Source organism: Benincasa hispida, chromosome 1, assembly GCF_009727055.1.
Source record: "Benincasa hispida cultivar B227 chromosome 1, ASM972705v1, whole genome shotgun sequence".
Taxonomy (NCBI): Eukaryota; Viridiplantae; Streptophyta; class Magnoliopsida; order Cucurbitales; family Cucurbitaceae; genus Benincasa; species Benincasa hispida.
This window is the reverse complement of record NC_052349.1, coordinates 1,190,815-1,257,629: the sequence shown is the minus strand read 5'-3', so window position 1 is coordinate 1,257,629 and position 66,815 is coordinate 1,190,815. Positions and strand designations below refer to the sequence as shown.

The window sequence follows — 66,815 nt, the reverse complement described above, 5'->3', positions numbered from 1 at the left end:
CTATAATTGATTTAATTACAAATAAATAATATATTCATAACCTATAGTTTTAATATCACATCTCATGCAATATATAAACCATAGTTCTTTTTCTCCCTTATAGTATTTAATAATAATTCCTCCATTTAATGTATCTAATACATTAAGTCAATTATATCCCATACAATCGATGTAATTTAATTATATCATATATAATCAAAATTCTTCTTGTTAATTTAAACACTTCAAATTAACCCAAAAACTGATTCTCAACTTGAATCCATTGAGCTACCAAGTGGACCTTATGGACCTGTAGCTTGAACTCTAATGGTACGTGAATAACTGACTAAACTCTTTAATCACGATATCCACCATCCATTAATTGTTGGGTATTCCACTAAAAACCGACAGCTACACTCTTCGTGCTACAAATATATTTCTGTATTCATTGGATATAACCAATCAAAGTACGATGACCCTTCTTTCGTAAGTACAGTCGGGCCAATTTACCATTTTGCCCTTATAATTATATATAACTCCTTAAGTACCATTGGTTCCTCTAATGAACAATACATTATAGTTCTACTATGAGTAAATCCTTCTCAGGCTAAGAGAAGGTGTGGCACCACATTGTTCAAGTCCCGGAATCAGCCCTTAAAGGAGAAATTTATCTACTTACCCCTAAATCGAAGAAATAGTGAATTCCGTCTTGTGTAGCTGATTTCCTAGCTCCCCGATCAGGCGAATCCCCAAAGTGGTAGGTTTGAGTCGGCGATCTGGCCACTCGCACTTATACAAATCAAAGGACCGCCCTCATAAGGAGAAGTTCCCAACTCACTCAGGATTAAGGTTATGTTACCTATGGTCATCCTTGTGAAATGAAAGTCCCAGTCATGAACAACGTCATATAACAAGACTAAACATTTCGTGGTTCGGTCTTATACAAACTCTTTTGTATAGAGCATCCCTGTTCGCATGTCTAATACATGAATGGTCAGAATCAGACCATTTGTAGCACTTTACAACACTTGTAACATCTACAAAGCAGGTCACACTCGTAGCATCAACATAATAAGATTTCCCTCCTTTATACATATACTACAGACCATTTAGGTTATCACTTAAAGCACGATCCACTTACATGTCATCACATACATGCTTAAGTTACAACGATAACCAGAGATCTTAGTTTATTGGTTTGTGGTTAATGCAACTAAAATATCTCATATTTTAAAGACTGTAGTGAAGAAAATATCTCATATTATTACATCACATAATGTTTGTTCATACAGGTGTTTACAAACTACTAGACCCTATGAGATTTAGGGCATCAACCCCAACAGTATTATTAGCAAGATAAATAAGTGCACCAATTGCACTAAGATATAGTACTTCAGGACCAAGAAGTTCTTCATTATCTTCTAGAGGTCAAAATATATCTTTCTTTATATCCAATGAATGAACTTCCATTGGTATATTTAATATATATGCTTTGTTCATATAAAATCTTTTCAAATTTTTTCTTGTATAAGTTGACTGATGAATAAATATTTCATCTACTAAATGCTCAATTTTCAAACCAAGACAAAATTTTGTTTTTCCGAGTTTTTTCATCTCAAATTCTTTCTTAAGATATTCTATTGTCTTAAAAAAGCTCTTTAGAAGTTTCAATTATATTCAAGTCATCAACATATATAGTTATAATAGCAAATCCCCATTGTGATTTCTTTATAAAAATTCACAAACATATTGGATTATTTTGATATCCTTCTTTCAATAAATATCCACTCATGCGATTGTACCACATCCATCCTAATTGTTTCATTCCATATAGTGATCTCTGTAATTTTATTGACTACCATTCCCGGGAATTTGATGTATATAGTTTAGGTACCTTAAATCCTTTTGGGATTCTCATATAAATATCATTATCAAAAGATCCATATAAATATGTTGTGACTAGATCCATAAGATGCATATCCAGACTTTCATACACAGTCAAGCCAATTAAATATCTTAGTGTAATTGCATCCACCATTGGAGAATATATCTCCTCATAATCAATACCAAGTTTTTGTGAAAAACCTTGTGCAACTAGTCTTGCTTTGTATCTTATGACCTCATTATTTTCATTTCTTTTTCTCACAAATACCCATTTGTATCCCACAGATTTGACACCTTCTGGTGTTTAGACTAATGGTCTAAAAACCTGTCGTTTTGAAAGTGAGTTTAACTCTGCCTTGATTGCTTCTTTCCACTAAAGCCAATCTTTTTTATTTCGACATTCTTCAACAAATTTTAGTTCAGGATCCTCACTTTCAGATATAATATCAAGAGCAACATTCTACACAAAATTTTTGTCAATAATTACATTAGTTCGATTCCATCTTTTTCCTGTCATGACATAGTTTATTAAAATCTCATTATTATCTTTTGGTATTTCACTTTCCTCACTAGTCATGTCAAGGATTTCTTCACTAAAGAAAATAGCTACAATAAGAAAAACAACACTTAAAATATATAAAAGTTACTAAAAAAAAACATGAAGTTAGATAAGATAAAACAACAACATTAAGTATAGATATTCTCAAAATCAAAAAGAAACACTTGATATACCACCAACTATGCCAATCTTCTCTTCAGGAGATTCAAAGAAGTCCACCACATCCAAATTTGTCATGTGGGAAGGGTCAAATATGTCATTATCCTAGTATGCAAAATTTGGTTCCACATTTTTCTCTTTTTCCTCCAATGAGACTTGATAGAGATCAAGTAAGTGTTTTGACGTACAACAGGTATGTGACCTGTAACAACCCCACCTCCTAGGACTACTAAAAAGGTGATCATTACTGCATGCATGCATAAATATTCGCATTGAGAAAATAAAGTAAAAATAAAATAGAATAACATGATTTTGAACTACTTTAAGTATATAAAAAACTGTTCTGCCATTATCTCAAGATCTTAAATTGTTCGACCCGGGTACCCTTTAACATGAAATAAATTATAAAATATATATATATAATAAAATCAAAACATGAGAAAACATAAAGGTTCAAATGCGGAAGCGGTTTTAGTTCCTTTGGCACTGTCATGGAATCCTCTCGTCAATTGCCCGAGTATCTTTGCCCTTACCTGGAAAAAAAAATAAAGATAAAGGTTGAGTATAAAATACTCAATAAGTGATCCCATTATCGAGATCAGGCTATGCATCCATGAGTAGAGAATGACGGCCCGTGGCTCATACAACTACATCGATTTTTTATGATGAAAGGAAAACCAAAAGCCGTACTGTCTTGCCTTGATACGCATGTCTAGCAGCCCGTAGGCACATCGTCAAACATGAAAATAACATGAACGTGAACACATCTACTCACAAATGTCTAGCGGCCCGTAGGCACATCGTCAAACATGGAAATAACATGAACGTAAACCTGTCGGCTCATGCATGTCTAGCGGCTCGTAGGCACACCGTCAAACATGAAAAATAACATGAACGTAAACCTGTCGACTCACACATGTCTAGCGGCCCATAGGCACACCGTCAAACATGAAAAATAACATGACCGTAAACCTGTCGGCTCACGCATGTTGAAATGAAGTTTGAAATGGAAATTGCGGCGGACGGAGCGTAATGCGATGCAATGTAATGCCGCCGTAAAGATTGGAAATAGAATGATGGTGAGGACATGTGGATGATGTGTATGCGGTGATGAATCATGCTTCTCGATAATAAATGTGATACTACGTTCTAAAATAATGTATGTGATGCTGTTGATATGCGTTCGTAGTATGCGTTCATGTAGTACGCGCGTGTCACAAATTTTCTTGCGCTGGAACCAAGTATAATTCCAACGCAAGTTTCTCAGAGTGATCTGAGGTCGAACACGGGGATTGCGATGATCAATGCTATACTAATGTGATATATGCGATTGAAAACAAAATATTAATGAATTGTATTGGAAAAGTAAAATGTGATGACAAAATAAAATGTGGGGACAATTAAATAAATAAACAAATAAATGACTGACTGTGAAGATGTGCAAGTATCTGATGGAATACGATGGCAAGTCTTGTGAAATGTGTCAGAAAGAGAATGGGTTGGGGAAAAGGACATCGTAGGTTCGTCAATCCTGCTGAGGACGCAACTAAGGTTCCGCCTTCCCTTGGCTTACACCTCTCAGTGATCGGCTGCGTTCCCATATCTCTATGGTGAATCAGGGATGAACATTGTGAACGCAAGGTTGTTTCCATCTCTGGAAATACTTCTTGCTTTAGTTAACATATTCTTCCAACCTTCTTTCGAGAGGTGGATTAACATCTTCACTTCTGCTCTCACAGGTGAAGATGTCGTTGAGCATACGTTAGCTAAACTTAGCTGATTCCTTCAACAATGATTAACTTACTCGCTTAATCCGTCTCCCTGACCCTGGGGGATTAGTTACACATGGTGAAAGAAATGGAAGATGGATATGTGGTGGAGAACAGAGAGATGAAGGTGAATATAATAATGATATTAAAAGATAACGATAAAGCGTTTGTTACAGATGGATGAATGAAAGATTAGAAATGAACACAATTGATGAATAGAAAGTGATAACAAATAAGGAAAGCGTGTCAATGTCTCGACATGGATCCCAATCGGAGATGATTTTCTTGTCGGCGTGTAGGAGGAGTGTGGTGGAAGACATCCTTCTCAGGCTAGTTTCCCAAGTAGAGTTATCTTTGCACAGAGCTTCTCTTCGGGATTGTGAAAGAATTTCTGCCTCCCAAGACTTCCCTTTCGGACTTATCTCGTCGTTCTCCCGGATTTTCTCCAAATGTCTCTTCAGATCAGCTTACCGCGAATTCTCTATCAGTGTCTCTTCAGACCAACATTCTTTCTTTGGAATTGATATAGCTATTTATAGACCTTAGCACCTCCTTCGTTAGTGGTCCCACTCTGAAAAGCTGCCTTTTCTGCCATGGCTTGGTGGAAACGTCCGCTCTGCTCCACATTCAATTTGTCAGATCGTACAATAGAAAACCTGTAAAATTTCAGAAATCCCCGCGAATGCGTCGCTCTTTTCATCTACGATTGATCGTCGCATGCAGTGTAAATGTGTTGATCTTTTTGTCCAGGATCGATTGTCGCATGCGGTGCAAATACGTTGATCTTTTTGTCCAGGACCGATCATCGTATACAGTGCAAATGCGTTGATCTTTTCGTCCACGATCGACCGTCGCATTCGGTGTAAATGCGTTGCTCTTTTTGTCCTCGAGCAATCGTCGCATGCGGTAACCTGAATTAAATCCAAAATCAATAACTTAATTTTCCCACTATTACTCTCAATCCAAAAGAATAACCGTCCAACAACTTACCAAAACTTACCCAACTCAAGGTTTTGCAAGAATAGGCAACGGCAGTCGACGAACTCAACAGTACTGATCGGAACGAAGGAACGTAGTCCAACGTCGACTAAAACGAGTGGTTGCACCGATCGGAAGTAGGGCGGTCGTGCGTGAACTGTTGCCAACTCAAAATCGATTGGAATTGTCGAACATGCGGCGGCAGAATAGCAGCGGCGTTTGGCGAGATCTCAGACGTACGGCTGACGGCGTTCGATGATGGCGCTAGCGGTGCAGCGCGGCTAGAGGATGGCAATGATGACTAGAAACACGCAACTGTGGAGAGGCCTCGATTAGCTGGCGACGGCAAAAAAAAAGACAGCTAAGGTTGGATGAAACGGGAAGAAGAAGAGGGGGGGGGGGGGGATCACGCAGCCTGAGAAGAAAGAGAGAAGAAAATCTATTTTTTTTTCTACCTTTCCTACATGCATATATAAATAACTTAAACCTTTTCTCTTTTCCTTTTAAAAACCAAATTCTCTATTCCTCTTTCAAAATATATATACTTATATATTTTTCTTAAAAAAAAACTCCAACAAACAAATTTAATTATCTCCCTAGATAATCAAATCTCCAAACGCAAGCCAAAATAGAAACTTAATTAATTCCAAATAATTAAATTATATTTTAGCTCAGTCAGAAACATAAATCTCATATTCCAATTTATCCAAATAGTCCAACATAAAAAAAAAATAAAGCTTAATTACAAAATAAATTGGGGTGTTACATTTTACTCCCTTAAGAAACTTTCGTCCTTGAAAGTTCTAATCCTGAAAAAACTCGGGATAATGCACCCTCACGTCGTCATCGCACTCCCACGTTGCTTCCTCAAACTGATGATTCTGCTAAAGGACCTTTACCAAAGCTATCTTCTTATTGTGCAAAACTTTCACTTCCCTGGCCAAGATTTGAATGGGCTCCTCTTCGTAGCTCAGGTTCTCATTCAAATGCAAAGACTCATAATCCACAACATGAGATGAGTCTGCTACGTACTTTCTCAACATGGAAACTTGAAAAACATTGTGAACTACAAAAAGGGATGGGGGCAAGGCCAGCCGGTAGGCTACAGGGCCAACCCGCTCTAGGATCTCAAATGGCCCGATGAACCAAGGGTTCAACTTACCCTTCATGCCAAATCTCAACACCCCCTTCATAGGTGCCACTTTCAAAAACACCATTTCACTTACCTCAAACTCCATATCCTTACGCCTAACATCAGCGTAACTCTTTTGCCTACTTTGAGCCATCAACATTCGGGCCCTAATCTTCTGTATTACCTCGTTCGTGGTTTGTACTAACTCAGGTTCTAGTAATTTCCGTTCACCAACCTCATCCGAGCACATGGGTGACCTACAACTCTTCCCATAAAGGGCCTCAAACGGGGACTTGCTAATGGTTACCTGATAACTATTATTATAGGCAAACTCTATTAAATGAAGGTGAGAGTCCCAACTCCCTGCAAACTCTAACGCACAAACACGTAACATATCCTCCAGTGTCTGGTTTAGTTTGACCGTCAGTTTGTGAGTGAAAAGTCGTACTGATATCCAAACGAGTACCCAATACTGCCTAAAGGCTCTTCCAAAAGCTGGAGGTAAATCGAGGGTCCCTATCAGACACGATGGACACTGATACCCCGTGCAATCTTACCACCTCCTTCATATACAACTGAGCCCACCTATTCACTGAATATGTAGGCTTCTCTGGAATGAAATGTTCCAGGTTGGTGAGTCTGTCCACGATAACCCAAATTACTGTAAAACCCTTCGCGGTTCGTGGCAAACCCACAATGAAGTCCATCGAGACATTCTCCCACTTCCATTCTGGTACACTCAAAGGTTGCAACAAGCCTGCTGGCTTTTGTCTTAGGGCCTTTACCTGCTGACACATCAAGCACTTACTGACAAACTCTGCTATCTCCACTTTCATATTATTCCACCAGTAACAACATTTTAGGTCCTTGTACATTTTGGTATTGCCAGGATGTATTGAAAATGGGGAGTTATGAGACTCCCCTAACAGATCGTTCTTGAGGTCACCATCTGCTGGTACACATAAGCGTCTCCGAAAAGTAAGACCATTATCTGCAGACAAGAAGAACTCACCACCCTTGCCCTGCCTTCACCTATTGTGCTACCTCAACCAAGTAAGGATTACTGCGTTGAGCAACAATGATTATTTGCCTTAAACTCGGTTGTATCGATAATTGAGAGACCTCCCCTACCACTACTGCTATCTCGGCCCGCTCAAGGTCCTTACATAACCAAGTCTGTCTGGTGATAAGGGTTGCTGAGTGGGCTACCTTCCTACTTAGAGCATCCGCCACTACATTTGCTTTCCCTGGGTAGTACATAATCTCACAATTATAGTCCTTCACTAGCTCCAACCACCTACGTTGCCTCATGTTTAATTTCTTCTGAGTGAAGAAGTATTTTAAACTCTTGTGGTCGGAGAAAATCTGTATCTTCTCGCCATACAAGTAGTGCCTCCATATTTTTAAAGCAAAAACCACGGCTGCCAATTCCAAATCATGTGTGGGATAGTTCAGTTCATGGTTTTTTAACTGGCGAAAGGCATAAGCAACTACCTTACCTTGCTGCATCAATACGCACCCCAACCCTCTTTTGGAGGCGTCACTATAAATAAAAAAACCACCCGTTCCATCCGATACGGTGAGAACTGGGGCAGTAACCAACCTTTGCTTGAGATTTTGAAAACGATCCTCATAAGCCTTACTCCAAATAAAGGAAGCTCATTTTCTGGTCAACTAGGTCAGAGGGGTGCTATATGGGAAAATTCCTTCACAAAACAACGATAATAGCCCACTAACCCCAAGAAACTGCATACCTCTCCGACTGTGGTAGGATGATACCAACTCGTAACTGCCTCGATCTTTGCAGGGTCAACAGATACACCTTCCTTGGATACCACATGCCCTAGAAAGGACACCTGTTTTAACCAAAACTCGCACTTGGAAAACTTAGCATATAACTTTTGTGCCCTCAAGGTCTCTAGAACCTTTTGTAAATACTCCTCATGTTCCGCCTCTATCTTGGAATAAACCAAAATGTCATCTATGAAGACTATCACAAAGGTGTCAAGAAATTCCTTAAACACCTTATTCATCAGGTCCATGAATACTGCAGGAGCATTCGTCAACCCAAATGACATCACGATGAACTCATAATGCCCATACCTCGAACGAAAAGTTGTCTTGGGAATATCACCGTTCTTTATCCTCAACTGATGATATCCTGACCGAAGATCAATCTTAGAAAACACTGTATCTCCCTGCAACTGCTCAAACAAGTCGTCAATCCTGGGAAGTGAATACTTGTTTTTTATAGTCACCTTGTTTAGTTCCCTGTAGTCAATGCAAAGCCGTAATGACCCATCTTTCTTTTTCACAAAAAGTACCGGCGCACCACAAGGGGACACACTAGGGTGTATGAAACCCTTATCCAACAACTCTTGTAACTGAACCTTAAGTTCCTTCAGTTCTGCTGGGGCCATTCTGTACCAAGCTTTTGAGATAAGAGTTGTGCCTAGCTCCAACTCGATAGCAAAGTCTATCTACCGATGTGGCGGTAGACCTGGAAGTTCCTTTGGAAAGACATCCGGGTAGTCACATACCACTGGCTCCGAAGTCAAAGAGACCTCTGGTCTCTAGTGTCAATGACACTAGTCAAGATACTCTAGTTACCCTGGTTAAGCAACCTCTGGGCTTTCATGGCAGAAATCACTTTGGGCAGGACCACGGTCCCCGCCCCTTTAAATTTAAAGTTGGCCCCCGTGAGAGGGTTAAAAATCACCTCTTTACGAGAGCAGTCTATACTGGCATGATTAGCAGTTAGCCAATCCATGCCCAAAATCACATCAAAATCCCGCATGTCCAAGACTATTGAAGTCATTTCCAGGGTATGACTCGCTACTTCAATCTGACATGCTTTTATCTTTTCCTTTGCTAACATAATTTCTCCAGACGGAGTGGATACCGATAACACATAGTGCAAAGGCTCTAGTTCTAACATGACATGCTTAACAAATAATGATGATATAAATGAATGGGATGAACCAGAATCAAACAATACCAGTGCAAAATGTCCCAAGATTGGGAGTGTACCTGTCACAGCAGTGCCTGCTTTCTCGGCCTCTTGCCGAGTGGTAGAGTAAACACGACCTTGTTGATGTTGAGGCCTACCCGAACTCCTCTGTTCATGGCCTACAAACTGGTTCCCATAACTGAACGTGCTTCTAATAGAGCATCTATCTATCGAATGTCCCTCCTACTTGCAATGAAAACAAACCTCAATGCCTGCCAAACATCGTCCTCAATGGCATCTTCCACACGAGCTACACACCGGCCGATTCCTTTCCACCATACCCGCCTCGAAAACTTGCTGCTTAAAATGTTGAAGCGGTCTGTCTGAGCTTTGAACCTTTTGATGGGGGTGAGGCTCGAAAGCCTTCTGATCTATCTTCCTCTTTTGACCTGAGGAAGGTTTCGCCCCAAACGCCCGTGAATACTCGTCTTCCGACTATAGGTCCACCTCAGCTGCCAAGCGAAGTTCCTCAGCATGAATGGTTGGTTTGAATGCTCGCACAATTCTTCGTATACTGTCCTTTAGGCCTTGAACAAACCTTTCTGCGCTCATAGCTTCCGTGGCGACCAACTCTAGGGCGAAATAGGACGGGGTGTCAAACTCCTGGTCATACTCCTTCACTGACCTGTGTCCCTACCTCAACTCCAAGAACTCCTTCTACTTATTGTACCTTAGGTTGGCAGAGAAGTACTTCACGTAAAAGCGCTCCTTGAACTGTTCCCATGTCACTGGTTGCCCTCCTACACCCAACATCCTTTCTGCTGACTGCCACCAAATTTGTGCTTTATCGGTAAGCATGAAAACGACACATTGCACTTTCTGATCTTCTGGGCATTTCATATAACGAAAGATCATTTCAATCGTGGATATCCATAACTCTGCATTGGTGGGGTCATTTAGTGACCCATTGAAGGTGCTGGGGTTGTACTTCCTGAAATCTCGCAAATGCTTGGCCTCCACTAAAAGGCCTGACATGCTTTGGTTTTGGATCATGTTCTGAGTCTGGACTTGTGGCATCTGATCCTGTGGTGGTGGTGTCTGTTGAAACTAGCTAAACTGGGCCAGTCGTTCATTCAACATGTCCTTCACCTTACTCAACACAGCTAATGTAACTACTTCCCCAATGGTGGTTGCCCAATCGGTAACCTCTGATGGAACGACTGGGGTGGCCTACGTCTATGGTGGCGTGGCCGTGTGCTGGGCTTTACTTCGTATTTGGGTTCACTGCCACCTTGACCCTGAGGAGTCCCTAGGCGGAAAGGAATCCTCTGGTACCGGAGGGTCTTGAACTTGTGCATCTTGAACTTGTGGATCCTCATCATGAGGATCTTGATCCTAAACTGTCTGATTCTGTTCTTCGGGAACGTGCCCCCTTCTGGTAACCCTGTGACTGCCTTTTCCCCTAACACGAACCATTTTCCTGACAGTTTTAGTTACTTTCCTTACCAGCAAAAAAAAATAAAATAAAATAAAATACATCAAATGCAATCATAAATGCTATTAACTCGGGTGCACATTATCCTAGATACTTTTCATAAGGACATACCTGGCGATGATGAGGAATCCGTTATAGGCCAAAAGGAACAACCTAGACTTACATAGTAAGTCAGTTTACAGAACCCAAAACACGGGCTCTGATACCAACTATAACAACCCTACCTCTTAGGACTACTAAAAAGGGGATTGTTATTGCATACATGCATAAATATTCGCACTGAGGAAAGTAAAGTAAAATAAAATAGAATAACATGATTTTGAACCGCTTTAAGTAGAAACTGTTCTGCCATTATCTCAAGATCTTAAGTCGTTCGACCCGGGTACCCTTTAACATGAAATAAATTATAAAAAAAAATAGAATAAAATCATAAATGTAATAAAATCAAAACATGAGAAAACATAAAGGTTCAAATACGGAAGCGGTTTTAGTTCCTTTGGCACTATCACAGAATCCTCTTGTCAGTCGCTCCGAAGCTATCCTTGCCTTACCTGAAAAAAAAAAAAAAAAAAAGATAAAGGTTGAGTCTAAAATACTTAGTAAGTGATCCCATTATCGGGATCAGGCTATGCATCTATGAGCAAAGAATGATGACCCGTGGCTCATACAGCTACATTGATTTTTTATGATGAAAGGAAAACCAAAAGACGTACTGTCTTACCTTGATATGCATGTCTAGTGGTTCGTAGGCACACCGTCAAACATGAAAATAACATGAATGTGAACTCGTCGACTCACACATGTCTAGCAGCCCGTAGGCATACCGTCAAACATGGAAATAACATGAACGTAAACCTGTCAGCTCACGCATGTCTAGCGGCCCGTAAGCACACCGTCAAACATGAAAAGTAACATGAATGTAAACCTGTCGGCTCACACATGTCTAGCGGCTCGTAGGCACACCGTCAAACATGAAACATGAAAAAAATAACATGAACGAAAACCTGTCGGCTCACGCATGTCTAGCGACTCGTAGGCACATCGTCAAACTGAAAAATAACATGAACGTAAAATTGTAGGCTCACGCATGTCTAGCGGCCCGTAGGCACACCGTCAAACATGAAAAATAACGTGAACGTAAACCTGTCGGCTCGCGCATGTCTAGAGACCCGTAGGTATACTGTTAAACATGAAACTAGACCTGTCGGTCCTCTGAAATAAAACATGCGTCAAGGCAAGGCGGTAAACTGCCCTATTGGTCTATTAATGCATCACATACATAATTTCAATACTGATTAGAAATTCGAACATGCTCATATACTCATAACTGTCATGCAACAAGTATATCACAACGACAAAAACATGCTTCTAAAGTCCATTAATTAACTTTATACATCTAATCTAGGCCGCCTGGCATGAAGTCACCGGTAATAGTACCATTTACCTCAACTTGGTAAAAATGCAAAACAAAATCTCCTTAGAACTTCTTTAGCACACTTAAATCAACCTAAAGTTGTGGCTTGGTCCAAGACAAATTCCATAACTCGATTTAATTAGCCAATCTGATTATGAATTAAATCCAAAATCAATCTTAATTTTTCCACTATTACACTCAATCCAAAAGAATAACCATCCAACAACTTACCAAAACTTACCCAACTCAAGGTTTTGCAAGAATAGGCAGCGATGGTCGACGAACTCAACGGTGGCTGACCAGAACGATGGAACCCAGTCCAACGCCGACTGAAACGAGTGGTTGCACTGATCAAAAGCTAGGGCAATTGTGCACGAACTGCCGGTGACTCGAAATCGGCTGGAATCGTCGAACTCGCGGCGGTAGAATAGCAGCGGCATTCGGCGAGATCCCAGATGCACGGATGACGGCGTTCGACGATAACGCTGGTGGTGCAACACGGCTAGAGGACGGCGACGACAACTGGCAACACGCAACTGGGGAGAGGCTCGACTAGCTGGCGGCAGCTAAGGTTGGATGAAACAGGAAGAAGAAGAGAGGGGGTGGTCACGCGGCTTGAGGAGAGAGAGAAAAAAGAAAATCTATTTTTTTTCTACCTTTCCCACATGCATATATAAATAACTTAAACCTTTTCTCTTTTCCTTTTAAAAACCAAATTCCTTATTCCTCTTTCAAAATATATAAACTTATATATTTTTTCTAAAAAAAACTCCAACAAACAAATTTAATTATCTCCCGAGATAATCAAATCTTCAAACGCAAGCCAAAATAGAAACTTAATTAATTCCAAATAATTAAATTATATTTTAGCTCAGCCAGAAACATAAATCTCATATTCCAATTTATCCAAATAGTCCAACATAAAAAAAAATAAAGCTTAATTACAAAATAAATCGGAGTGTTACATGACCAATGTCCATTCATTCCACATCGAAAACATTTATTTTCAACACTTTTTAAACTCTTATCTTGTGGAACTTTTCCTTTGTGATCATCATTTTGTGTGGTTCTTTTGAAACTTAAATGATTAGAAGGACCACCACAAAAATAATACTTATTTCTTCTTCTGCCATGATCACGACCTCGACCATGATTATTATTAAAATTCACAGCATTCACTTTAGGGAATGATGTCGTTTCGGTTGGTCGAGATTCATGATTTTTCATCAATAACTCGTTATTTTGTTCGACCACGAGAAGAAATGAAATTAATTCAGAATACTGGTTAAAACTTTTCTTCCAATATTGTTGTTGCGGAAGCATATTCAAGATGTGAAATGTAGAAAATGTCTTATCTAACATATCAGCATCAGTAATTTTTTCTCTGCATAACAGCAATTTTGAACTGATTTTAAATAATGCGAAATTGTAATTACTTACCGATTTAAAATCTTGTAGCCTCAAATGCATTCACTCATAACGAGTTTTAGGAAGAATAACTGTCTTTTGATGATCATACATTTCTTTCAAATTTTTCCACACGATATAAGATCTTTTATGGTAAGATATTCCATTTTTAATCCCTCATGGAGATGACGACGAAGGAAAATCATAGTCTTTGCTATGTCCTGGCTAGATGCTGTATTTCATTATGTAATTGTTCCCCCCAAGTTCATAGCATCTAGGTGAATTTCGACATCGAGCACCAATGACAAATAATTATTGTCATTAATGTCAAGGGCTGCGAATTCTAACTTTGTAAGGTTTGTCATGGCAACACTATCACAAAATATTATATTTATATTATAAATTTAATATATACTAAATATGTAAAATAACATTTTATTTATTAATTATAACGAAGTGAAAAAAACCGACATACTTTTAGGACCTACCTTTAGTGGAGAAAGCAATAGAAGCTCGTGCTGATAACGTGTTGTGAAATTGAGGAGCACAACGGAAACACAAATATGGAGAAAATATAATAATAATAATAATAATAANCTCGTGCTGATAACGTGTTGTGAAATTGAGGAGCACAACGGAAACACAAATATGGAGAAAATATAATAATAATAATAATAATAATAATAATAATATATAATTTAAAATAAAATAACTAAAATCATAAAATAACTAAAATTATAAAATTGGATAATATAAAATTTAGTAGAATTTGAAGTGGATTTCTTACCGATGAGTGCGTGATTTTAAGATCCACTAAATACCACTGTTTAATAGTCAAAGTGACAAGTAGGATGTTCATGACACAATAATGCACATGGACAAAAGTTGATACATGATTTTTGAGACACTAAACAATGAATATTTATTTATTATTATAATATTCATAATAGTACGAACTTTTTAATAAATTGTTATTAGCCCAAAATTATCCAAAACGTTAATACGTGTAATATGGATGAATATAATAACATTTTCATGTCGCCTTGGCGCGCTCGTCTTCGTCACACTGTCGTGAGATCGTGCTAAAAGAATCGCCATCCGAGTTGCAGCATATTCCACTCTCATCATGTCGAAGATGCGAATCCCACTTCAATTTACCTCCATTTCCCTCTCTTCCATCGCCCCATTTCTGTCGACAAGCTGTAGAGGTAAATCGCCGCCATGAAATGGATATGCATTGCCCCTTTTTTGCTATTAACTGGGTTGATTGTGGCTGATGATCGACGAATCCCCACCACCCTCGATGGCCCATTTATTCCCGTTACTCGTCGATTTGATCCGTCTTTGAGGCGTGGTAGCGATGATTTGCCCATGGATCATCCAAGGCTTCGGAAGAATGTTTCATCTAACTTCCCTGAACAGATATCGCTTGCGATTTCCACTCCAAGCTCCATGTGGGTCTCGTGGGTTACGGGTATTTGATTCTTAGTCCCTGCTTACTACATTTTCATTTTGTTGTAATGATTACGAAGAGTGGGTTTTGTATGTGTGTTTAAGAGAGTGAGTTTGTTCAAATTGGAGCGAGGAAGCAGAGTATGATTGATGTGTTTTTCCGTCTCTTAAGTTTCAAACTGGCTGCAATTGTTGAATTTGATGGAATTTTGGATATGGATTTGTTTGAATTGGTTCAGGGGATGCTCAGATTGGTGAAAATGTGACTGAGCTGGATCCATCGTCTATTGCCAGTGAGGTTTGGTACGGAAAAGAAAGTGGAAAGTATACGAGTGTGAGAAGAGGGTTTTCAACTGTTTACAGTCAGCTATATCCATTTGAAGGGCTGCTCAATTACACTTCAGGCATCGTTCACCATGTCAGAATCGACGGTATAAAAGCTCTTCTTCATAATTTTCTTATGATAGTTGGAAATTGTTTGAACTCTGTTAATTGTTTTGATTGTAACTTCATCTCATCCGTTGGTTGAAGAGGTCAATTTGAAGAGTCATCTAGTATAATGGGGATCAACCAATGAAAGTTATTTGATTTTGAAGCATGTACCTTCGTATGGAAATGGTTCGTGACTTGGATTGAAAATAGCGGGAATGAGGGTCATTCCAAAAACATTATGTTTAATTAGGGGCGGCTCATATAACTTCTTTTATTTTCCCTAATATGTTTCTCCTATCAAAGATTGCTCTTAGAGTAAAGTATTATTTATTTATGTTGTTAAGTCTCTTGCAGGTCTTGAACCTGAAACCAAGTATTATTACCAGTGTGGAGATAGCTCTATTTCAGCTTTGAGTAAAGAGCACGTCTTCGAGACTTTACAATTGTCGAGCAAAAGTTCATATCCTCGTAGAATAGCCATTGTTGGAGACTTGGGACTTACAAGCAATTCAACATCAACCATTGATCATCTGGTTGAGAATGATCCTTCTCTGATCTTGATGATAGGAGATTTAACTTATGCGAATCAATACCTCACAACTGGTGGCAAGGGAGCTTCATGTTTTTCATGTGCATTTCCAGATGCTCCCATCAGAGAGACATATCAACCCCGTTGGGATGGGTGGGGCAGGTAAAATCCCACATTTTAACAGTAGCTTGTTTCCTGTTGTTAGATGTAAGAACATAATTTTTGTGACTTGTTTTGCCTTTTTTAAAACGTGATGTGGGGTAACCTTTGAGGAAGCCATCGTTTTCTTACTTTACCTTTGTGGAACTATTATCTTTTGTTTACGGCTTACATGTGGTATACTAAATATTATGGGAATTGGGAATCTGAATCATGAAATCTTATTATTCTAGAATCTCAGAGAAACAGAATACACGTTAATGAACAGGAGAGGAAGAATGGTCTGTTTTTTTAGAATTCTTACATCCCAATATACTCTGGTTTTTACATGGGACAGTCTGGGTATCAGGTTTATGGAGCCAGTAACTTCACGAGTTCCAATGATGGTTATTGAGGGTAACCATGAGATTGAGCCCCAAATTTCCGGAATCACTTTTAAATCATATTTGACAAGATTTGCAGTGCCCTCTGCTGAAAGTGGCTCAAATAGCAGCTTCTACTACTCATTCAATGCTGGAGGAATTCATTTTCTTATGTTGGGAGCATATGCCGATTACAACGCTATCGGTAATAGATATACATGCATTCTGTCAGTGTTTAAATCCTCTGTAAAATTTTCAATGGCCTGGCTCTCATTTTAGGTGCTCAGTATGCTTGGCTGAAAGAAGATCTGGATAACGTGGACTGTACAGTGACCCCTTGGTTAGTAGCTGCCTGGCATCCTCCATGGTACAATAGCTATTCTTCTCATTACCAAGAATTTGAATGCATGCGTCAAGAGATGGAACACCTTCTTTATGAGCATGGTGTCGATATTGTTTTTTCTGGTCATGTAAGTTTCAAGATTCTCTTGGATCAGAAATGTGCATATTAGTTGCCAGATCCTCTTCCCACTGGCCCTCCCAAGAGACAATATGGTTAGAAATAACTTCACACAAATGTCTAGTATTGCAAGTTCAATTTGGGTGGGCCATTGATATATAACCATCATATTTATCTTGTGAATTATGGCCTACAAGTCATTCGAGTGTTGTACTGGCTTTAATATTGACCCTATCTTATTAAAGCCACTGTTTAGCTAGATGGGCTTCTTCTAATGCTTTTGATGTCCAATGGAATGATGTTATGCCTTTGTAGTTGAGATCGGCCTTTGAGCTTGATACTCTTTTTTGTAATCCGCTATGCGGTGATTCTGGTGTTTCGAATTAATGGAGTTCGATTATTTTTCAAAAAAATAATAATAATAATAATAAATATATAAAAATATTGACCCTGTCTTGGGACCTTAAGTTCATTTTATTTATTGTAGAATCCCCCTCCCCCCACCAAATGAAGAATAAAAAGCTTTTACTCGTAGTTCTTTGTTATTAGAAGAATATTCAATGGTAATTAGTTAGGGAGTGAGTTAGTGTATTTGATTATAAATAGAGAAAGGGGGATTGAGGGAAGGCAAGCAATTGTTGAGTGATCTAGGACTTGAGTTAGAATACTCAAGAGGGGACATTCTAAGAGCTTTTATACTTGGTTTATCTTGTAGTTCTTCATCTTTTACATTTCGCTATATTTGAGATCTTAATTCTAGTTAGGAGGTATCCTAACATATTCATCTCTGCTCTTCAGGTACATGCCTATGAACGCACGAACAGAGTGTACAACTATACACTGGATCCTTGTGGCCCGGTTTACATAACAGTTGGAGATGGTGGAAACATTGAGAAGGTTGATGTGGACCATGCTGATGACCCTGGAAAATGTCCTTCAGCTGGTGATAACGTTCCAGAATTTGGAGGAATGTGTCGTTTGAACTATTCTTCCGGTCCAGCAGAAGGGAAGTTTTGTTGGAACACCCAACCGGAATGGAGTGCATTTAGAGAAAGCAGCTTTGGTCATGGAACGCTTGAGGTTATAATCTTTTGTTTAACATTCTATCCTTACTTCCAATGCAAGTTTTCTATTCTCTTATTTTGTTTAGAAGACCTTTTGATAGTCAATCAATAGTATTTTTAAAGAAACACTGTCAGTTGTCATATTAAGTTAACTTTGTATAATCTCTTCGAAAGATAATTTCAAGTTAGATTCTACCAACTTGTCTATATGAAAAGAATTTCATGAAAAAGAAGGAAACCGTCTGCGCAAACTGCTGAACTCCACTCTAATCAGTCCAATAACCTATAATAACATAAAAGGACTTTTAGGTTATAAATTAAAGTTTAATCCTTAAACTTTCAGCTTTATGTCTATTTGGTTCTGTAGCATTCAAAAGTGTCTGATAGATTCCTAAACTTTTATTTTTGTGTCTAATAAGTTCTCAAACTTTAGATTTTGTCTCTAATATGTACCAAAATCTTCAATTTTGTATCTAGTCCTTGATATATTCAATTAAAGACAATTATGTTGAATAGGTCAAGGACCTATTAGATACATGATTTTTTTCTTTTTTTTAAAAAAAAGATTGAATAGGCCAAAGACCCATTAGATACAAATTTGAAAAACTTAGGAATCTATTGGACATAAAATTAAAAGGTTAAGGATCTATTAGACATTTTTTAAAGTTTAGGAATTCGTAGACATAAAATTAAAAGTTTAAGAATCTTTTAGGTGTTTCTTAAAGTTATAGGACCTATATGACATAAAATAGAAAGCTAGGGACCTAATAGACACTTTTAAAAGTTGAGGGACCAAATAGACATACACTTGAAAGTTTAGGGACTAAACTTACAATTTAGCCTTACTCTTAAATGTCCATTGCATTTGTATTCTAGTTGAGTTGTTATGCCACATTATCAGATGCAAGAGCTGAATACTAAACGTGTTTATTTTTCTAGTTCAGGTAACAAATTCAACGCATGCTTTGTGGACTTGGCACCGGAATCAAGATGTGTACAAGGAAGATAGCCATGGAGATCAAATATACATTGTTCGACAACCCGAGTTGTGCTTTCCAACTACCAAGGTCACTTCTGTATCAAAACTATCTTGAATTGTTAATGTTTATAGGTCCTTTTCAATCTTTTGCTCTGGAACTTGTAATGAAACACAATTGAAAAATGTCCAAGATTTGATATGTTAGTAACTACCATTGGATGAGCCTGGTGGCATAAGAGCCTGTAGGAAGACTTTGAGGGAATGAGTTCAAAGCTCATTGACACTATGAATTTCCAAACATATAATACTGTTGGGTGAGGTTTGTCTCATGTGTTAGTTGGCATGTGCGTAAGATAACTCAAATACTCACAAACATGATAAAAACATTCAAAGAACGTTGCATACATACATGAGTTGTCTTTCTCATTTATCTTATCCATATTTTTCTCAACAATCGAATCCTTCATTACTCCCTCACTCAACGCTTCCGCGTTCTACAGCACATAGGCACCTCTCTCAGGTAGATATGCACTACAGACGCTTCTCCCATTTCTTGCCCAAGTAACCACTGTTGAGAGGTCCACAGTTCTAAATTTATTCAACTATTCTCTCACAGGTACTCTCAGTTGTCTCTTCACTTTCAATGGCTCTCATCTTATCATCAGTCCCCAGCATGCTGTAGCTTAGCTATCACTTATCAGTTGGAAATAAATCCTCTCCATTCAAATTGGAGTGTATGGTTCAGCTTGGATTCCCGTAATTGATGTTGGCATCATCTTGATATTTCTTCTCTATGGATCTATTTGGAGCTGACTTTTTAAATTTTTTAAAAACCATTTTAAATACAAAAAGTCAATCTAAACACGCCCTAATGATTTGTAGGGCTAACAGAAGTCAGTTGGCATGTTATGGATGAGCGACCGACAATCACTTCAAGAAGTTTCAGACCTTAACCTGCTTATGCACTCTTTTTTCCCCCTTCAAATGTCCATTGAAGGACTCTTGATTCTTCCACTAACGATAGTCTCCTCAAAGGAAGGTACTATATTTTTTTCTTACCCAAGAAAAAAGTTGTTGGCATTAGCTATTAATTATTGTATCTATTTTTTGCTGATACCCGTTTTAAATATAACTCACCAGTAATTTATACACTGGTTTTTTTCATTTTCCTTATCAAGAATTTGCTATTATATTTTAAGTTGAAGACTTAAATTACTATTTTGGTCTCTGTATTTTTATTTTGGTTCATTTTGATATCTATATTTTTAATATGTTCATTTTGGTCTTTATATTTTAAAATTTGGTTCATTTTGGTTCATGTACTTTTAGATCACACATTTGATTTTTTGTTTTTGTTTTTAAAAATTAAACGTATAGACACTACTTTCTTGTTATCTACTTATTACTAATGGTTTACAAAACCAAGCTAAAATTTGAAAACTATTAAAAGTAGTTTTAAAATGGGTTGTTTTTAAATATAAAAAAATGAACCAAAATATTTACAAAATATAACAAAATTTTAGAACTATCAATGATAGACAGTGTCTATCAAGAGACATTGATAGACACTGATAGAAGTCTATCAACGTCTATCATTGATGGTTCTAAAATTTTGCTATATCTTGTAAATATTTTCAACAATTTTACCATTTGAAATAATTTTTCTTTTAAAATTTTGTTTTTATTTTTATAATTTGACTAAAAATTCAACTATTGTATTTAAAAAAAATGTAAATTGTTGTAAGAAATATGGAGAAAATAAACTTAATTTTCAAAAACAAAAAACGAAATGGTTACCAAATGAGATCTTAAATTTTCATTTTTATTTTCTTGTACCTTTAAAAGGTGACCATTTTGATCCCTCCATTTTTATTTGTAATGGATTAAAATGGTCATTTTTTAAAGTTCAATGACCAAAATGAACCAATGTTAAGAGTACAATGACCAAAATGAATATTTTAAAAGTATAAATCAAATTAACCAAATTGAAGGTATTGGAATTAAAATGAACATTTTGAAAGTAGACCAAAATGAACTAAAGCCAATTTCTTTTTAACGAAAAAAAAAAAAAAAAAAAAAAAAGAAGAAAATTCAAAGCTTAAAAGTAAAATATATGATCTTGTTTCTAATAATTTGTGTGATGCCTACATTTTTTTTTCTCGAATATACTAATTGCTAAATATTTAGTGGTTCAAATTTCATGTATTTCATTTATTGTACGCTTTGTTTGATTCTAAAATATATTTTAGGAAAAAAATATCCTTTGGGTCCCTAGTTTCTTGATCTCTTATAATTTTAATCTTTGAATTTTGAGTTTAATTCAATTTAGTATTTATGTTTCATAATGTACCATATTAGTTTTTAAATTTAGTTTTTGTTTCAATTTAGTTCTTAGGTTTCAAGATTTACACTTTTAACCTCGATTTTTACTAAATACTCACTTTAAGTCTTTAACAATATGTCTATTAATTAATTAAAATAGTTATGATGTGTAATTCTAAAATTGATTTTAATGGTGATGAAAAATACTGTGAAACTTAATTATATATAATTCTTTTAAATAATGAATAGGCATTATGCCAAAGATTGATAGTTAGTATTTAGTGAAAACTCGAGGTTAAAAGTATGAATATTAAAGCTATAGACCAAATTGAAACAAAATTTAATTATCAAGGATAAAATTGTAACATTTTGAAATCTAATGACTAAATTGAAATAAAATTCAAAACTTGAGTACTAAATGTATAATATTTTGAAATTTATGGATCAAATGAAAACTAAAACAAAAATTTAGATACCAAAAATGTATTTTCCCCTATATTTTATTAACTAAATTGTAATTAAGATTTTAATTTAATAAGTGGGGCATATCCAGTCATAAAATAGAAATTCTATACAACTTAGCAATGGGATTCGGTTTTAACGTTCTCATTATATATATGGGAGGAAATTTAATTAATTATTTTTTTATCTTTTAAAATATGTGTACTAATTGTTACCATTTAAAGAATTTGTAAAAGAATATAGAAGTAGTTCAAAATGTGGAAATGTTGGAAAGGTAGTTTGCTCTTCAACAACTTTAATGTAATAAAAAATATATCCATTGGGTGACAATTTAACAATAGGATATCTAAAGGGTGTCACATACTTTTTTCATTTGCAGATATGACACCTTTTAATGTATGAAGTGTATTAAGTATATCAAGTGTATTAATAATATATCAAGTGTATTAACTATATCGTATGTATCAAGTGTGTATCTGTATTTTTTTCTTTTTTTTTTTAACATTTCATGCATTGGACATGTTTTTTTGTCACTTTTATAAAAATGATAAGTTTGGACTATGAACTTAATTTTCAAAATTTATTTAGTCAAATCTACTCTAAGCTCAAATAAAAACCAACTAATATGTCTATTAACCTAAATAACTTATAGGTATCAGTGTATTACTATATAAATAAATATTACTTATGAAATATTAGGTGTTAAAATTTCTATTTTAAGAATTAGCCACAAATGCTTATTGCTTTGCACATAATTAATTGAGAAGTTGGGTGGGACCACTTGAACTACCGACCCATTTTTGTTTCTTTTCCTTTCTTTTTCCATGATTTCCACGTGGAGAAAATAATAGTAATTAGTAAAAGAAAAAGATCCCGTAATTAGCAAAAAGAATAGATTTGAAAATTTTCATAAATAATGTAAATAATAATCGATAATTTGAATTTAAATGGGATAGAATATCTCATTTTAATTTTAATTCTAGCTTATATATTTCAATTAATTTGTTTTGAATGATGTTGATGCAAATCCAATTCAAATATATTATTATATAAATATCGTGATTATAAAATACTAAAGTAAACTTAAATTGATGTTTTAGTAAACAAAATTTATAAATGATAAAATTTTAACCATCTTCGAATGTACTCAAAATAAAAATTTTAGATTTAAAATAATATATAAATATATATATGTAAAATTTAAATTTTAAGGTTCAAAAAATATTTAAATATACAACTTGAGAATTTAAAATTTGAAAATCAAAATAATACATAAATCTAAATATTGGAAAATTTAAAATTCAAAATTAAATTAAACATATAAATATGAAAAATTAATAAAGGGAGAAAAAAATAAAAGAAAGAAAGAAATATAGTCAAATTAATATAGAAAATAAAGAAATATTAAAAAATTAAATAAAATCATTGTTGTTGCAGGGTCGAACCCAACACCATGAAGCTGACTAAGAATGACGTGGTGTGCCTCCTAATTACTCTAAAAAATTAATTTTGAACATACTGAAAAGAATCATATATTATCATAACAAACCCAGCTTCAAGACTAATTTCAAATCAAAGTCGCACTTCTCTGCACAACGATAGATTCAATAATCAATATTGAAGATCCAAAATAAAATTCAATAACAAGAATAATTGAATCCTCAAAATCAAACAACAACAACGCCAGAACAAAAGCCCCAACTAAGTAGCTGAACTTGAAGAAGAACCAAATCAAATATGTTATTGGAACAAGAAACGTGGAATATAGAACCAAAGAGTTAAGAGAAGGCTTGGCAAAAGAAAATATAAACTTTGAACGTCCGAATGGTGGTGCGACAGAGAAATCTTCTAAGCCTCTGACAAACAGATAGATCTATGCTCTGAATCGGCGGCACATAGAACGTCAATGGCACTGTTGAGAAAGCCACGACCTAAAACGAATAAAGCTGAGAGCTTCCTCAAATCATGAAGAATGTGACGAAATTGAATGCGAAGAATTGCGATTGAAGATTAAAGATGAAGGATACCTAAGAGAAGGGAAAAGAAGATTTTCGAAAGTGGATGCCTGCTAGCCACAGGAGGATGCTTAAGAGAGGTTGAAGAAGGTGGAAGGGATGGAAAAACCCTATCCTATAATTATAACATAAAAACAATATAATTTGCCAACTCATTTTAAACTTTCCTAGTCACCATAGTCCAATTAGCATGTTAATTGCCATGTCATTGCAAAATGAGTACACGAACCATTTAGAATCATTTCTCAAACTTCAGCGACGAAAGTGTTTTTTTTTAAACTCCAAGTACTAAATAGACACTAAATTCGAATATGCTAAAGTGAGTACTTGAAGGTCGTAGGTTCAATCCCCAATACATATATATTGTACTCGATTTTTTTTTTCAAAAATAAAGAAATAGAGAAAAATGTCTTTTTGTTTTTGGTGGTTCACACTTTTGACCTTGATTTCTTCCTAAATACTCCCTTAGTAGTTAGTTTTAATATTTATTAATTAATTTAAAAATTTTAAACAACTATAATTAATTAAATATCACTATTTTTTTTTGTTTGACTTTCAAATTAATTTAAAAATGAAAATGAATATTCAGTAAAAAATAGAGCTAAAAGTTATATCCATAAATCTAAGAATCAAATTGAAATAAAACTCAAAATTTTAAAAACAAAATGTAATATTTTAAAAGTGACTAAATTAAAATTAAACTAAAAATGTGAAAATAATGATTATATAAAAGGAAAAATATTTCAAATGACAAAATTAGTGAAAATATTTATAAATATAGCAAAAATTTTAGCAACTGATAGACACTAATAATAGAAGTCTATCAATGTTTATCATGAATAGATTTTAAAATTTTACTATATATGTAAATATTTTATTTATTTTGTTGTATTTGAAAATAACTCTAAATAAAAACTAAACTAAAAAAAAAAAAACTTTTTTTCTCGATTTATTTTTCCTAAAGAAATTTATATTATATACACACATACATCCATACGTCCCTTCAGTAAGTCAGTTTTGAAGTTTCAACTTTCAAGTATGAACCCTTGATTCAGATTTTTCTCGTAGAACCAACCGTCTTCACGTGTTGCTGTTCAACAAAATCCTCAAACCACTGAACTTTGATTCGATTCCATTTCGTTTCCCTTTTTCCGAATCTCATTTCACTCTCTCTCGTCCACTTTCTTCTGAATTTTTTCGATCGTCATCCGTTTCCGTCCACGATGCAGTACAAGAACTTAGGCAGGTCCGGCTTGAAGGTCAGCCAGTTATCATACGGCGCTTGGGTAAGCTTCGGCAATCAGCTCGATGTTCGAGAGGCCAAATCTCTTCTCCAATGCTGCCGTGACCATGGCGTCAATTTCTTCGACAACGCTGAAGTCTACGCCAATGGCCGGGCCGAGGAGATCATGGGTCAGGCCATTCGGGAGCTCGGATGGAAGCGCTCCGATATAGTCGTCTCCACCAAGATCTTTTGGGGCGGTCCTGGTCCAAACGATAAAGGGCTTTCCCGAAAGCATATCGTTGAAGGTACCAAGGCTTCACTGAAGCGATTGGATATGGAGTATGTTGATGTTATTTACTGTCATCGACCGGATTCTTCGACGCCGATCGAGGAGACGGTGAGGGCGATGAATTATGTGATTGATAAGGGGTGGGCGTTTTATTGGGGAACCAGTGAGTGGTCAGCTCAGCAGATCACTGAGGCTTGGGGAATTGCCGAGAGATTGGATTTGGTTGGGCCGATTGTGGAGCAGCCGGAGTACAATTTGTTGTCTCGGCATAAGGTAAGTGCCTTGTTTTTTCAGCTAATTGATCGTTTTCTGATGTTTTCTCTTAGATCATAGAAATGGAGTTTTCAGTTATAGTTAGGCAAAATTTCTGATGACTATTTTGAATGTTGATATTACCAACTGATCGGGTGTTTTGTGAGGGTTTCTGTAAATTGGTTTTCTGTGGAGTTTCTTCACTGATTGGCTGGGGGGATCTTGGTGGGAAGTATAACATCTGGGTTCGATATACAGTTTTGGCCTCGATCTATGTTATTCTTAGAAATTTCGTGTAGTTTTTTCATTCGAAACTTGACTCTGAATAGATTAGATATTGAAAAGTAACGATGTGGAAATTGAATAGTACTATTTCCAAGGCGGTGATGGGTTTATCCTATAGTAGTACTTTTAATGGATAATTTTTTCTATTGCTATCCAAAAAGGGATAATTTTTGGATAGTGGTAGCACATCTCGAATTTGTAGGTTGTTTGGGGCTGAGTTGAGTTATGTGGAATAGATAGGTGTTTGATTTATTGGTGTGTATGCCTAACTCGGTGAATAAGAATTATAAAATCGATTAATAAAGTGGTTTCATGCCCCGTCATCACTTTTAATGGTAAAGACTATTGAAAAATTTTGATGAGTACAAGATGAAATCAAAACTTTTGAAAGATTAGGGATTAGATTTTTAAATGGGCGTAGATGAAATTGTATGTTTGGCCTAATGATTGCTTGGTTCTATTTATGGTTACTAGTAAAATTATTCTCTTTGTTTTCCGCTTCCATTTGGAAATGGAATTTGAGCATTCCTGTTGCAGTTTTAAAAGTCAAGGCCTACTTCAGTAATTTTTCGAACGAGGTTTTCTTTGCTGGAAAATAATCTTTAACTTAATTCATGAATAGTTTAATCTGGTAGCTTGCTAGGATGATTAGTTTAATATCCTTCTTTTGGGTTCTGTTCCTTTTGCATGGAAACTAGATTGAGACGTGTTACTGTATTCATGCAGGTCGAGGCCGAGTTTCTCCCTCTGTACACCAACTATGGCTTAGGTCTAACAACATGGAGTCCACTGGCTTCGGGCGTGCTCACTGGAAAATACAACAAGGGAAGTATACCACCTGATAGCCGATTTGCTTTGGAAAATTACAAAGTAAGAAGTTTGGATCTGACAGTTTGGCATGCTTTGGTTTGATTTAGCTAATAAGTTCTTGGTTAATCAGTTACTTTTTCGGATTGATGTCTGCAAGGGACCACCTCATTTGGATATCCTATGCTAGTGATTAAAGAACTTTGTGTTTTTTCCTTTATCCAATGATGAGAACATGGAAACTTAGCCTTTTATTCTGCCTGCTTGTAGAATCTTGCAAATCGATCTCTGGTTGATGATGTGTTGAGAAAAGTCAATGGGTTGAAACCAATTGCGGATGAGCTCGGCGTGCCATTGTCGCAGCTAGCAATTGCATGGTGTGCTGCAAATCCTAATGTTTCATCGGTTATCACTGGTGCAACGAAAGAATCTCAGGTCAGATTCTTGTGGATATATTGGTTTTTGAATTTACGAACCATTTACTCTGAGATATAGTCTAGTTCAGGATGTGTGCTTCAAATCCTAATGTTTCATCAGTTGAACATGGTTGGGTCAATTGGTAGTCTTTCCCCTGGCTCGTCTGGTGCATCTAATTGGATCTGTAAGCCAGAGTGGGCTCATATGGGGTGGGCTTATTATTTTAAAAAACCAGTAATCTAGTCAACATAAAAAACGATATCAATTAACTACAAAAAATTTCAAGAATTATAAGTCATCTTCTGCTAGTTATTGAGAGATCTTAAGTGGTCGATCTTTTTAACTGTGAGGATATATCTGACCTGATTCTGTAGGACCATCTCTGTTCTCTTGGCTTATATTTTTATGGTTAGATTTGAAACATTTATTAAAAGTCAAGGATGATATTGCAACTTTTAAAATAGTATGGTATTTCTTCAAGAAAAGGAGTTTTTTGTTTTATTCTTTTCGAGGTTACGAGTACAAACTGTTTTCCAACACATATGCAGATTCAGGAGAACATGAAAGCTGTGGACGTGATCCCATTGCTAACTCCTGCAGTAATGGAGAAGATTGAAGCTGTTGTTCAAAGCAAGCCAAAGCGCCCAGAGTCATTTAGGTGAACATAACACATTCTTTAGCAGTTAGCACCATAGTCTTCTGTGCATTGCTTAGCAGCTTCCTTCCTTGTTTCTGTGTTGTTATTATTGGTGTGCTCTGTTATGGCCTTCTTTCTACTTTGTTGGGGATTTCTTTCTTCTGCTCTTTTTTTGTTGTGTGTTTGATTTTGAGGGAGGAGAAAAAACAGTTCATAATATTATAAAAACTTTGAGTTGTGTGAACCATTGGAAATGAAAATTTATATTTTCATTGAGCAAATCAAAGGAGTTGTGTTGACAAAAGAACCTCAAAGTTTAAGCTTTTTTACTTGTCCAGTGAGTTGGAAAATTTGTAGAAGATCCAACATTAAATGATTTAATGGCCGGTTACATATAGGATCTTTAGCTATAAAGCACAGACACAGATACGGTTATCCGATATAGATACGATCGGATACAGGGATTCGTCAATTTCTAAAAAACTAAGACAAGGATAAGTCTAAGGATACGTTGTTTTTTATATATATTTTTAATATATATATATATTTCTAAAAAAACGAGGATATTGATACATTGAAGATCTATTTTCTTTTTCTTAAAAAAATCTAGGATATAGATAAATTTAGCATACAAGTTAATAATAATAGCACAAAATAAAATACAATACAAAAAGTGACTCAATGTATATAAAATGTTGAAGTACAGTAATTAAAAAAATCAATAGAAAAGTGACTCATATTACAAAGAAGAAGAAGATTAGAGGGAAAAGTATGAAGATAAACGAAGAATTTTTTCATTGAATTGTTGAAGATATCTATTTATATTTTGGTGGACTTTGTGAGGATTCAAATGTGAAGATGAAGATTAGATGATTTTAGGGTTTGGTCTTTTATTTATTTTTTTCCTTTTAGTTTTGGACTCAACTAGTGAACTTTTTAAATGGGTTGCTTAGTTTTAAATTGAGAAAGATTAGATGAGTTGCTTATTTTTTTTTTTCTTTAAAAAAGGGTACACGTAGAAATAGATACGTCAAATCGCATGTCATGATATGGATTCTGCCTCACATGACGTATATGTGCTTCATAAAACTTTGGCAAATCAATAATTAACTAAAAATTGAAGTTGGTGGTTATGGTAAATTTTAATATATCAATACTTTAATAAGATTTTTTTTTTTCATAGAGATAATGTGAAATGAGTTGTGAATTTCAATGTTCTTACCATGTTGTGGAAATATCGATTTATCCATTATGTCAATATCAAACTCATGGATACTTCATAGCACAGAATGGGTCATGCTCTAACTCTAAATTATTTTTTATTTAGTTAAACGTATTAAATATTCGTTTTAAACTTTTTTGTATTGATTTTTTTGGACCCATTGTAAAAAAATTCTTTGGAAAATTTAAATGAACTTCGACATACCTTGATTATGTAGGACTATATTATAATTTATTTGAACGTATATATCTTTTTTCGTCATGATTTTTCAGATAAAAACTTAATGGAAGCTTCCGGTATATATATATATTTTCCACTTTATTATTAATACAAAACTTATACACTTTATTGATAGGCTTTTTTTTTTAAGATTAAATAAAGGAATGGACGAGAATTCAATTTTCCAACTTTCAAAGGATATAGTATACTTATATCTTTATTTAACTAATTTAAACTATGCTTAGGTTATGTTTTTTTTTCCTTTGTAACTATGTTTAAGTTGACACATTAATTGAATATTGACTTAACATATTTCTAAATTATAGACCAATAAATAAAAAATATTTTCTTTTTTTAGTTGAACAATTATAAAGGTCGGAATTCATTCTTATAAAAATGTAGTTCATCGATCTTTAAGACACTAAAGTATATTCAAAAGACGATATGTCAACTAAATTTTATTTTATTAAATATGTCATGCCGACATTTTGATAAGATAGAAATAAGAGTATTATTTAAAATGTAGAGATGTAATTATTTTACATTATTTATTATTATTTTGAAATTTGTATATATATAGGATAACTTCACCATTGAAGAAAAATTTGGATTTAAATTTCTTTGAAGCAGCAGAAAAAACATGCCAACATGGTGATCATACAATATAATACATTGGGTGGGAAGCACGTAATGACTACTGCCACTTCCACGTTTCACAATCTGATTTGATGCACATAATGTTTTAATATTATGAAATTAAAATAATGTCTGGCCTTCTATTATTAAATATTAACGAACGTATAATTTTACTGCAAGAGTATAGCTCAAATTCTTCATCCAAAAGTTAGAGATTCAAATCTTCTACTTTTATATGGTTGGATTGGAAGAAAATTATATAATTATATTATTAAATAAAGTTTATTATTTAAAGTCGGATTGATAATTATTTAATCTTTTGAAGGTTCAACTTATAAACATTACTTTTACCTGTCAGTGTATTTGTTTGTTATGTACTTCGTTTTTTAAATTTTAATTTTATTTTTAAAATTTAGCTATAGATTCAAATATTTTTTTGAGGAAATGTGAAAACTGTAGTAAGAAAATAAATTTATCCAGCATTTTTCAAAACTCACATAACTAATTGAAAGTATGGGATATTGTTCAACACAAAATTAAGTTTTATGTCTATAAAATTGTTTTAAAAAGTATTGAATAGGTTAGTGATCTATTAAATACAAAATTAAAAGTTCAAATATATTAGACATTTTTAAAGTTTAGATATTTATTCGGAAAAATCTAAAGGTTTATCCTTCAACAAGTAGACATTAAATTACAATTATCAAGATTAAAACATTTAGGTTAAATTATAGGGAAAAAAAACATTTACCGAAGTTGCAATATTACTAATAATATTATCATTGATCTTTGATAAATGTTTCAAAATTAGCATAGATCTACTAGAATGTTGGATAAAAATTGATAGTTGAAAAGATGTAATAGTGACTTAAAACAAAAATTAGATCCAAACACTATCATACTATTCCATGTCATCTCCATATTGGTTTAGGGTTCCAATTTTTATCTAAAATTTTAATAGATATCTATTCCAAAAGTAATTTGAAACATTCATAGAAATGTCAAAGGTAATAATGTAATTTCTTAAAGAATAAGGGTATTTCTTAAACAAAATGTAAAATTTAAGGATAATTTTGTTCATAATTTAATAATTTAACAAAAATATCAATTACCATCTCAATTGATTATTCAATCCTTCATCCCACCATGATTCAACTAAAAAAACAACAATAACCACAAAGGCAAAATGCAAATACTACCCTAAAATATGGTGACAATTGCAATTATACCCTCAAACTTTCAGTAATAAAAATTGAGCACTCAAATTTATATGAGTGTTAAAATTAGACCCTTAAATTTACGTAGATGTAGAAATTATACAATTGTATAGGTTTGAGGGTTCAATTTTTTTTCCATTTAGGGGATTCAATTTTTACAACTATGGTAAGTTTGATAATCTAATTTTGACAATCATATGAGTTTGAGAGCTCAATTTTTACAATTTAGGCTTGGTAACTATTTCATTTTTTTTTTTTTTGAAATTTAAGCCAATTTTCTCAAATTTTCTTACAATAGTTTGCATCTTTCTTAAGCACAAGAGTTGAAATTCTTAGCTAAATTTCAAAATCGAAAACAAGTTTTTAAAAACTATTTTTTTTAGTTTTCAAAAACTATTTTTTTTAGTTTTCAAAATTTTGTTTGATTTTTTAAAACATGAGTAAAAAATAGATAACGGAGTAAGAAATCTAGAGGTGGTATGAGTGTTTGTACGCTTAATTTTCAAAAACTAAAAACTAAATCAAATGAGACTTTAGAGCTTGAACGTGTAATTGCAACACTACCATACTTTTAAGAGGGGTTTTTGCAATATGCCCTAATAATAATAATATAATAATAATAAAATAAAAAGAAAAAAGAAAAGAAAAACCAATTGTGGGGGATTACGTTGAAAAAAGGGAGAAATTCATAAATTAGTTTGGCGGTTGGGAGCTTCCGTCCCTGTGATTTTGCCGCGTTATTCTGACCATTGCTCTTCTCCTACAACTCCGTTCCTCTTTCAACTCCTTTCTCTCTCTCATTTTCCGATCTTTTTTCGTTTCAATTCAAGCTTCGCAGATTCGAACACACAGGTACGATTTTTTGAATCTCTCCTTCATCCTTTCTGGTTAGGGTAAAATTTTTGTGTTTGTAAGCACATAAATTTCCTCCCAAAACCACGCTCTCTTCGAACATGATCATATTCAATGAATTTTTTGTCCTATCCCTTAATTGATTCTCTGTATCTTCATTCTACAGTTGGATAAGGGAGGCGCTGGAAAACTTTTAGGAGATCGCCTGTTTGAAGATTCTTAGGTACATTTCAACGTTTCAAGTTTCTCCGTAGTTCTAGCATTGTTTTTTTTTCCCCCATGTTGTTGAGAAATGTATGGATATTTGAGTAAACTAAATGTTTTGAAAATATAGGAGAAATGAGATGAGCATCTGAAAGTAGGTTATTTGGGGGTTCCGAGTGTAGAATTAGAAAATTTGTAGATTTTTTTTATTATATATTTTGAAGAAGAATGAAGAAGAGAGCTTGAAGGGTGCGAAAATGTTCGTATGTTGAACAATCTGTCTTTCTGAGATCATGGCTAGGGAAGTACATGGCATTTTAAGCCAACAATTATACATGGAAAGACCAAGGGTTGTTTCGGATGTACGAGTTACTGCAGATCATAGTGTGAGTGATGTTTGTGTACAGACGGGTGAGGTATTTTCTCCCCAGTTTATGCGGGATCGAGTTGCTTTAAGAAGATTGTCTGACATGAGTGATGGAGATCAACAACAACAGCAAAAGAGAACAGGTCTTGGGTTCAATCCGAGCAACCAATTGGTGTATGAGGATCTCAGTGGAATTCTTGGACTCAAGAGGATGAATTCTGAAAGCAGTTCAGAATTGTCATCAACGCCAGTGACTGCTTATGCAGCTGAAAGGGACAACAAGGTTTATCCTAAAAACACAAGCAAACGTCAGTGGGAATATAGTGTTACTGGACAAGCATCTGGTGCATATGTTGATGAAATTATCCGAGGAGTTCAACTTGGCCCCACGACGTCGACCTTGTATGCATTGGATTCGCCTCGTTCAGGTTATCCTTGTGGGGCTGGATTTGGAGATTTCTCTGCCAATGATAAGATGAAATTTCTCTGTAGTTTTGGAGGTAGAATATTACCAAGGCCTAATGATGGGAAGCTTAGATATGTAGGTGGAGAAACACGCATCATATCCATTAGGAAAAACATCTCATGTGAAGAACTTACTAAAAAGACATACGCTGTCTGTAAATATGCCCACACGATAAAGTACCAGCTTCCTGGTGAAGATCTTGATTCACTTATCTCTGTCTGTTCTGATGAAGATCTTCATCATATGGTAGAGGAATATCATGAGCTGGAAAATGCAGAGGGTTCTCAAAGACTTAGAATTTTTCTGATTTCTTCAAATGATTGTTGTGAGAGCCCTACTTCTATTGAAGGAAGGGTAGTTCAACCAATTGATATTGATTATCAATATGTTGCGGCTGTGAATGGTATGCTAGACCCAAGTCTTCAAAGGAGCTCTAGTGGGCAGAGTTTCACAAGTCAGACTAGCCAGGTGGGGGGCATCTCAGATCATAGTACCAATTTTCATACTGATTCGTCACATGCAACAGACTCAAAAGATGCCAATTCACCAATGCCAAATTTGGCGGGAATGTTTCCTAGACCTGGTGGTCAGTTGTTAAATCCCATTCAAGTCCCAAGCAAGTCATTTAATCAATCACCTCTAATTTCTCCGGTTACAGTAATGCAAAAGGATTTTAAGAATCTGGATGCAACATATGCAGAAGATGCTAGAAACTTCACTCCATTTGTTTCAGGAAAACGTCCATGTGATATGGTTTATTATGTTGATGCAATGGGCCGTCACAATCATCTTTACCATGGTTCTCCATTGATGAATTATCATCATGAAAAATCTACAGTGGAACCTGATGAGATATACAAAGTTCTTAATGTTCATTTCCCACGAAGCTCCAGTGAAAATTTTGTGCCTCCACCCAACTGGGGTCAAAGTGATACACATTCAATGAAAATTTTGCTCAAGGAACGGGCAGTTAATTATGGACAGCTATGCTCTGATGAGGAGTATTTGATTCAGCTAAGATCTGGAACCACCCATATGGGACAAAAAATTATGCATTCACATTCTGAGCCCCTACTGCTGGAACAGGATCAAAAGTCGAATCATGGAGGACTCTATCCAGTGAACTCATTCAATGACAGTGATCAGTCACCTTCACTGGGAATGTCAAGTTCCTTGCAGGATTTGCCAACGATGTGGAAACAGAGAGTTGATGCGGAATTTCAAGATGCTAAATATGAGAATCATCGAATTTTAGCATCTGGTAGTGATAATGAAACATACGAAGAATGCAATTTTGATGAAAAGAAGGCTAATTTCTATGGAAGTATTTATGTTCCATCACTTAATGATGAAGAAAAATACAGATATTTGCAACATGTTGACTACCAACAAAATGGTTGTCTCCCCAAAGAGGTTCAAAGCCTTGGAGGCAGATCTTCTTCCGAACGAGGTTTTGAATTAGAAAATTCTGCAGATACCACGGGTGGCCCATCCATCATTTACCATTTAGAAAGAACTGCTCCAATAATTTTTGAGGAGAGCCAATATTGTATCAAGGGTCCTACTTCTGATATAGTAAGGAGCCAACCATTCTCTTGCATATCTTCTGATCTACTACCTCATACAACTCAAGCTTTGATCGATAAAAAGATCATAAATCAGGAACCAGTAAGTATGTCTCCATTTTGCAAATAATAGTTTTCCTTTATTCTCCAATTTATATGAAGCTAATTATCTCTTTTTGTTATTAACAGACATGGAACAGTTCTGCTTCAGGTAGAGAGGTTTCTCTAGGCGATGAGAACTTTGTAACCTGTCATTACCGCAAGGTTGCAGCCCATAGCAGGAAAAAGAGCAACTGTGATGATGATATCTTTATCAAATCATCACACTCAGATGATTCTCATGGCAATGAGGCTGTGGAGTTAGCTGTAATAGTTGAAGATGTAACTCATAGTATACCTCCTGACATACCCATAGCTTCAGGAGTTGTCCCCCGGGTTGAAAACGAGGCCAGCGATGAATGTCCATCTTCAAGAGGAAATGATGCTTTGAGTTCTAGTTCAGAAACTGACCTTGAGGTGAACTTTTCCTGTGAATTTCAGTTATTGTGGCAGTATTCCTGTTCATTAATGTTTAACGCGATAGTCCTTTTTCAGGATGCCGATAGTATCCTTAGTTCAAGGGATGAGTCTATGAGCGAGGCAGCAATAGCTGAAATCGAAGCTGGCATCTACGGCCTGCAGGTTCAAAGCTTCTCTATTTATTATATCATACATACCTTTCTGTATAGATTTAATTCTCAGATATGACATATCTTGGACTCTTTCATCCACTTAAGGTTCCTCCAACCTTTTAACACATCTGTCCACTTAAGGTGTCTCTAACTTTGTAAAATATGCATCACTGAATGAAGTTGTTGTAGTACCAGTATTGAGCATTTTCCATGCACACACACACTTCATTTGTTCTTAATAACTCTTTCTTGTCGGTTGTAAGAAAATATGCAAGGATGTTTATAAGAATTTTGTAATTATAGCATAAAGATGATGGTTGCAGTCATTAAAGAGAATTGACTGGAATGTTTACTCAATCACAAAAGCTGAAGTTCACATTATATTCTATTGATCAATTCATATGCTGATATGCAGATCATAAAGAATGCAGACCTTGAAGAACTGCAAGAGTTGGGTTCTGGGACATTTGGCACAGTTTTTCATGGAAAATGGAGGGGAACAGACGTTGCTATTAAGAGAATAAAAAAGAGTTGCTTCTCAGGAAGTTTTTCAGAGCAAGAACGGCTGGTGAGTTTGACATAATCTGAAATTTGAGCCTTTTATATATTAACCAATTCCTGTGCTCAATGGCTTCTTAAGATATTGGTGAATATGGTTATAAAAATTTTCTTAGAATATTACAAAATTGTGCATTCAGTTTCGAAATAAATGTTGTATGCTTTATTTTCTCAAATGCATTTCATTATTGATTAAGCCTATGAACATATTTCCTACAATCTAATTCCACCCTCCTCTTTGGCCCCCAACATTTTCACAAATGGGTCCAAAATTTCACTGTTTGCTTAGACTAGAGATTTCTGGAGAGAAGCAAGGATTCTATCGACTCTTCACCATCCAAACGTTTTGGCTTTTTATGGGGTAGTTCCTGATGGACCTGATGGAACATTGGCAACTGTAACCGAGTATATGGTAAACGGTTCGTTAAGGCATGTCCTTTTAAGGAAGGATAGGTAAGTTGGTCCGAACTCCACATTTTGATTCTCTTCTTTCTTGTGGAAAGGGATACTGAAACTTTAGCATTCTCACTGCAGAGTGCTTGATCGTCGGAAAAGGCTTATAATTGCAATGGATGCGGCTTTTGGCATGGAATATTTGCATTTGAAAAATATTGTTCATTTTGATCTGAAATGTGATAATTTGTTAGTCAACTTGAGGGATCCTGAACGACCTATATGCAAGGTAATTTTTAATATATCTAACATCTCGTGCACCTATAATGGTTCCATAGCCTGTTGTTCTTATGGACATTTACCCACATACTAATTAAAAAATATTATATTATTTGAGATGTTGCTAATTTAGACCTTATTTGATAATTATTTGATCTTGTATTTTTTATATTTAAAAATCACGCTTATAATACTACTTTTATTTAATAGTTTATGTACTTTGGTATTTACCTTTTAGAAATGTTTTCCAAAGAAAAAAATCCAAGCCAAGATTTGAATGAAAACTATAAAAAGTAGTTGAATTGAAATGTTTCTTAAGAAAAAACCACATTATAAAGAAATGTCTATTTTCAAAAACCAAATGATTATCGAACGAAATGTTATAATCAAAATTTATATTCAATATTCCAGCCACACTGAGCTTGTTTGGGGGTCATTTTCTGTCTTTCAGGTTGGAGATTTTGGGTTGTCCAGAATTAAGCGCAATACACTTGTTTCTGGAGGCGTGCGTGGAACTCTTCCATGGATGGCACCAGAATTGTTAGATAGTAGCAGTTCTAAGGTCTCTGAGAAGGTTAGTAACTTAAAAAACGAAGACCTTAACTTTCTTTCAACTAAATCAAGTCGTGTAAATGTTGCTTAGATTGCTCTGGAGATGCAAACATAGTCTTATATTGCATAAGACATTTTGGAGGAAATTTTAAATCATATCTAGATCCTAGGAGGATAATATCATTCTATTTTTGCTTTATTAGCATTTTTCTTTTTAATAGGTTGATGTTTTCTCATTCGGTATTGCAATGTGGGAGATTTTGACAGGCGAGGAGCCATATGCTAACATGCATTGTGGTGCCATCATCGGTAAACTTTCCTTCCTATGCTCCTAATTTCTTAAAAGCCTTCTCAAGAAATTCAGGTTTATGCTTGTTCCAGCACTTTTCGTGAAATTTTCTTTCGTCCTCCTTTACTCCTCACTTCTCTCTTCTTGCAGTATCTTGAAAATCATTTCAACTAAATCCCTGAATTGCAAAATTCTGTCATTGGTTAAACATTGAGTTTCTAGACAGGCTGTGATAGGAATGGTATTAGGATATTATTAGAGTATTAAGCGTATATTAGTAATTAGTTAAGGAGTTTGTTATACTTGTTGGTTATAAATAGAGGGCGAGGGGAATGAAGAAGATGGACAATATTTTGTTGAGTGAATTATGGTTTGAGAGTGATCTCAAGATTGGGAGGTTTTATGGAACTCGTAAACTTGATTTATTTTGTAGTTCAGTTTTATCAGCTTAGTTCTCATAATTGTCACATATACTTATTTCCCAGCCATAATCTTGTGCTTTATTATTCAAATAAGGAGATCATGTTGTTTTATACTTTGTTGGGTAGGTGGAATTGTAAGTAATACTCTTAGACCGCCAATCCCAAAACGTTGTGACCCCGAATGGAAAAAGCTAATGGAAGAGTGTTGGTCTCCTGAACCTGCAGCAAGGCCATCATTCACAGAGATAACAAATAGACTTCGCAGCATGTCGGTAGCGCTTCAGATCAGAAAGAGGCCACATGTAGCAAGTAGATGAAATACATCATCCTCTTATAAGTCACCATTCTTTTGATTTGGAAAAGAGGAGAAGAAAAGAACAAAGTTTAAACTATTCTACTCTATGTAATTAAAGTAACTGGCTTGTTCAATCAGCTAAATCAAGCCAAATATCTAACTTTTATGGAGTTTATATACTTCAAAATCTGTAGATGATGTTAACTTTAATGTCAAAATTTCATATTCCTGTTGTTCATGTTATTGTGTGTTTGATCCAGCGAGCAGGCTAAGAGATTAGGCCAAGTTAATGGTCAAACAAGGAAAGTCCATCTCTAAAGATGAGAGAACAATCTCTAGAGAACACGAGTTTTATATTCAAAGTTTCTTATTATAATTCCAAAGTAGTTATTGATATCCTTATAAGGAAATAAACCAATTAACTAATTAATTCTAAAATACTAATTAAACACAAATTAATTTAAATTAACAATTAAATAAATATTAAACTCAAATATATTAATTATCCTATAATTCCGTTCGTGAATGTGGATGCTGTTTACAACTTAATTGATTATATGATGCTTCTTTCAACTTGATTGGTATTATGCATTGCTAGTGCAAGAGCTTATCCTTTGAAACACAATTTTCCATGAACATATAGATATATTGTCTTCCCACAATTTTCCATAAATGGACAAAATAACCAACACAATATTAAATAAAAATACCAAGAGTACATAGCAAACATTTTGAGTCAAAACTATAAGTTTGAACAAAAAAGTTTCTCAATTATATGGACTAATCCATCAACTTTCAAACACGTTTCCTTATTATTTTGTAACTATTTTTCTATTTTTCTAAAAAAAAATTGCTCTCGCATCTATATTTACATGTATATTTACAATATAAATTTAAATATTATCTTATGTTATAGAAATGATGTTTAGAAATGAACAATTATAGTCTAATTAAGTCAAAATCAAAATTTCATTAATTAATTATAACAATTTCTATAATTTTCATAAAGTTTTCTGAAATTTTTATCGATATCAATATTTCTATAAAATTAGGACATTAATATTTCCATCGGCATCGATATTTCCAACTTGTAATTAACTAAAATATTATTATTTCAAATATCTCTTTGTTATAGTTTTTACTATGTTTACTATTTCCTATCAAAACTAAAATAGTTACATCCAAAAATATATTATTTTAACCTACCGACTATAATAACCAACTCAGTTCACCAAACGCTTCGTTTATACTTTTTAAACGAGTTAAAAGACTTAAAATATTTATTACTTATATTATATTCAAATTATCAACATTTGGTTGCTTCTTTTTTATATTTCATAAATTTTTAATACCATGAATACAATAGCGGTTGAAAAGATGTAATTTTTTTTTTTTTTTTTTGATGATTAACATATTTATATCATTTGCACTATGCTTACAAACATTAGAAATTCGAGATTCAAATCTTTTTTTTAAAAGATATTATAATTAAAATGTGGGAGGAATCGAACCAATAATATAAACACTGTATCAATTGAACTACGTTTTTTTTTATGGCAATTAGAGATCCAAATCTCAACCTAACTAAAAATATATAATAAAATAACGTAGGTCCACATTTGTCTACATGAGAACATCTAATCATATGTCAAAACGAATATAATTTTGTACCTAAAAAGAAATAATAAAATAAATCTAACGATACGGAAGATAAAATGATAATGGCGTCGTTGTTCTAGAAATTCCCATACGCTTCCTAATTTTGCCATTATCCTTTATCCTCAGACGGCACGCATCTCCAAGCAACCGCCTCTTCCGATCTCTATATTTACCTGAAAATGGCCGCCGATGTCCATTTCATATTCTTTTCCGGCCAATCCCAATCCCAATCTCATTCCTCCGACAAATTCACTAATGGAGAAGGCGATCAAAAGGCAAAACATTTTGTTACATCATCTGCGACCTTCTTCTTCGGCTTACAGCCATGAATCTTCGCTCTCTGTAAGTTTTCTAATCCTTTATCCTCTCTTTTCCATTGAATTTCTCTATTTGAATTGTTATTGATGTAGTTTGATTTTGTTGTTTTTTCTTGTTAGGCATCGGTTTGTGCAGCTGGGGATAGTGCTTCGTATCAGAGAACGTCGGTGTTTGGAGATGACGTCGTGATTGTTGCGTAAGTTGCTTCGTTCTTACATGAATTTCGCTCTCTGAGTTTATTCAAAATTGTTTGTTTAGTTGAATTTGTGAAATCTCCATTTTTCTCTCTCTCAGAGCGTACCGTACCGCCATTTGCAAATCCAAGCGTGGTGGCTTCAAGGATACTTATCCTGATGATCTGCTCGCCCCTGTTTTGAAGGTTTCTTGTTACACTTTTTCTTCTATTCTTTTTATGGATTCAACTTAATAGGTTAAACCGAATAGAAACCATGTTTTCGTGTTTCTTCGTTTTTATTGTTCAGTGACTTAGTGATCATCACTGAATTTTGATGATGATGATTTGATACAGGCATTGATAGAGAAAACTAATCTGAATCCAAGTGAAGTTGGCGATATTGTTGTTGGTTCTGTGCTTGCACCAGGTTCTCAGAGAGCTAGTGAATGTAGGATGGCTGCTTTCTATGCCGGCTTCCCTGGTATGCCTTTCCCCAAGAAGAATTATTCATATTCGTATGTGTCTTCTTCTTTATATTATCAATGCATATGATGGTTTTTGTCACAGAAACTGTGCCTGTTAGAACTGTCAATAGGCAATGTTCATCGGGGCTGCAGGCCGTTGCTGATGTAGCTGCAGCTATAAGAGCAGGGTTTTATGATATTGGTAAGCATCCAATAAGGTTTTCATTGAAGTCTTATAAATGCCTTGTTTAGTACGCAAACTTATTCTATTTGTTGCTCGTTTTTAAGGAATTGGAGCTGGGTTGGAGTCGATGACTATTAATCCAATGGCTTGGGAAGGATCTGTCAACCCAAGAGTACTCTCTTTCCCTTGCTTTAATACACTTGTTGCATAAATTTTGATTCAGTTCTAGATATTCTTTAAAGCATACTTCAAGCGGGAATCTTGAAAGATCTGAATCTCTTGTTAAAAATGGCAGGTGAAGTCATTCGAAAATGCACAGAACTGCCTTCTTCCAATGGGAGTAACCTCAGAAAATGTTGCCCAGCGTTTTGGGGTGTCAAGGGAGAAGCAAGATCAGGCTGCTGTAAGTAGAATGGATCTTACATCTCGTTCAAGGCTCTTAAATGTATATTTTGTACTGAAATCCTGTCAATGTGGGTCTAGGTTGAGTCTCACAGGAAGGCTGCGGCTGCCACTGCTAGTGGCAAATTTAAGGACGAGATTATCCCTGTTTCTACTAAGGTAAGTTATAAGAATCAACACTATGTAATTTCCACACACGGTAATTTGCTGATGTATTTATTTCAAACAGATAATTGACCCCAAAACCGGTCAAGAGAAACCTGTTACAATCTCGGTTGATGATGGGATTCGGTCTAACACAACTCAAGCAGATTTGGGGAAGTTGAAGCCTGTGTTTAAGAAAGATGGGACCACCACTGCAGGTATCATGGTGGTTTGATTATATTTGAATTCGTTAGTAGGGAGACGTTCTGCTATTTTTGGTCATTGAGACTCATGATCCTCTGGTGTTGGTATTGTGAACTGTGTAGGTAATTCAAGCCAGGTGAGTGATGGTGCTGGAGCTGTTCTTCTTATGAAGAAAAGTGTTGCACTACGAAAAGGTCTCCCCATTCTCGGTGTTTTCAGGTATGATACTCAAGATATATTTTTAATATCTAACATCACAAGTAATTTTACAAATGGCGTGGTGATTTGCGCTAGATATTCAAAGTTTCTTTATCCCATATTTTGACTTGCAAACTTCTCCCTGATTTGTCACGACTATTATTTCAATACTGTCTTATGCATCAAGTTGTGACCGCATGCTTTCCATTATCGATAGTTTCTCTTGAAATGCCTTTCTTCATGAAACGATGAGGAAGATTAAGTGTAGTTTGGCAACATAAATGCTCTTTTCTCTTGGGTACTAATTCCAGGCTTTCCAGAGTGTAGACTGTTTAAACTGTTTGAGGGTGATGACAATGACCATTTGAGTTTGGGATTTCTTGAGCATGAATTACTTTCTTTTCAATGTTTGCTGCCGTTGGCTTTGTAGGACTTTTGCTGCTGTAGGTGTGGATCCTGCTATCATGGGTGTTGGCCCCGCTGTTGCAATTCCAGCCGCTGTCAAGGCTGCTGGACTTGAACTGAATGATATTGATCTTTTTGAGATAAATGAGGTACCTTATATTTCTATCACTAATTGAGGCTTGAAGTTCGAACCTATTCAGAACATGTTGGCTTACACTAACGCACAACCTTAACCTACAGGCATTTGCATCCCAATTTGTATATTGTCGTAACAAGCTGGGGCTTGATCCAGAAAAGATCAATGTTAATGGAGGAGCAATCGCCATTGGACATCCACTGGGTGCCACAGGTATGTTACTGACACGCATAGTTTCTATTAACCACACCTAAAAAATATAAGATTCTTATGTGTTAGATAGGTTTCTTCTTTATATTCTTTAACTGCGATTAAATTGTTAGCAAACGATAATATTCATATAGTAGGGGGACTTAGAGAAAATATTACAACTCTAACCAGTTAGCAGTAGATTGTCACAAGATCTCACCTCAAAACCCTTCCACCATTAAATGATGCTTCCTTTAGCATATGCTCATTAACTTGATTCTTCCATAGGCGCCCGCTGTGTCGCTACATTGTTGCATGAGATGAAACGCCGTGGCAAAGATTGTCGTTTTGGAGTGATATCAATGTGCATAGGTACACTCTCTCTCCCTCTACTTCTTCCTCCTCAGCATTTTCAGAGTTAATACTCGACGATATGATGGATGATGAATACATACTTGAAACTTCAAAACCGGATATTGCAGGCACTGGAATGGGAGCTGCCGCAGTGTTCGAGAGGGGTGATTGTGTTGATGAGCTTTGCAATGCTAAGAAAGTTGGAGGAGGAGTCAACCTTCTGTCTAAGGATGCTCGTTAAGACAAAACTTCATACCACTTCCCACCCTCTTGTTTCCATTTTGGACACACTAGTTTTATTTTAGCATGTTTTGATTTGTTTACCATAAAGATTGAAGACGTTGTTGGAAGCTAATCCTTTGTTATGGATTGTCGTCCAAACAACTTGATGATCGCAGAGCAAGACTAGTCATTTGAGCTGAAGTCAACAGCTGAATTGATTTTTATCATGTTTTTGTTTTCTAAAATTAAGTCTATTCTATTTACATTTCTTCAAATAATTTTTGCATCTTTTTTTTTTTAAGTACAATTCAGCAATTGTTTATTAAATTCTTAAAATAAAAATAATTTAAGTTTTTTTTTTTTAGTTCTCAAAATTGAATTTAGTATTTGTAGGTTTAATGATTACTCAATGGAATTTAAATATTTGTTTTTATAATTAATATTGGTTGAGCAAATTATTATTACAATGATGAGTAAGAATCAGGATACTTTTAGGTTGCAAGAGAAGTAATTCTTACTCTAAACTTGTTAAGTTTCAATGCGACTTTTGTCAACATGTTCATCAATTTTACGCCAATTATGATTCAACGATGCCAAAATATTATACAATCAAATTCAATAATTCAATCAAGGCAAGGCCACTACAACTTATTTGATCTGTTTTAAGAAGTTGTTTGGTATGAGATTTGTCATCTTTGTTGTGAGTATGGTCTAATCTATCCTCTTTGAGGCGTATACCTTACATGGGAGTAGTATGTAGGTTATATCATGAGATAGGTTTCCTCTTTGGTGCATTTCTTTGTGAATGCTATTCGTCATTATTATGGAATCATACGTGTGTTTGGAACTTTTCAATGTTTTATGAATTTGGAGAACAAACTGATTCTTCGAGTGTTTTGAAATCGATTCATTTTAAGTATTTTCTTATTCTTTCTTTCAAATTTTTGTAGTTTGATAATCATCCTGGAATGATTTATAGGTGGCCTAGTTTAAAGGTCCAAAATGAAATATGTCCCACTTTTTCAAAATAATGTTAATTGACATTTTGATGTGATAAGTGAAATCATGAATCGTCTGAAATTGACATTTTGATGTGATAAGTGAAGTCATGAATCGTCTTTCAGATTTTCTCTTTTCTTTCCTTTTTTTTTTCTTTTCTTCTTCCTTTTCGACGCAACCACAACTTCTTTGGCAAACCAACCTTAGAAAAACTCTTTTTTTTTATTCTTTTTCCTTATTGACAAAACCATGCCTCAACATTGACTATGAGAAAGAGGGGAGTGATATGTTAGTGGGGAAAGAAAGAGAGAATGAGAGTGAGCGGGAACGAGATGAGCTATTTTACGTACACGAGTACATTTTGTTAATTTAAAAAAGTAAGGCAAATTCCGTACAAAAATCTAAAACATTCTTTAGGAGCATGAGTTGATGTGTCCTATGATAACTTATTTTTTTAATTGTTCTTTTAATATGTCTATGTGGGACGAGATGTTCAAGTAACGAAATTGAATTTGAATTTGGTGGGTGGAGCCAACCTTAATTTATTTTTCGTATGTTAGTTTGGTACCTTAGTCATGAACAACACTATGCAGGATTTAATAAATTCAAAAAAAGCTCTCAATTTAGCTCTCAAATTTATTTTCAAATTAATGTGTTCTCAAAATCTCCAAAGGGCATTCGAATTCCACTCGACGTCATTGAACTCGAAACAAAGAACGAAATTAAAAGTACAATCTAAAGCTTTACAACAAGCTGATGTGGCAACTTTCAGCTCTACAATAAGTTGACATGGCAAGATTTAACTTGCTAAAAGGAAAAGCTGACATGGCATTCAAAAAAGGAAATAACCAAAATTCTCCCCTTCCCGTCGACGCCGGTTCCCTCTCCCTCCTCCTCCCCCGCCGTCAACTCCGCCGCGGGGCGAAAACTCCACGGTTCAAAAACTCAGTAGATGAGAAGCTTTGAACCGCGGTGGAGCTTTGGGGGAGGTGGCCATGGCAGATTGGAACTCGAGCCGCTTCGATTCGTAAGCCCTAGAAGCTTCCTCGGCTGTATTATAAGTTCCAAGCCAAATTCGAGCTCTCTTGAAAGGGTCTCGAATTTCAGCAGCCCATTTCCCCCATTTTCTCTGCCTCACGCCTCTATATCGACAGGCTGTTCTTCCAGTCGTTAGGGTTTTGGTTAGAACCCTAATGTTTCTTGGCTGTTGGGTTTCTCCGCCATTGTTGCTGTCGAGAGAAGAGCTCTGAGGGGATTCATCATGGATTGATTTAGAAGAAGAAGAGTGAGAAGGGAAAACGGGGAAGTGAATTTCTCGTACTATGCGTTTGGATTTTGAAGATTTTGTTTCGTCTCTTTCGTTTTCGCTTGAAGATGAATCGGTTCCATCTGGATCGTTGCAGATTACGCGGATTTTTCGACTCATTTTCTGTTCTTCGAAGGGATTTGGATTTTTTTTTTTTTTTTCCTTTTCTCACAGAACTTTTTTGAATCGTTTGATGTAAAATACGATGGAGGCTCTGCGATTTTTGGGGGCCAAGAAAAAGGGGGAGAATATTTCTTTTTAGATGCCACATGCCGAACCAGCGTTTATTTTTCTAAATTTTTTTGAATTATTCTTTTTCTTTTTCTTTTTCTTTTTTTGAAAAATTGAGGTATGTTTAATTCGTAATTTAGATTCTCTTTTATGTTTTCAGATTCTAACCGGCAACCCAAATTTTAAATTTTGTAATTCAAAATTTGAAAATAATATTTTTACATTTTTTTATCCAGATTTTGAATTTTAAAATTTAAAATGTAAAATTAAATTAAATAAAGATTAAAACATTTATGAATATGATATGTCATCTTATAAACTTAATTCAATTTTTTAAAAAAATTAAAATATGTATTATAAATTAAATTAGGTTAAGTTTCAAGTTCGATCCCTTAGATGAGGTTAAAAGTTAGATTTCAAAATTTAGAATTTAGTTCATATGATTTGATAGTCCATATGGTTTGTTAAATTCTCTTAAATACTTTTATCAAATCAATTCTAATTATAAACCGCATGACTAAAATTTTAACTTACTCCACAGGGACCAAACTTTCATTTTTTTTCTATAAATTATATAATATTACAAAACAATAATTATACAATTTTTTTAAGATAAAACATATTCATAGATAAATTAACAATATGTATTGTCAATTAATATTTAGTGGATAACTATAACTAGTCTATAATTGTTTAAATTTGAATTTAATTTCTAAATTTTACTACCAAACACATATCTTAAAACATGAAATTGGATTAGGATAACTCTATTTTCATTTAATCCTTTGTTTTCAAATACTTGTTTTAAGATTATCTACCAAACAGCCCTCAAACATCCTTATGCTTCTTCTCTTCCTATTTTCAATTGTCCATTGTAATTTATATATTTTCAATTAATCTAATATTAGATTTAGGCCCTCTTTGAATTGACTAATATGTCATTTCTTTTTAAGTATTATATAGATATATTGTTTAGAATAAAAATACTCACGTGTTCGGTTATATTCTCTCGTGCTTTTATTTATAAATTTATTTTGTTTGCTATATGTTTCTATTATTTTAGATTAATATAGATGACAACTATTAAATATCATGAACTAATAAAAAGATGTAATTGGTCACTAAAGGTGGTCGTTATTGGAGTTAGTAGCAAATGAAGGTCATTGGAATTGGTCGCCATAGGTGATCGCTAGTGCTGATCGTCAAATGTGATCACCACAGTTGATCACTAGAAGTGGTTAGTTGTGATCGCCACAATAGTAATTGCAAGAGTTGAGCGTCATTAGTGATCACTGAAGTTGATCATCAAATGTGGCACTAGAGTTGGTGATAGTGATTGTCAACCACCGAACTTGATGGTGGTTGTTGCCAGAGGTAGCCGCCAAAGTTGGTTATCATTACCAAAAACTCAACTTTTTCAAAATGATTCTTTTTCTAAATGGAACATTTGAAAAATAAAACCAAACACATCCTCGATCTATTTCAACCTAGAATTTATTCATTTATATTTAATATTAACCAAAATTTGTTGAACAATAAAATAATTTTTGTACAGAATAATTATTTTAAATAACAAAACTACTAAATATATTTTTAAATATAGTAAAATATCATTGTTTATCCGTGGTAGACACTAATAGACATCAATCAATATGCGACGAACAAACAAAGATCACCTTCACATGAATGGTCAATTACACTATGCAAATTAGGTGCACAGTGTTCCTGTTAAATATTGAGCATTCCAAGCAGGTATATGGCCACCGATACATTTCACAAGTTTAACATGATATTTGGCTTTTCTTGCTCGATGGCAATGGCTTAGCTTAAAAATTATTTATAAAAAAAAAAAAAAAAAAAAAAAAAAAAAAAAAAAACTGCCAAAGATGTACATATAATGAATCTTCTCCAGCAGATGATTCAAAACCATGCCCACTCATTCAGGCTGAGAACTTTTCTTTGTTCCCCAATGGAGAATTGCACCTTTGAAGTCTTACGCTTCTGACTGCCCAAGCTCAAGCGCAAAACATTCTAACAAGCTATACGACGAGACGAAGGGAAAATTAGAGAGAATACACAACGAGAGCATCGTTCTATGACGACCGTCATCATCCAGTAAAAAAATCTTTATGACCTTCTAACATCGCATACGATATGCAGCATAAGGAAAACCAAACTAAAGCAGGAGATGAACCATCTCCATAGTATGAAAATTTCTGTTACATTATCTCATCTAAAAGATGGAAAATAAAATGAAAATAATAAATCTAATTTACCTTGGCTCCACTAAAGATTAAGAGGGCATGCAGATTTGCAATACACCCAAAATCACCCTTAGTATCAAGTGATTGAGCACTTACAAACCGGGCACGATGTTCGTCTCTGTAGCCATGGATCGATACACTGAAACAGCAAAGAAAGAGAAGTGGTTAGCGGTTATGGCTTGAAAAGGAGAATGGGGCTTCTTTATTGAGTCGCATACATCTTTATGAAATTTGTGTAAACAAGGTAGATGGCGAATGACATCTCCAATGGTTGGCGTATCAAGACAAATTGCACAAGCTTCTTCCATGCTGTCAGTCTGAGGAAGACAGGAAAAAAATTGTCAAGAGCAGCTAAACCAGTACACCTGGTGATCCAGAGAATGAGTTTTTAATCAAGAGAAGAAAAATAACCGAAAATGGGATGCAGAACCACCATCTACCTGTACTGTAGATTGTGGCAAACTATTAATCCGGTTGGTAGATGCACCAGCATGGTGGTGATTGTTCTCGTCAAGGGATAGCAGCATTTCATAATCATTCCTGGCATAAATAATGAATAATGTCACAAATCTAAAACAACTGACCGTAGGGGTTTCTTATCCCAAAAAACAACGACAAATGACTGGTCAAATGGAATATCCTGATTTCAAGAAGCTGCAAAAATAAACATCCACGGATAGCAACATTTCAGAATCATTCCCAGCTTACTGGTGGTCATACCTCAAAAGTATCTGAAACAGATTAGAATCTGTCTCCTTACTACTAAATTATGTTCATGTTAATGATCCACCCTAGGAGGTTTCGCAAACAGAAGGCCAGTTCTAAGAGACACTAGGTTACTAATTTTTCCATCTAAGAGTATTAACCCAGAAATTAGAAGGATATCTCCATACCTTTCAAGACCCTTACCACTAGGACACTTGGGAGTAGCTAAGAGAGGATAAGTTACCAAGTTTCGCATCTGAGAGCTTGAACCCTCACCGCTAAGGCACTTCTTAAAGATACCATATGCATTGTATAAAAGAAACATGGAGGCTGCAATTGGTAACATGCTTTTAATATAGAGACGATATAGTATAAAAGTGTAGGTTGTTTTGTAACTATATTTTAGACACCATTAACTTAGCTTGGACTGGAAGGTCTTTTTGTAACTCTTCCGTCAGGTAAGAGGATCCCTTATCCCTTGTCCCTTAGGTTGTTTTGTTGACGCTACTTGCTGCTTGAACAATATCCTTTGTTTCTCAAACTATTGTAATGTCTGCCGAAGTTTGAACTTATTTCCACACGGGTCAACTACATTTATAAAACTTTGCATAGTTCAGACATGACCTTCCACCTTTTACTTAAAATTCTCCGTCCATTATAGCAACAGCTAACATTTCATATTTGAGAATATCAGTTTCACATGTATAAAGTTCTACTCCTCAGACCCAGGCCAAATACTTTATGTTTTCGTTCTCTTTTTTCCTTTTTTTTTCTCTCATTTTATCACCTGATAACAAAGTATTCAGTCTCTAGCCAAGTATACTCTTTATTTAACTGAAATGAGAACAAAATGTCAATCCTTTCTCCATGATATATATTTAAACGAGTGCATTCCCTCGCTTGCACTTGTGGACTTGAAAATTTTTGGAAGACCCAACACATGGAAATCAGTATTAATTGGGAGGAAATTGTTGAAAATAGGGTTTTTAACCTAGGGACATTTATGTAATTGTGTAAGACCCCTAGGGTTTCCTATTGTCTATTTATATAGTGTGTCCCTGTATATTTAGTGTATCAGTTTTAAAAACAAATAAGACTAGACTTCGTGATTTTTCCCCTGCACTAGGGTTTCCACGTAATCTTGTTGTTCTTCTCTTCCCTATTCTTTATTTTTAACATGATATCAGAGCGCGGTGACAAAAACCTAGCCGTTATGGAAGAGAATCAACCTCAATCCTCCTCTGTTGATGGGTCTTCAAGTTTTGACATGAGAACGGTAATTCGAGCAGCGGTAAAGGAATGTTTTCAGGATGCCCTACCGGAATTAATATCTGCCGTTTAGGTACAATCCTTGGAAAAACACCCTCAGCCGATCGCGTATCACCATTCCGAAACCAATCAGAATCCGATTGGAGCTGGAGTCGGCCGCGAGGAACCAACGATCATGGCAGAGTCGGCGGCGGTCTCGGACGTGAAGAGCAGGCTGGCCGCGAGGAGATGTTGACCTTCGATCGGAGCTACCAGGGCAAAGTGAGCAGCATCGGAGGCGAGGAGCAGAGGAGTCGTGATGATCTGATTAGGGTTAGTACCAGTCTGGAGCAAACCGGGCCAGTTCGGGTTGAACCAGGGCAGATCAGCTAGACCCAGTATTTTGATTTTAATTCCGACCCAAGGCTAGCCTGACCCGAGGGCGCAGCTTTTAATTTCAACCCGTGATCCGACCCACGGCTAGCCCGACCCAAGAGCTCTTCTGTCCAATTTTTTGCGCCAGCCGATCCACTTTTAGCCCATCCAGCCCGACCCGGTGATCTGGTTTCCTTCAACAGCCGACCCGATGGTTTTTCATATCCAACAGCCGAGGTCTCGAGCAACCAGCACCTGTTCCAATCAATTGTGGTTCAGCTTGTTACCCAGACGATGTGAGATAATGGTTGGCTTACCTACAACAGCAGATTTCTAATTTGGATACGATGTTCGGTGCAAATCCTCAACCGGTTTATTCAGAAAATCCGGTAAACTCATTACTTATAGTGCCTAACGTTTCCTACTTATCTGGTTCGATGGGTAATTCTGCAGGATTTATCGTCGAAGAAAAATTAAATGGCCAAAACTATTTCTCCTGGTCTCAATCGATCCAGATGGTCTTGGAAGGGCATCACAAGTTTGGATATTTGACAGGGGAAATTCCAAAGCCGGCCCCAGGTGATCCACAAGAACGGAATTGGAAAGGAGAAGATTCGTTGCTACAGTCTGTCTTGGTGAACAGTATGGAACCCCAGATAGGAAGACCGCTATTATATGTTGCAACAGCCAAGGATATTTGGGAGGCAGCACAAGATCTATATTCTAAACAACAGAATATCTCCCGGCTATATACACTCCATAAACAGGTTCATGAATCCAAACAAGGGTCTATGGATGTTACCTCTTATTTTAACAAACTGTTGATGTTGTGGCAGGAAATGGACTTGAGAGATTGTCTGGAATTGTCCACAGGATGGGGCCCAATATTTGAAGATTGAGGAAGCAGATCGTGTTTGTGTTTTTGACTGGATTAAATCCAAAGTTTGATGGGGTTCGTAGTCGAATCTTGGGCCAGCGCCCGATTCCTTCACTTCGAGAAGTCTGTTCTAAAATACGGCTAGAAGAAGATCGGTCGTGTGCCATGAATAATATCACCTCAACTACTGATGCAGCCGCCTTTGTTGCCAAACCGTCCAGTACTGATGGTGATAAAAAACCTCCTCCAGTTTATGAACATTGTAAAAAGCTTTGGCATACGAAGGATCAATGTTGGAAATTACACGGGAAGCCTCCAAATAGCAGGCAACGACAGTCTCATGAAAAATCTAATACTAGTCGTGCCCTGGCAAGTGATTCAATAGATGAACAAACTCAAAAGAAATCTTCTGGTGACGGTAAACACAGCTCGAGTACAGTTGGGGTGAGTGCAATTGCACAGTCAGGTAATTTTTCTTCTTTTGGCCTAATTAATGTAAATGGTAAGAAACCATGGATTGTGGATTCGGGGTCTACTGATCACCTTACGAGTTCCTCAGAGTTATTTATGTCATATAATCCGAGTGCTGGTAATGAGAGGATTCAAATTGCAGACAGGTCTTTTGCCCCTGTTGCAGGAAAGGGCAATATCTCTCCGTTTCATGGTTTAATTCTACGTGATACCTTACATGTGCCTAAAATACCATATAATTTGTTATCTGTCAGTAAATAACAAGAGATTTGAGGTGTTTGGCAATTTTCTCACCAAATTCAGTTTTATTTCAGGATCTGAAATTGGGGATGACGATTGGCACTGCCCGGCACAAAAAGGGACTCTACTTCCTTTCTGACGAAGCTTCCTCTAGGAATGATCACCAATCTGGGTTTATGTCTTTAAATTTCTCTGTTTCTGAAAATGATGTTATGTTATGGCATTTTCGCTTAGGACATCCGAATTTTCAATATATGAAATATTTATTTCCTCATTTATTTCGTAATGCTAGCTAGTACTTCTTCTTTTAATTGTGATGTTTGTATTCGTGTCAAGCAACATCGTGTTTCTTTCCATTATCAGCCTTACAAACCCTCGAGTCCTTTTTCTCTTGTTCATAGTGATGTATGGGGTCCCTCACCGGTTACTACTTCCACGGGAAAACGGTGGTTTATCATGTTTATAGATGATCACACCCGTCTCACCTGGGTTTTCCTGCTCACTGATAAATCTGAAGTGTCCTCTGTTTTCCAACAGTTTTACACAACTGTCGAAACGCAATTTAAAACAAAGATTGGGATTTTAAGAAGTGATAATGGGCGAGAATTTTTTAATGCCTCCTTCAAAGAATTTCTCGATTCTAAAGGTATTGTCCACCAAAGCTCATGTGCTTACACTCCGCAACAAAATGGAGCAGCTGAGCGTAAAAATAGGCATCTGGTTGAAGTAGCCCGATCTCTTATGTTATCTGCCACCCTTCCGTCGTACCTCTGGGGAGATGCAGTTCTTACTGCTGCTCACCTCATTAATCGGATGCCCTCTCATATTCTTAATCTTCATACCCCTTTGGAATTGTTTAAAGAGTTTTTCCTAATACTCGGTTGATTTCTAATGTTTCTCTTCGGGTTTTTGGTCGTGTTGCTTTTCTTCACTCCCATGGTCCAAACCGCACGAAATTTACTCCTCGTGCTCAGAAGTATGTCTTTGTTGGATATCCACTCCATCAACGTAGATATAAGTGCTATCACCCGTCATCTCGAAAATACTATGTCTCTATGGATGTCACCTTTCTCGAGGATCAGTCGTTCTTCCCTGTTAGTCATCTTCAGGGGGAGAACATAAATGAAGAGACTAACTGGTCATCTTATACTATTCCTTTAGAGTCAGCGCCCATTCAAACCTTGTCTAAACCTAGTCCTGAGCATGATAGTCTGGTCCTTCCTACCAATCAAGTTCCTTGGAAAACGTACTACAAGAAAAATCTCAGGAAGGAAGCAGTGTCACCTGTTGAACTAGAACTGCCGGCTCCAGTACAAGAGTCAGACCTGTCGTCAGGTCCAGGTACGTATATTCCTAATGATGTTGATTTATGTATAGAGAATGATGAAGGCAAGTATGACAAGGGAGAAGGGAGCGGTGATGCTAAGAGAGTGATAGAAAGGGAAACTGTAAAGGATGAAATGATTGAAGCTACAGAGGATGAGATGGTCCGTGCTAATGATGATGTGGAAGATACTACTGAAGTTTCTGATACACAGATAGTAAATCATGGTGAGAAGCCTGAAGAGGTGAAAGAACGTGATGCATCACTTGATCTTCCTATAGCCCTGAGGAAAGGTACCCGTTCATGTACTAAATATCCTATGCATAGTTACATGACATATAGTAATTTGACATCCGAGTTCAAGGCTTTTACTACTAGCTTGGATATTAAGGTAGTTCCAGATAACATAAGTGTTGCAATGAAAAAACCAGAATGGCGGTCTGCTGTTATGGAAGAAATAAGGCTCTGGAAAAGAATAAAACCTGGGAACCGGTGACTCTGCCTGAAGGGCACAAAACAGTAGGATGTAAATGGGTGTTTACTATAAAGTACAAGTCAGATGGGACGATTGACCGATACAAGGCCAGACTTGTTGCAAGAGGCTTTACCCAAACATATGGAGTGGAATATTCTGAAACGTTTTCACCTGTGGCTAAACTTAACACGATCCTAGTACTTCTGTCAGTAGCTGTGAATAAAGATTGGCCCCTACACCAACTTGATGTTAAAAATGCGTTTTTGAATGGGGAACTTGAGGAGGAAGTCTATATAAGTCCCCCTCCCGGGTTCGAGAGTCGATTTAAAAATAAAGTGTGTAGATTGAGGAAATCACTATACGAATTGAAACAATCTCCATGAGCCTGGTTTGACAAGTTCACAACGTTTGTGAAAGCACAGGGATATGTTCAAGGACATTCCGATCACACTCTTTTTATAAGAAGATCAACATCAGGGAAAATAGTTGTTCTAATTGTCTATGTTGATGACATTGTTTTATCTGGGGATGATGATGTAGAAGTCACAAGACTAAAAACAGAGATGGCTAGAAAGTTTGAAATTAAAGACCTCGGGAAGCTAAAATACTTTCTTGGAATGGAAGTGGCTCGCTCAAAAGAGGGTATATCGGTTTCTCAACGAAAATATACACTGGACTTGCTAAAGGAAACAGGTATGACTGGGTGTAAACCTGTTGACACGCCAGTAGAATACAATGCAAAAATCGGTGATAAGAGTGATGGAATTCCTGTTAATAAAGAAAGGTATCAGTGGTTAGTTGGGAAGTTGATATACTTGTCTCACACAAGACCGGATATTTCTTATGCAGTAAGTGTTGTGAGTCAGTTCATGCAAGCTCCTTGTGAGGATCCTATGATAGCAGTTGAACATATTCTTCGATATCTGAAAGGAACTCCTGGTAAAGGCCTAATGTTCAGGAAAACCGATAAACGATCTGTTGAAGCTTACACTGATTCTGACTAGGTAAGGTCTGTTGTTGATAGAAGATCTATGTCTGGGTATTGTACGTTTGTCTTGGGAAATCTAGTCACCTGGAGAAGTAAAAAACGAGTTGTTGCTAGAAGTAATGCTGAGGCTGAGTATCGGGCCATGAGTCTAAGGATTTGTGAAGAAATCTGGTTGAAGAAAGTATTATCAGATGTCCAGCAAGATAATGAGCTTCCAATAAAATTGTTTTGTGATAATAAAGCTGCCATCAGTATTGCAAACAATCCAGTTCAACACGACAGAACTAAACATGTGGAGATAGACAGACACTACATTAAGGAGAGATTGGACAGTGGAAACATATGCATCCCTTATATTCCTTCGAATCAACAAGTTGCTGATGTACTTACAAAAGGGTTATTGAGACAAAATTTTAATTATTATGTAAGCAAGTTGGGACTTGTTGATATCTATGCACCAACTTGAGGTGGAGTGTTGGAAATAGGATTTTTAACCTAGGGGAATTTATGTAATTGTGTAAGACCCCTAGGATTTCCTACTGTCTATTTATATAGTGTGTCCCTGTGTATTTAGTGTATCAGTTTTAAAAAAAAATAAGAAAAGACTTTATATCGTGGTTTTTCTCCCTACACTAGGATTTCCACGTAATCTTGTTGTTCTTCTCTTCCCTATTATTTATTTTTAATAGAAATAATATAACGAGGACTTCAAGATATCTTGCTAACAAATTTGTAACATTAACTGAAAAGTGAAAACCCAAGTGTAAGTTATAAATCATTTTCAAATAGATTGAAATCTTACTCGTTGAAATCACGCTGGATATGCAAGATGTCCCTATTCATTCTCACATCTTCCATATCTCCAACTGCAGCCTCCAGAGCTTCCAATATATCAAGTCTCTGTGTCAAAAGCAATTTACTAGTGTTTGAATATGATAAAGGATAAACAATCTCATTACAAACAATCATAGGCAAGATACAATCATCATACCATCAACAATCTATTTCATACATCTTGTCCATATAACAAGCAAAAAAGTGCTTGTTAATAAGAAAAAATTAGCTGATTAACCTAGCACCAACAAAGACTATAGTAATTACCATATCTAAATCCATATGCATAGGAAAATTAACATTCCTTTGTCTACTTGACACTCTATGAGAGCCACCAAAAAATTGATTCCTCAACTGTGCCATTCGTGCAGAGTGGGTTACTCGAGTCCGCATTCTATTAGAAGAGTTTTGTAAAGATTGAGAACGAGTGCGTCTGTTGGCCTGTGCTACCAACGAGCCCCTCTGACTCTGAACAAAAGAAATAATCATCTTTTAGATAGCAGATGGATACAGGAAAGAATGCATGACTAAATTATCTCTTACCGGGCACACTGTACATTTAAAAAAGTAAAGATAATTAGTTAAGAAAGGTCGAATTATTTTAGGAAAACATGTTAGCCATCTTTCCACCAAACCTACGAAGAAAATGCATGTAGAAAAATGTTAAACATAAATTAGTTCAAAGCTATGCCAATGACACTCCAACCCCCCTCCCCCTCAAATCGTTGAGCAGCTTCCCCTCAAATCGTTGAGTAGCTTTGTAGACATAGATTAACATTGTGGGGTTGCATTGGTAATAAGTTTTCAACTTTTAGGTGAAAAAATAGAAGGGGAGGACAAAAAAGTTCACTTGCGTAGGTATACATCCAAGAATGAATTTGCAAACACAATCTCTGTAATATCAACGTGAGGAATTGGATAATTTCAGAGGACGGTTGCAAATATAGCAATCAGGCTCAAAGTATTTGCAGATATAGAATAATGCAAAAGAATTTGCAGATATAACAAAATTTAGATTTTGCTTTCAAAGTCTATCAGTGGTAGACCATATCGCTAGTAGAGGTCTATCAATAATAGACCATATCACTGGTAGGAATGCATTAGCGGTAGAGTCTATCACTGATAGATTTTGCTATATTCGCGATTCTTTAAAAATGTTGTTATACCTTTAATTATTATCCCAAAAAATACTACCCAATCCAATTACCCTAATTTCATATGACAATATTTCCAAAGAGCAAAGAGGTTGCAGTCACAGGAAGAGAAAAAAGAAGAGTCAAAAAGGATATAATACATTGTAAGTCCGGCGGGAGGGTGCAAGAAGGCCATGTTCCACCTGCTGCAGTGCCATAGCTAAATGTTCATCAATCTGCCAAAAGAAACATAAAACTTATGAAATCAAGAATACCTTCTTAGTAAGTTGCTGATTAAGCATGGACAGGCATAGCTTATATAAGAATTAACCACCTCTTCCCCTCCAATAGGCATCTCCTGATATAGTTGTTCCTGAAGTTCACGAGCCAACATCTCGTCAGCTTCAAGTTGTCTTGCCCTAACATCTGAGGTGTCATCATTTAAGCTACCAACAGTCTGGGAGACAGGGTGTCTCATTTCAGGTGACAACTCATCAACCTCAATTACTTCATTCAAATTATCACGAATTCTTTGACCCTGCAGTTTAGTTGACCTTGAATTTGAAGACTCCCCAGATGTACCAAGGTACACGACATCTGGAATGCGGCATGAAGTATTAATTTGTGAAGTTGATCCATGTTTCTTTTGTTTTTTGTTTAGTTTGTTTTCAGCATGCATCGGTCGAATAGTCTGATCTATTTTGGGTACAGTGCTGGAAGCCTTTTGAGATGTATCAGCGTTTCCTGCATAATCAGTTTCTGCTATGAGTTCTTGCCTGCTAGGGATTTGTCTCTCCATGACCATCTCAGTTTTTCCATTAGAAAGCCTTCCAACACTATCAATCTTCTTAAAAGAATCCCCAGATGGATTAGACAAGACGATCCCTTTCCTTGAATGATTGTGTGTTCTTCTCCAAACGCCTACTTCTTCACAACGTTCAGATGTACCTAATCTGGAAGTTCCAGCTGGAATTGCTTCAGCAGCCTTTTCCGTGTCACTGAAAGCAAATAAGATATCAGGACAAATTGCTTTTGAAGGCTGCAGGCATAACAAGAAAAATTGAAGCTAAATTTTAATACGTGTTGGCATCAACAACTAAAGTTGTTGAATGATGTTATATTTTAACTGATTTAGATAGGGTTCACCAATATCCAACTACATCCAGTTGTTGTAAATCCAATAAAACATTTAACCATGTAGTTTCATACACCAGCAAGAGTGGTCACAATGCAGTGTGCCAAGCAATCATTCATGACAAGACTGTAGTCTCTTGCATGGAAACCTGGAATAGACCTGCATGGTCTCCCGATGCCGAACCATTGCACTACAGGGTACAGTGATGCGAAGAGTCAAATCTACATGATTCAAAATCCCCGGTATAGTGGCACTAAGAACTTTTCACAATCCAAAGGGAAATGAAGAACATGCTAAAGCCAACACGCAACAACTTGAGAAAGTGAGTAGTAGTTCTACAAGAATTCTATAGAAACGCCATGACATAGTAAAATTCTAACAATGAACGTAGCTGGATTTAAGGTGTCTACAAAATTATTTTGCGATGAAGGATAGCAGAGTCTGCAACTCTCAGGTTGTTTAAAGGAAATAGGAAATTTTAAAAACAATCGGCAATATTAGTAAGATAAATAAACTGTCATTACATCTTAAAGTGAATGATATAACAAAGACCACTCCTAGATTCACCTTTTTCAGTAGGGAGAAGAGGTTCCACAGAGAAGAAAGTATGAGGACCCCCAAAGAAAGTAAAGGGTAAAGAAAGTAAAGTGTTGAAAAAAAATGATTGCTAAAATGTATGAGAACTTCAAAAGAACCGCCAAGCATGAACGAGAGAGCATGCAAAAATATAAATAAACTCTCAAGAGGAGAATTTCAGTGTCCAATACCTCATAGGCAGCCAACAACATCAAAATATAAGCAAAAAACCACAAAATTTTAATTTACAGCATAGCGTGAGGAGAATCTTTCTGTTACCTGCAAGTTGAAAAAATAACTTTGACATCATCACTATCATGTGAGATAGAAGGTTGAAGCATAATCCCTTTTCCTTTATCTTTGATACTACGATTGTCTTCAGCAACTATATCATTTATATCTATCGGACAGAATGGACTGCTTAATGGCATGTTCCCCAAATTGTTCTTGTCAACATCTCTTGAACTCTTTTCACACTGCTCAGATAAACTTTTTGCTTTTATTGCAATATTATGAGGTGATATACAACCATTCCGTACCAATCTTTTATGTCCGGTAGCTCTAGGTGAACTAACAAACTGACGAGAACCCAAAAGTTGTTTTTCCTGTCGATTATTGGTGTTATTGGATTTTTCAATTCCCTTTCTATGAATAATGGATAAACCAACATCTTGGAATGATTCCTCAACAACCTTTTCCTTCCCTTTAATGTTTATGTTGGGTTTCTTTGAAGCAATTGGCATGTAACGAGCAGACTGTTCATTCAAGGTGTTCTCAATCTTATAGTCCTTAGCCACATGACGATTAACCGTTTGAGGTTTAGACTTAAGATCATGTTCTCTCATTTGTGGAACCGCAGTATTTTCTTGACAATGAGGTGGTTTGGAAGGAGAGTCAACAGATATATTTATCCCTTTATCCACGCGGCGAGGGCAAATAAACCGTTTTGGCCCCTGACATGAATATTTTTCCCTTCCACCTTTTCTAAGTAAAAGATTATTTTGCAATGCATAAGAATTCTCTCCCGGTGAAAGAATAATGGTGTTTTTACGACCCGTAAAATCTTCACCAGGAATATTTTTAGAACTCCTATCTAATCTCAAATCATGCCCATTTTCACAGGCAAGCACCCCCACTCCCTTCATGCCATTCATCCCCTCTTCCATCATGAAATCAGGGTTTCTCAAACGACTAGATAAAGAAGAACCAGTCTCCGTCCGAACAAACTGTCCGCCATTAATTTGTCGGGCAGCTAACCGGTCAGGTGTATCAGGAACATCCATGATCCATTCAGTCTCCATCTCCTTCATACTCTGCATTGGGAGGGAAAGATCAATGCTCAGTAGATTATAATACCACCCGGCTGGGACACTCAAACAAGGACAATTGGGAATTAAAATGGTAACTAAATGAAGATAATGACAGAAAACAAAAAAGAAAAAAAAGAAAAAAAGAAAACAGGAGCAGTGAAAGCAAGTTGACCAGACACTAGTAGATTTTTCCAAAAAAACACTAAAATGTAAATTTACTAAGAAAAAGAAGAATATGAAGTATTTAAACGTAAATTCATGAACAAAGAGAAGATTAGGAAGAATTTAACATATATTAATAAAAATATTTTCATTACAATGAGCTCATAAGCTCACACCTTAGTGCTCTTTCATCTCATTGATTTGGAATGTTTAGCATGTAGCATCTAGAAAAAGAAGTATCATAACATAGATACAACTAAAATAGCAATCAGCCCATGGTTGGTCTCAATTGTGATGGTAAAGTAAATCAAAGATTGACAAAACAAACCCAATGTTGGCAACACAAATTAACAAATAACGGTTAACTGCAAAAGTTGCCACTACAAGAAAGGCCATGTTCACGATTAACTTTTACAAAGTCAACTTTTTTTTTTATAAATACTGGCCAATAAATCTGATGCGACAACTTTCAAAGAGTGAAGGGTATAAGGGTGCGAGGATTTATGATTTGAAAATGTGTTGGGTTACATGTGGGTATTTATTGGAGGTTTCTATGGTCCTCATTTAAATACTATTTAAGCATACCTTTCCAGAAGGTGAATCTTTTCCTTAAATAAATAACAACTGAGGCGACCACAAAATATACAAAAGCACTTCTTTTCCTTATGGTACACATAAACTGAAGCGACCACAAAATCTACACAAGAATTCGATCTTCATTCAACTATCAGAAAGCATATAATAATACAATAAATGCATGTTTTGTATAACACAATGGATAGACAACAACATCCTACAAGCACTACAGCTCTTACCTTGTGTGTTATGTTCTAATCGTTTTTCAAGAACCAACCCATTCAGCATTATATTAAACTAAATCAAACCAAAATAATTAGAAAACTAGACGTTCTGATAATCTTGAAGGGGAATCGAATACCGTAGTAAACAATTTTCAGAGCATACGTTAATCAACGGGGAAAAAAAAACAAGAACACGATTGAAATTTCTCACAAATTTAACCTAAGAGTGCAATGTTCAGACAAAATAGATGATCGAACCTCGTCGTGTTTCTCGTCCAAATCAAGAAAAGCGAGAAGCCCACAGGTTGAATTCAAGGACGACGAAGAAGACGATGGTGAGGCCATCCAATCACCTCCATTCTCTTTCTTCCCTTCTCTAAACCCACCGTCTCACTTTCTCCGTTCCCTGTTACGAACCGGGTCGGGTCGCATCGGATATTTGCCTTTGGGCCCGATAATATTGAGGCCCAATAAATCAACCTTGGCCCACCCAATTAAAATGCTTCTGGGCTGTCATTTCATTACGGTCCATAATTTGAACCGTGGCTATATTTCCATAAAGGGATTTCTACTAAAAGATCTTAAGAATACCTGAGCATTTCATTTTTAAAAAAAAAATAATAATAATAATAACTCGATCTCCCTATTTTCACTAATATAAGTTGCTATTTACCATTTAGCCTATATATATATATATTTCTTCCATGCATACTCTCTCTCATGCATATATTTTTTCTTCCTAATAATATATTTCATATATTTTCTCCCCCATAATTCATACCAATTTCTTCCTCTTCCCTCTCTTTTCTCCTTCCCCCTCCCTCTATTTTCTCCTTCCGGCGAGGTGGGTTGTAGGCGATAGACGACATCGTGGGGCGAATTAAGGGCTCGACACGAGATGACATGAACGACTTGGGACGAATTGATGACGCAGATAACGTGGGACGAATTCACGGTGACGGGTTGAGTATAAGAGATGAAGATGGAGGGTTATGTATTATAAATCCTCATATGAAGATGGACCTTATGTTTTCCTTTTTTATATATATATACTTTTTTTAGCTTTTGTAAGAAATTTTATATATGCTATGATATATATATTCATTTATTTAATATAAACGAGTATTTTTTCTTTTATTTAGACTTATTGTATTATGATATATATTGTGGTGTAAATAAAATTTATGAAGATTTATATATTGTGATATATTCCATATATTGGTTTATATTGTGATTTATGTCAAACATTAAGTCAATTTCTAATTTATAAACGGTAGTATTGATTAGAATATTTTCAAATACCTAACAAATCTTCTAAAATATTTTTAAAATAATCATGAATCTGTTATAAGGTATATTTAAAATAACCATTGATCTATAAAAAAATATTAAAAAAAAAAATCAATAAATTGATATGTGAAAACCAACATAATAGAAAATAATTTTTTTTTCCAAATTGGAAAATAGAAAAAAAATTTAAAATAATTGCATTTTCTATCTTTGATAGATGAGAAAACTATATTAAATGTATTTTCTAACTTTATAACAAATGTGTTTTCTCTCTCAATCGCTAAAGTAGCTTTGAGAATAGAATAAATATATATATAACGAATTTAAATAAATATAAAAAATGGTAAAATTGTCCAAAAATGACACTAAAAGATCTTTTGGAAAAAAAAATCAAATTTAAAGATATTTATGAAATATGGCGTAAGATAGACTTCTTATGTAAAAATTGATTCCATAAATAGAACTAATAAGAGAAATAACAAAATAGGAAGTTTCATTTTAATAAATGACAAAAAAAAATTATGAAATTAGATAAATGGTAAGAATATTTTCTGAATTATTAATTTCAAATGTTCAAAATAGCTCTATCAAATCTTATTTATTAGTAATTCAAGTTACTAGATAAAATTAAAATCCTAACTACATAGATTTCATTACTATTAGAATGAAAAAAAATAAAACACACGTAATATTTAAAAATTATTTAACTCGATTATTAGAAATTATAAATCGATCATATTTACCCTCTATTAATAGACATGAAATAGAAATCAACAACTGTCTTTATATATATTAATAGTATGTTTTAAACTTAAATTCACAAAACTAATGGGTATTCAAAGTATTTGTATATGATTTGCAATGATTATTTTTAAAAACACAATTACTTAAAAACCAATGCAATTGATAAGAAATATAGTATAGGTATATTGTAAATTCTAGAAATATTAAGAAATACAGTTGTTATATTACAAACACTTCCGCATATACTTTATATACGTAAATTGGATTTACCTTTGCAAAAAAAAAAAAAAAAAATCCTAAACTATATTTTAAGATAATATAATACAATTTAATGTGTATTCAAAAAGCGCAAATAAAAGCATAAGAGTTAAAATAATAAAAAAAATTAAAAATTAGAGTATAAGTAAAATTAATGTTTTTGGATATTCAAACCAACCATTTATGATTTAAAAAATTAAAACTCCTAAAAAAGATGCATAATTTTAAAGTATTTTCTTGAAAAATTGAAATATGATCCAAAAGAAGGAAAAGAAATCATGGGCTTGTGAAACCGCCTAACGTTCATGTCGAAACAAAATCACAAGATTAAAGAGTAGCAAAATTGAAAAAATCTCAAACTTTTAGTGAACAATCTAGAAAAGAAATTAAGAAAAATCTATAGAAAGTTGAAGAAAAACTATAAGCAACGAGGTATGAGTTTAGAAAGAAACCATTAGGGGTGTTCATGGATTAGGTTGAATGTCTTTTTAGACCCAATCCAATTGTTCGGGTTGTAAATTTTTTCAACCTAAATAACCCTTATTAAAAACTGAACTCACTCCATTGAGTTCATCGCCATAGAACTCAATAGTTACACCGACCTTTCAACACTATACTTCGATTTTGCTCTTCGAAAAAGAACATCGGCCCTAACAATTCCGTCTCCGCCTACCAAAACAACCGAAAATGTTTCAAAAAAGGTCGGCATACGGCGTACAAAAAGTTTGTGCCCTTCTTTATCTCTAGAAATAGGGTGTCCTAACCACCCAATAGCTATTCCATCCATATTGTCCATGGAACTCGCTCTGAATAATCCACTGTTAGAGCAAAAATTAGAAATGAAAAAGGGAAAGCAAAGGTGGAAGAAGAAGGAGGTGAGTCACCATTAAGTTAAGAATTGGTTTGTTCTCCACCTATCATGTAGTGCCATGTGTAATATTCTTATTCCTTGTATTATTATTATTGTAACAAACTAGGGCAAGCTTTGTATAAAGGAAATAGGGTTGTAGATATTCTTTTATCGATTCAATACATAATACAAAACAAGAAAAGGGAAGTCCAAAGGACTAAAGCAAATTTCCAAAACCTCTTTATCTTCAACTTGGTATCAGAGCCCATGGTTGACGCCACATTCACCGAAAATAGTTCCTCCACCGAACGGTAAAATTTATCACACCACCTCCCAACCAGCTCTTGAATCAACTCACCACCACGAAACTCGAACGCGGGAATTTTATGCTGTGGAAGACTCTTGCACTGCCGATCCTCCGAAGCTATAAGCTCGAAGGACACCTTTCAGGTCAGATACCCTGCCCGCCGAATTCATCCCAACGACCTATGAAGCAATATCCAGCTCTCAAATGGCAAGCGATGACAGAGTCAATTCATTCATTGAACGATCACTCAATCCGTAATATGAGGCCTGGCTTGCTGTCCATCAACTTTTGTTGGGATGGCTATACAATTTCATGGCCCCAAATGTAATGGTTCAACTTATGGGATATGAGAATGCCAAGGAACTGTGGCAAGCTATTCAGGAACTATTCAGTGTTCAATCACGAACTAAAGAAGACTACTTAAGGCAGCTATTCCAATAGACAAGAAAAGGTGGCCAAAAAATGAGTAAGTACCTCAAATTGATGAAGATACACTTCAACAACCTTGCACAGGCAGGCAGCTCTATATCGACAAGAGCTCTAATCTCACAAGTTCTCCTTGGTCTTGATGAAGAATACAACCCTGTTGTCGTAGGCATCCAAGGTAAACCAAGTATTTATTGGTTAGATATGCAATCTGAATTATTGTCCTATGAAAAACGGCTGGAGCACCAAAATTCTATCAAAATACATAATTCATTTGCACAACAATCTTCTGTCAATGTAGCATTTAACAGGAATAAAAATGGAGGGAATCCACACTTCAATCCTTCATTCAATGGAAATCGACAGCAGGGGAACAACTCTAAAGGCAACAACACTAATCATAATCCATTTAATGGACAATGAGGTAGTTGTGGTCCAGGAAGAGGTCGAAATAACAACTCAAACAGACCAACATGTCAAGTTTGTGGGAAGTATGGTCACTCAGCCCTGGTATGCTATCTTCGGTTTGACAAAGAATACCCTCAGAATGCTGGACAAGGCAGAGGAAATCATGGGTCAGTCGGCCCCAACAACAACACTACTGCGTTGTTCATGTCAGCTCAGCCCTCCAACCCCTTCATAGCCATACCAGAGACATTAACATATCTGAACTGGTACATTGACAGTAGGGCTACCAACCATGTCACTCCAGATTATAACAACATCAATAATCCAACCGAGTATGGAGGTAATGAACTGGTCACTGTAGTTAATGGTGAACAATTACACATATCTCACACTGGTCAATCTTGCTTATCTGATGGAAGGAATGAATTTATATTGAATGATGTCATGTGTGTGCCTAACATAGCAAAGAATCTGATTAGTATATCAAAGTTAGCTCATGATAATGATGTGGTTGTTGAGTTTCACACTGATTATTGTGTCATTAAGGACAAGGATACAGGCATAACACTGCTGAAAAAGAAGCTTGACAGACGGTTATACCGACTACAAGGGGCTGAAGTGCTACAAAAAAATATCAAGAACCGAGGACCTACTTTGTACAAAAAAACAAGTCGACTGTTTTAATTCTATCAGAAGTTAGGATCAATGTAGTTGAATCAAAAGCTATTTGGCATAGGAGACGAGGACATCCATCAGTGAAAACTCTAAATTATGTTATTAGAGAATGTAAATTGCTAGTTAAATCGAATGAAGGAAACGAATTTTGTCATTCATGTCAATTGGGAAAATCCTGTGCCTTATCATTTCCTAACTCTCAATCTTGGGCTTCTGATAAGTTTGAATTAATACATACTGATGTATGGGGACCAACCTCTATTGAATCTACTAATGGATACCGATATTACATATCATTCTTGGATAATTACAGCAGATATGTGTGGCCATACCCTCTGAAATAGAAAAGTGAGACATTGGTAGCATTCCATAATTTCATTCAACTAATACAAACTCAATTCAATTATGGAATAAAGATACTATAATCAGATAATGGGAAAGAGTGTGACAAAATACATCATCTCTGCGAGTCCAAAGGCATTTTAATTAGAAAGTCCTGTCCCCATACCTCTGCACAAAACGGTAGAGCTGAACGCAAGCATCGACATATCATAGAAACTGGGCTCACACTCCTTGCACAGGTATCCATGCCCCTGTCTTTTTGGTGGGAGGCGTTTTCAACAGCTGCCTATCTTATTAATGGCATGCCTACCACAGTATTGCAAGGTAAATCACCCGTCACCATAATGTTTGGTTCTAACCTTGATTTTCTTAATCTCAGGACATTTGGGTGTGCCTGCTACCCATACCTACGACCATATCACAGTAAAAAATTCCAATTACACTCGGAGAAATGTGTGTATATTGGTCCCAGCTCGTATCACAAAGGGTACAGATGACTCAGTCCATCAGGCCGGATTTATACAAGCAGACATGTTAAGTTTGATGAAAGGGAATTTCCATTTGCAACACAGTCGTGCACCACGATCGCCCAGACGATAGGTCAAATGATCGCTAAACAACCATCGTTTAGCATGATCGCCCAAGTGACAGGCCATACAAAAGACACCATGATCGCTAAGGCAGCACGATCGCTTAACCTTCATCGTTTAGCACGATCGTTCAGTCCCTATCGTTTAGAACGATCGCTCAAACAACAGACAATACGATCGTTTAGTGGCCATCGTTCAGAACGATCGCCCAGACGACAGATAATGCAGTCGTTCAGTCTCCATCGTTTAGAACGATCGCTCAGCCGATAGACAATACGATCGTTCAGCGCCTATCATATAGAATGATCGCACAGACAAAAGATAAAGCGATCGTCAA

General features: G+C 35.6%; 6 protein-coding genes and 1 long non-coding RNA gene across 18 annotated transcripts; 4 read left to right on the top strand and 3 right to left on the bottom strand.

The window, feature by feature from the left end:
* Positions 1–14,760: 14,760 nt before the first annotated feature.
* On the top strand, positions 14,761–20,409 carry LOC120069446 (purple acid phosphatase 23). 9 transcript variants are annotated; one of them, XR_005479565.1, is made up of 9 exons: positions 14,761–15,200; positions 15,418–15,609; positions 15,965–16,301; positions 16,648–16,865; positions 16,940–17,130; positions 17,919–18,200; positions 19,129–19,251; positions 19,780–19,928; positions 20,046–20,407. XR_005479565.1 is itself a non-coding variant. In XM_039021236.1 (8 exons), the coding sequence occupies exons 1-8, from the start codon at positions 14,948–14,950 to the stop codon at positions 19,843–19,845; spliced, it is 1,662 nt and encodes a 553-aa protein (XP_038877164.1). In that variant the 5' UTR covers positions 14,761–14,947; the 3' UTR covers positions 19,846–20,408. The 9 variants fall into 9 exon arrangements, 5 of the variants coding, with proteins under 5 accessions (XP_038877164.1, XP_038877457.1, XP_038877517.1 ...); XR_005479580.1 differs by having other exon boundaries at positions 19,780–19,897; positions 20,046–20,406; XR_005479570.1 differs by having other exon boundaries at positions 19,780–19,919; positions 20,046–20,406.
* A 3,260-nt stretch (positions 20,410–23,669) lies between these two features.
* LOC120092376 lies at positions 23,670–24,421 on the bottom strand. Its single transcript, XR_005486038.1, has 2 exons — positions 23,975–24,421; positions 23,670–23,878 (listed from the first exon to the last, which is right to left on the bottom strand). It is a non-coding gene; the product is annotated as an uncharacterized LOC120092376 (long non-coding RNA).
* Positions 24,422–24,953: 532 nt separating this feature from the next.
* On the top strand, positions 24,954–28,178 carry LOC120070249 (probable voltage-gated potassium channel subunit beta). The gene is made up of 4 exons (XM_039022140.1): positions 24,954–25,749; positions 26,740–26,883; positions 27,091–27,255; positions 27,786–28,178. The coding sequence occupies exons 1-4, from the start codon at positions 25,186–25,188 to the stop codon at positions 27,897–27,899; spliced, it is 987 nt and encodes a 328-aa protein (XP_038878068.1). The 5' UTR covers positions 24,954–25,185; the 3' UTR covers positions 27,900–28,178.
* Positions 28,179–31,753: 3,575 nt separating this feature from the next.
* On the top strand, positions 31,754–38,304 carry LOC120073852. 2 transcript variants are annotated; one of them, XM_039026740.1, is made up of 11 exons: positions 31,759–32,020; positions 32,187–32,243; positions 32,355–34,725; positions 34,812–35,138; positions 35,217–35,303; positions 35,709–35,861; positions 36,141–36,304; positions 36,386–36,533; positions 36,975–37,097; positions 37,297–37,384; positions 37,913–38,304. In XM_039026740.1, the coding sequence occupies exons 3-11, from the start codon at positions 32,518–32,520 to the stop codon at positions 38,101–38,103; spliced, it is 3,489 nt and encodes a 1,162-aa protein (XP_038882668.1). In that variant the 5' UTR covers positions 31,759–32,020; positions 32,187–32,243; positions 32,355–32,517; the 3' UTR covers positions 38,104–38,304. The 2 variants fall into 2 exon arrangements, 1 of the variants encoding a protein (XP_038882668.1); XR_005480827.1 differs by lacking the exons at positions 36,975–37,097; positions 37,297–37,384; positions 37,913–38,304 and having other exon boundaries at positions 31,754–32,020; positions 32,187–34,725; positions 36,146–36,304; positions 36,386–36,524.
* A 1,500-nt stretch (positions 38,305–39,804) lies between these two features.
* LOC120069354 (3-ketoacyl-CoA thiolase 2, peroxisomal) lies at positions 39,805–43,410 on the top strand. The gene is made up of 14 exons (XM_039021102.1): positions 39,805–40,082; positions 40,178–40,254; positions 40,353–40,437; positions 40,588–40,714; positions 40,801–40,899; positions 40,986–41,053; positions 41,177–41,284; positions 41,365–41,442; positions 41,513–41,645; positions 41,754–41,850; positions 42,260–42,383; positions 42,475–42,583; positions 42,848–42,931; positions 43,042–43,410. The coding sequence occupies exons 1-14, from the start codon at positions 39,930–39,932 to the stop codon at positions 43,152–43,154; spliced, it is 1,455 nt and encodes a 484-aa protein (XP_038877030.1). The 5' UTR covers positions 39,805–39,929; the 3' UTR covers positions 43,155–43,410.
* A 1,346-nt stretch (positions 43,411–44,756) lies between these two features.
* On the bottom strand, positions 44,757–45,706 carry LOC120069364 (ethylene-responsive transcription factor ERF118-like). The gene has a single exon (XM_039021113.1). The coding sequence runs from the start codon at positions 45,558–45,560 to the stop codon at positions 45,072–45,074; it is 489 nt and encodes a 162-aa protein (XP_038877041.1). The 5' UTR covers positions 45,561–45,706; the 3' UTR covers positions 44,757–45,071.
* Positions 45,707–47,354: 1,648 nt separating this feature from the next.
* On the bottom strand, positions 47,355–60,983 carry LOC120085468. 3 transcript variants are annotated; one of them, XR_005483962.1, is made up of 10 exons: positions 60,847–60,983; positions 58,596–59,629; positions 56,940–57,603; positions 56,767–56,841; positions 55,740–55,940; positions 55,441–55,538; positions 48,376–48,475; positions 48,154–48,252; positions 47,948–48,074; positions 47,355–47,710 (listed from the first exon to the last, which is right to left on the bottom strand). XR_005483962.1 is itself a non-coding variant. In XM_039041457.1 (10 exons), the coding sequence occupies exons 3-10, from the start codon at positions 59,624–59,626 to the stop codon at positions 48,012–48,014; spliced, it is 2,331 nt and encodes a 776-aa protein (XP_038897385.1). In that variant the 5' UTR covers positions 59,627–59,629; positions 60,374–60,485; positions 60,847–60,882; the 3' UTR covers positions 47,355–48,011. The 3 variants fall into 3 exon arrangements, 2 of the variants coding, with proteins under 2 accessions (XP_038897385.1, XP_038897376.1); XM_039041457.1 differs by adding an exon at positions 60,374–60,485 and having other exon boundaries at positions 47,355–48,074; positions 60,847–60,882; XM_039041448.1 differs by having other exon boundaries at positions 47,355–48,074.
* Positions 60,984–66,815: the final 5,832 nt, after the last annotated feature.

What these genes read in the sequence shown, in the direction of transcription:
- LOC120069446 (XM_039021236.1), top strand. Translation starts at nt 14,948, where the DNA reads ATGAAATGGATATGCATTGCCCCTTTTTTGCTATTAACTGGGTTGATT. An exon ending in GTGGGTCTCGTGGGTTACGG is followed by an intron (nt 15,201 to 15,417) that starts GTATTTGATTCT and finishes GAATTGGTTCAG; the next exon opens with GGGATGCTCAGATTGGTGAA. An exon ending in TGTGCTTTCCAACTACCAAG is followed by an intron (nt 19,252 to 19,779) that starts GTCACTTCTGTA and finishes ATTCTCTCACAG; the next exon opens with GTACTCTCAGTTGTCTCTTC.
- LOC120070249 (XM_039022140.1), top strand. Translation starts at nt 25,186, where the DNA reads ATGCAGTACAAGAACTTAGGCAGGTCCGGCTTGAAGGTCAGCCAGTTA. An exon ending in ATTTGTTGTCTCGGCATAAG is followed by an intron (nt 25,750 to 26,739) that starts GTAAGTGCCTTG and finishes GTATTCATGCAG; the next exon opens with GTCGAGGCCGAGTTTCTCCC. An exon ending in TTGCTTTGGAAAATTACAAA is followed by an intron (nt 26,884 to 27,090) that starts GTAAGAAGTTTG and finishes GCCTGCTTGTAG; the next exon opens with AATCTTGCAAATCGATCTCT.
- LOC120073852 (XM_039026740.1), top strand. Translation starts at nt 32,518, where the DNA reads ATGGCTAGGGAAGTACATGGCATTTTAAGCCAACAATTATACATGGAA. An exon ending in GTCCTTTTAAGGAAGGATAG is followed by an intron (nt 36,305 to 36,385) that starts GTAAGTTGGTCC and finishes TTCTCACTGCAG; the next exon opens with AGTGCTTGATCGTCGGAAAA. An exon ending in GTTCTAAGGTCTCTGAGAAG is followed by an intron (nt 37,098 to 37,296) that starts GTTAGTAACTTA and finishes TCTTTTTAATAG; the next exon opens with GTTGATGTTTTCTCATTCGG.
- LOC120069364 (XM_039021113.1), bottom strand. Translation starts at nt 45,560, where the DNA reads ATGAGTCGAAAAATCCGCGTAATCTGCAACGATCCAGATGGAACCGAT.
- LOC120085468 (XM_039041448.1), bottom strand. Translation starts at nt 60,933, where the DNA reads ATGGCCTCACCATCGTCTTCTTCGTCGTCCTTGAATTCAACCTGTGGG. An exon ending in TGGACGAGAAACACGACGAG is followed by an intron (nt 59,630 to 60,846) that starts GTTCGATCATCT and finishes CTCCCAATGCAG; the next exon opens with AGTATGAAGGAGATGGAGAC. An exon ending in GTTATTTTTTCAACTTGCAG is followed by an intron (nt 57,604 to 58,595) that starts GTAACAGAAAGA and finishes ATTTGCTTTCAG; the next exon opens with TGACACGGAAAAGGCTGCTG.
- LOC120069354 (XM_039021102.1), top strand. Translation starts at nt 39,930, where the DNA reads ATGTCCATTTCATATTCTTTTCCGGCCAATCCCAATCCCAATCTCATT. An exon ending in GATGACGTCGTGATTGTTGC is followed by an intron (nt 40,255 to 40,352) that starts GTAAGTTGCTTC and finishes TCTCTCTCTCAG; the next exon opens with AGCGTACCGTACCGCCATTT. An exon ending in TTATCCCTGTTTCTACTAAG is followed by an intron (nt 41,443 to 41,512) that starts GTAAGTTATAAG and finishes TATTTCAAACAG; the next exon opens with ATAATTGACCCCAAAACCGG.